This window comes from Entelurus aequoreus, linkage group LG09 (genome assembly GCF_033978785.1).
Source record: "Entelurus aequoreus isolate RoL-2023_Sb linkage group LG09, RoL_Eaeq_v1.1, whole genome shotgun sequence".
NCBI lineage: Eukaryota > Metazoa > Chordata > Actinopteri > Syngnathiformes > Syngnathidae > Entelurus > Entelurus aequoreus.
The window spans coordinates 73,962,681-74,034,769 of NC_084739.1; the positions used below are offsets into that span (position 1 = coordinate 73,962,681).

The 72,089-nt window shown below is 39.7% G+C and overlaps 3 protein-coding genes and 1 long non-coding RNA gene across 6 annotated transcripts in view; all 4 read left to right on the plus strand.

Moving 5' to 3' along the window:
* The first annotated feature begins 1,982 nt into the window (after nucleotides 1-1,982).
* mcm8 (minichromosome maintenance 8 homologous recombination repair factor) lies at nucleotides 1,983-32,252 on the plus strand. 2 transcript variants are annotated; one of them, XM_062059312.1, is made up of 22 exons: nucleotides 1,983-2,682; nucleotides 2,756-2,799; nucleotides 5,370-5,621; nucleotides 7,870-7,935; nucleotides 8,015-8,097; nucleotides 8,163-8,312; nucleotides 10,376-10,473; nucleotides 10,544-10,742; nucleotides 10,957-11,042; nucleotides 15,070-15,215; nucleotides 19,378-19,452; nucleotides 22,494-22,617; nucleotides 22,694-22,724; nucleotides 22,798-22,935; nucleotides 22,994-23,054; nucleotides 24,921-25,001; nucleotides 25,089-25,284; nucleotides 29,631-29,832; nucleotides 29,890-30,099; nucleotides 30,161-30,237; nucleotides 30,298-30,487; nucleotides 32,009-32,252. In XM_062059312.1, the coding sequence occupies exons 3-22, from the start codon at nucleotides 5,372-5,374 to the stop codon at nucleotides 32,099-32,101; spliced, it is 2,556 nt and encodes an 851-aa protein (XP_061915296.1). In that variant the 5' UTR covers nucleotides 1,983-2,682; nucleotides 2,756-2,799; nucleotides 5,370-5,371; the 3' UTR covers nucleotides 32,102-32,252. The 2 variants fall into 2 exon arrangements, with proteins under 2 accessions (XP_061915296.1, XP_061915295.1); XM_062059311.1 differs by lacking the exons at nucleotides 1,983-2,682; nucleotides 2,756-2,799 and having other exon boundaries at nucleotides 5,267-5,621.
* Nucleotides 32,253-35,707: 3,455 nt separating this feature from the next.
* On the plus strand, nucleotides 35,708-48,453 carry crls1 (cardiolipin synthase 1). The gene is made up of 7 exons (XM_062057832.1): nucleotides 35,708-36,373; nucleotides 38,749-38,886; nucleotides 44,099-44,228; nucleotides 44,301-44,386; nucleotides 44,452-44,520; nucleotides 47,064-47,155; nucleotides 48,123-48,453. Exons 1-7 carry the CDS (start codon nucleotides 35,930-35,932, stop codon nucleotides 48,214-48,216), a joined length of 1,053 nt encoding a protein of 350 aa, XP_061913816.1. The 5' UTR covers nucleotides 35,708-35,929; the 3' UTR covers nucleotides 48,217-48,453.
* A 4,172-nt stretch (nucleotides 48,454-52,625) lies between these two features.
* LOC133656948 (uncharacterized) lies at nucleotides 52,626-64,525 on the plus strand. 2 transcript variants are annotated; one of them, XR_009827205.1, is made up of 5 exons: nucleotides 52,626-52,746; nucleotides 54,439-54,572; nucleotides 63,355-63,503; nucleotides 63,595-63,717; nucleotides 63,903-64,525. It is a non-coding gene; the product is annotated as an uncharacterized LOC133656948 (long non-coding RNA). The 2 variants fall into 2 exon arrangements; XR_009827204.1 differs by lacking the exon at nucleotides 63,903-64,525 and having other exon boundaries at nucleotides 63,595-63,812.
* A 3,581-nt stretch (nucleotides 64,526-68,106) lies between these two features.
* plcb1 (phospholipase C beta 1) overlaps nucleotides 68,107-72,089 on the plus strand; it is a 58,709-nt gene continuing 54,726 nt past the window's right edge. Inside the window, 2 exon segments of the mRNA XM_062059313.1 lie at nucleotides 68,107-69,112; nucleotides 71,638-71,715. Of these exon segments, the coding sequence (XP_061915297.1) occupies nucleotides 69,014-69,112; nucleotides 71,638-71,715 (177 nt within the window). The 5' untranslated portion in view covers nucleotides 68,107-69,013.

Sequence of the window (72,089 nt, forward strand, 5' to 3'; positions counted from 1 at the left end):
TTGTTGTGTTAATCGCGATTCTTGTTTGTAACGATTCTTAATCTATTCATGAAAATCAAAAATCTATTTTTTATTTTTTTTAATTCAATCTGTCCTGTCTGGTCCACTCAGACAAATCATATTGTTGATGTAGATGATAATATTTATTGACTTTAGAACAGAGAAGTGTTGGATATTTTGTAATTGACTTTATTAAATGTTTGGCTAGAATTTTATTCAACAAAATCTGTTTTATTTTAAGTAATATTGACATTTATCTCAGGTGTTTATTTTATGGAGGAATGTAGTTCATCATAGAACTGGCATCCAATCTTATTAAAATAAATATGAATCGAGAATCGTTTTGAATCGAATCGTTACCCCCAAGAATCGAATCGAATCACGTGTTGCCCAAAGTGCGGCCCGCAACACATTCTAAACATACTTGTGGAGGGGGGCGTGGCCTGCGGGCCTGCCGCGGAACGGGGTGTTGCCAGGACCGGCCTCGAAGACAGCAACAGGTGCGTAGATGGCCCAGGTGGGCCCTGTTATCTAATCACCTGTCGCCTTAATTAGCAGCAGCTGTGATGAGACGAGTAGTTGGAGTTGGAGGTGCTGCTGAGCAGACGCAGAAGGAAAAGACGTTGTGCTGAAAAGCAGAAAGACTTGCACTATTTATGAAATGTAGAGGTTGCCCTCTAGTGGGTTCTTCAGACCACCACACACTGCCAGGAGAGCCAGGAATTCCGGGTATAACACTGTTTTATTTTCATAAATAGTGCAAGTCTTTCTGCTTTTCAGCACAAGGTCTTTTCCTTCTGCGTCTGCTCAGCAGCACCTCTGAAACAGAGTTCTGTTTCAGGACAAAGTTTGTGTTCCGGGACCAAGGCGAGCCTCCAAGGAGGAGCAGATTGGCTGTGGTCCCTGGACAAAGAAGCATTTCTATAAAAGGTGTTAGTTTATGGAATAAACTTAAAGGCCTACTGAAATTTTTTTTTTAATTTAAACGGGGATAGCAGATCCATTCTATGTGTCATACTTGATCATTTCACGATATTGCCATATTTTTGCTGAAAGGATTTAGTAGAGAACAACGACGATAAAGTTGCAACTTTTGGTCGCTGATAAAAAAAAAATCCTTGCCTTTACCGGAAGTAGCGTGACGTCAACAGAGGAAGGACTCCTCAAAATTTCCCATTGTTTTCAATGCAGCGAGAGCGATTCGGACCGAGAAAGCGACGATTACCCCATTAATTTGAGCGAGGATGAAAGATTTGTGGATGAGGAACGTTAGAGTGAAGGACTAGAATGCAGTGCAAGACACATCTTTTTTCACTCTGACCGTAACTTAGGTACAAGCTGGCTCATTGGATTCCACGCTCTCTCCTTTTTCTATTGTGGATCACGGATTTATATTTTAAACCACCTCGGATACTATATCCTCTTGAAAATGAGAGTCGAGAACGCGAAATGAACATTCACAGTGACTTATCTCCACGACAATACATCGGCGAAGCTCTTTAGCTACTGAGCTAACGTGATAGCATCGTGCTCAAATGCAGATAGAAACAAAATAAATAAATCCCTGACTGGAAGGATAGACAGAAGATCAACAATACTATTAAACCATGGACATGTAAATACACGGTTAATGCTTTCCAGCCTGGCGAAGGTTAACAATGCTGTTGCTAACGACGCCATTGAAGCTAACTTAGCAACCGAACCTCACAGAGCTATGCTAAAAACATTAGCTATCCACCTACGCCAGCCAGCCCTCATCTGCTCATCAACACCCGTGCTCACCTGCGTTCCAGCGATCGACAGTGCGACGAAGGACTTCACCCGATCACAAATGCGGTCGGCGAGACGGAGGAAGTTAAGGTGAGTTCGGCGGCTAGCGCGTCTGCTATCCATCTCTGTCCTCCTGGTTGTGTTGCTGTAGTCCGCCACTAATACACCGATCCCACCTACAACTTTCTTCTTTGCAGTCTCCATTGTTCATTAAACAAATTGCAAAAGATTCACCAACACAGATGTCCAGAATACTGTGGAATTTTGAAATGAAAACAGAGCTTTTTTGTATTGTATTCAATGGGGTACCGATACTTCCGTATCAACCGTTGACATCACGCGCATACGTCATCATACATAGACGTTTTCAACCGGAAGTGTGGCAGGAAATTTAAAATTGCACTTTATAAGTTAACCCGGCCGTATTGGCATGTGTTGCAATGTTAAGATTTCATCATTGATATATAAACTATCAGACTGCGTGGTCGGTAGTAGTGGCTTTCAGTAGGCCTTTAACATTAGAACAAAAACGATGTAAAGTCTGTATTTATTTTTTTTTAAATGTAAAGATCATGATAAAAATATGTGATTTTGAGCAAAATGTTATTTGTTTTTCTTGTGTGTGTTGTGACGTTGCTGCAGTTGTGCGACAGGGAGCAGATTATTTTAATGAATGACTTTTTTCTTTTTAACGGTAAAATATTTTTGTGTACATTTTGTTCTAACGTTGTCGTGCATTCAGATCAAAAAACTGATTCATTCAATTAAACTCGGGCCCCACCAAATAGCTGCAGTACCGCTTGTGCCCTCTGGACGTCAGTGTAACACTCGAGCATCCGAACTGTCACGGGACATGCCGACGAAGAAGACGTGTCTTCGTCAGAGGAGGGAACGTTGAACAGCAAACTGAAGGTAAATAATCATAAAAATGCTCTTTTAACATTGACTTTCTCACTTTTAACATCGTTAATGCACATTTTTAAAGGTCGTTGACAAAAGCACTACAGAATAACTTCTACTCGGATAAATGTAAGTATTGTTTGTGTTTTCGTTAGTTAGATAATATTCATCAATTTTGGTTACAGTTTTTAAATATTCCCATTTTTGCCTGGAGAGTTTTATCAAGGAAACAAACATTAGTAGATTAGGATCGATTAATTTACACACATATTCCTCGATATGTGGGAATTATTCTGAAACATTGGCTATAAATGTATTTTTTTGCTGTGTTTTAATGGTAAATATTCCATAAGGCGTTGCCATATTTCCGTGTTTTGGCAGTGACGTCACTCGTTTCCCACCTAAACAATGTGGTGCAGTTCGTAAGTATAGGAAAAAAATTAGAGAAATAAGTGAGAATAAAATGCATTAATGGTTATGTAAAAAAGTATGAGTAAAACGACAATAAAATTAGGACCTAATAAAAATGTGAGTACACAATTATACTAGCATACCTGGTGTGTGTACGCTTTAGAACAGGGGTGTCCAAAGCTATTTTCTACCGCTTGTCTCTCTCCGACTGCATGTAAATGTAGTATATTAATATAATGCATATACAAAACCCAAAACCAGTGAAGTTGGCACGTTGTGTAATTCGTAACTAAAAACAGAATATAATGATTTGCAAATCCTTTTCAACTTTAAAGACAAGATACTTTAATGTTGGAACTAAGAAACTTAATTTATTTTTGCAAATAATCATTAACTTAGAATTTAATGGCAGCAGCACATTGCAAAAAAGTTGGCACAGGGGCATTTTTACCACTGTGTTACATGGCCTTTCCTTTTAACAACACTCAGTAAACGTTTGGGAACTGAGGAGACACATTTTTGAAGCTTCTCAGGTGGAATTATTTCCCATTCTTGCTTGATGTACAGCTTAAGTTGTTCAACAGTCCGGGGGTCTCCGTTGTGGTATTTTAGGCTTCATAATGCGCCACACATTTTCAATGGGAGACAGGTCTGGACTACAGGCAGGCCAGTCTAGTACCTGCACTCTTTTACTATGAAGCCACGCTGTTGTAACACGTGGCTTGGCATTGTTTTGCTGAAATAAGCAGGGGCGTCTATGATAACGTTGCTTAGATGGCAACATATGTTGATCCAAAACCTGTATGTACCTTTCAGCATTAATGGTGCCTTCACAGATGTGTAAGTTACCCATGTCTTGAGCACTAATACACCCCCATACCATCACAGATGCTGGCTTTTCAACTTTGCGTCTATAACAATCCGGATGGTTCTTTTCCTCTTTGATCCGGAGGACACAACGTCCACAGTTTCCAAAAACAATTTGAAATGTGGACTCAGCAGACCACAGAACACTTTTACACTTTGCAATAGTCCATCTTAGATGAGCTCAGGCCCAGCAAAGCCGGCGGCGTTTCTGGGTGTTGTTGATAAATGGCTTTCGCTTTGTATAATAGAGTTTTAACTTGCACTTACAGATGTAGCGACCAACCGTCATTACTGACAGTGGTTTTCAGAAGTGTTCCTGAGCCCATGTAGTGATATCCTTTTACACACTAATGTCACTTTTTGATGCAGTACCGCCTGAGGGATCGAAGGTCACGGGCAATGCCGCTTACGTGCACTGATTTCTCCAGATTCTCTGAACCTTTTGATGATATTACTGATTGTAGATGGTGAAATCCTTAAATTCCTTGCAATAGTCGTTGAGAAATGTTGTTCTTAAACTGTTGGACAATTTGCTCACGCATTTGTCCACAAAGTGGTGACCCTCGCCCCATCCTTGTTTGTGAACAACTGAGCATTTCATGGAAGCTGCTTTTATACCCAATCATGGCATCCACCTGTTCCCAATTAGCCTGTTCACCTGTGGGATGTTCCAAAATAGGTGTTTGATGAGCATTCCTCAACTTTCTCAGTCTTTTTTGCCACTTGAGCCAGCTTTTTTGAAACATGTTGCAAGCATCAAATTCCAAATGAGTTGATATTTGCAAAAAAATAACAACGTTTACCAGTTTGAATGTTAAATATTTTGTCTTTGCAGTCTATTCAATCCAATATGAGTTGAAAAGGATTTGCAAATCATTGCATTCTGTTTTTATTTACCATTTACACAACGTGCCAACTTCACTGGTTTTGGGTTTTGCCGTTGGATATTAACATTATGTGAAAGTTTGACTCCTACCTTGTTTACTGCCGTGAAGACCTCCTTAAAGTTTTGTAATCAATCAGAAAAATCGAGCAGCTAAAATGGCCAAACATGGATAAGTGTGGAGAGTGTTTTGCATTTTCCCACAATGCTTTGTAATGGATTTAAATAGGTGTAGTTTTTTATTTATTTTTATAATATCCACAAAGTTCAGTAAGCAGGTTGTGTTGATTGTGACTGTGTGTGTTGACATTTTGTGTTAGATTTTTGCACCATGACTAGGAAAGGTTGTCTGCATTGGGTCATACAAGTAAATGCTGCGCATAGTAAAAGGTTATTAATCCTAATTACTCGCACTGACCATTTGATAGGGACAAATGGTAGTATCAATGTAAAAATACTTTTAGGGTCTGATTAGATGGAGAAAGGAATATGTATTGTTTTCGATTTTTTTATTCAACCCATTCTTTCCTTTCCAAAGAAATGAGTGGAGTCGACTCCAGAAGAGGCTCGTGGAGGGGCGGCAATGGCGGATGGCGGGGTGGCGGAGGATGGAGAGGAGGCGGCAATGGCGGATGGAGAGGAGGCGGCAACGGCGGATGGAGAGGAGGCGGCAATGGCGGATGGCGAGGTGGCAGAGGATGGAGAGGAGGTGGCGGTGCTGGTTCATGGAGAGGAGCAGGTGGAGGTGGGGACAGAGGGTTAGGACATCCGAGCATCAGCACCCAGAGAGGTGAGTCCCATTAAAGGATCGTGACACTTTCATGTTCACAGAATAAATGCATGACGCCAAATATAACTCTCCTTCCCTTTTTAATATGTGCCTCTACTCGCTAAATATAGCAACAAAGTAGCTAAAGCCCATCACAGGTAACCATATCAAGTTTTTATATTAGTGTTATTGTGAGCGAAAAGATCACAATTATCATTGTTATGGTGGTATTGTTGATTCAATCTTTTATTTGTCTAAATAACTAGATTTGCAGGTTTTGTGTGTCTTCGCTGATAAGAGTGTTCTGGCTTCCTATTCTGTTCAGCGGTCCTTGAATGCACCGTATAAACTTGGTGTCATATTCCTCTGAGTATATTTTGATCACTCCAAAATATTACAGCTTGTAGGTATATATCTTAGTTCTTCACGCAGAAATGTGTTTATACAAGTTTACATTGGGGTATGTTGTTTCTTAATGGGGAAGGATGTTAATGTCTCTTGTTTTCATGTTAGCATTTAAACGAACAAGAGTTTTTTTTGTGTTTATCAAAGTGCAGTTTTCAACGTTTTTTTCGTCATTTTAATTTTGAAAGGTAATATTAACCGTTAAGAGTTTTATCACAGTTATGATGAATACCGTTTATCGTTACATCCTTAATCACAGATAATGTCTGCTACGTCTTATTCTTTGGGAAAGCAGGGGCGTATGAGGTGTGTTGTGAAGAGGACACATCTCCACACCCACACTTATGGTGTGGTCCATTTTGAGGCTGGGAATGACGTAACAGCAGAATTCCTGTATAAGTGTTCCGGTTACAAAATCGGAAATCAAGATGGCCACATACACGGAAGATATTGTTGCGCTTGCCTTATCTCAAAATTTTACACACATTACCCCATAATGACAATGTAAAAAGTTTTTATTTTTTACATTTTGCAAATTTATTAAAAATAAGAAACTAAGAAAATCACTTGTGATTTTTTATATTTTTTGCAAATTTATTAAGCAGAAAAAACTAAAATCACATGTGATTTTTTTAAAATGTTCTTTATATTTGATAAATTTGCAAAAAAAAAATGTTTGTGCATTTGGAAATTAATTACCAGCGCTTCACTTTTTCCCAATTTTTTTGGTACAGCTTTATTCCAAAATTTAATACATTAATTTTTGTCCTAAAATTCTACACACAATACACCATTATGATAATGTGAAAAAATATATATATACATTTTACTTTTTGGCAAATTATTTAAAAACAAAAAATTTACAAAAATCACGTGATTTTTAATTTTTTTTCTTTTTAATACATTTTCATAAAAAGCATTTATTTTTGTGCATCCAGAAAGTATTGACAGCGCTTCACTTTTTCCACATTTTGTTATGTAACAGCCTTATTCCAAAATGGAATTAAAAAAAATTAGTCCTCAAAATTCTACACACAATACCCCATAATGACAATGTGGTATACATGTTTTTTTATTTTGCATATTGTAAAAAAATCACAAGTGATTTTTTTTGTTTTTTCGTTTTAATAAATTAGCAAAAAAAAAACATTCATTTTTGTGCCTCCAGAAGTATTAACATCGCTTCACTTTTTCCACATTTTGCTATGTTATAGCCATATTCCAAAATGGAATAAAACCTTTTCTGTCCTCAAAATTCTACACTAAATACCCCATAACGACAATGAAACAATTGTATTTTTTATTAAGCAAATTTATAGAATTTTTTTTTAAGCTTTTCATATTGTCATTTTGTGGTATTGTACATAGAGTTTTGAGGACATAACATTATTTATTCAGTTTTGTAATAAGGCTGTAACATAACAAAATGTGGAAAAAGTGAAGCGCTTTATGGATGCACTGTAAACAACTTATGGAAAAATATGCACTCTGTCTGCAACCTTCAAACACGGTGAATGAAGAGGAAACACAGAAACTATTACTAGCGATGTAGAATGTATATACCACATGAAAAAAATGTAGTTGTCACAACAGTAACGTTACCATATACAAATGTCCATCCATCCACTGTGTATGGCTGATTTAGTGTGACAAAAACTAATCAGACGTGCTAATAACGGATAATATAGAAGCGTATATTATTGTTTACATTCAGAGCAGCCATCTTTGAAAAGAATGCTCGTGACTTTCTGAATTGAAAACATGTTATTTCCTAGACTAACAGGTACTACAGTGTTAGACAGGGTCTGCTGGTAGCCTAAATGTCCGTGTATAATGAAAGAAACTACAATTTCATCCTCCCCAGTTCGCCATCAGGTCACTCTGGATGTGCTGTGTCCTTACAAAGGATGGCCGCTGTACTTCATGGAAGGTATTTCATGATGATGAAGGAGAAGCACAGCAATAGCTCACTTAGCAATAATGCTGGTCTTGTCCCTGGCCTTTGGCAGCTTTCATCAAGAGCTCGCCCAGCGTGGAGAAGATCAAAGTCTTTGAGAAGTACTTCAGCTCCAGAATTCACCTCTACGACAAGGTCTGTGTGCGGCCAATCACCTTTCCGCATTGTCAGTGACTGAAGAGAGGACTTCCCGTCCACAGGACGAGATCGAGCGTCAGGGCAGCTTGTTGGTGGACTACGCGGACTTGACCGCAAACGAGGTCGTGCGTGATGCTCTCCCCGCACTGACCACGGAGATCAAGCAGCAACCTGAGATAATCCTCAACTGTTTGGGAGTGGCTATTCACCAGGTACACACACCTTAATGGAATCGATTGTGGCGGGCATTTTTATTACTGCCAAACCTTTAAAAAAAAAACGTGTTTTTTTTCTTCTTTTTTTTACTTGAAAACAAATTAAGGTAATATATTATATTGTAGCCCCGGGAAAAAAATCAAGCAAAGTCTGACGCTATTTTTAACTTTTATTACCAATCTCATGATAACAAACGATGGCACAATTCCAACAGGTTTTACCTCGCGTGCAAACACTTCCTCATTTTCCACCAATCACTTTTCAAGCATGGACAGTGTGTTTGCAATCATGGGAAAAACTGACATCCAATCCAAACCCCACAAAGATAAAACATTAAAGGCCTACTGAAATCAATTTTTTTTTATTTAAACGGGGATAGCAGATCCATTCTGTGTCATACTTGATCATTTCGCGATATTGCCATATTTTTGCTGAAAGGATTTAGTAGAGAACATCGACGATAAAGTTCGCAACTTTTGGTTGCTGATAAAAAAAGTCTTGCCTGTACCGGAAGTAGCGTGACGTCACAGGTTGAAGGGCTCCTCACATTTCCCCATTGTTTACACCTGCAGCGAGAGCGATTCGGACCGAGAAAGCGACGATTACCCCATTAATTTGAGCCAGGATGAAAGATTCGTGGATGAGGAACGTGAGAGTGAAGGACTAGAGTGCAGTGCAGGACATATCTTTTTTCGCTCTGACCGTAACTTAGGTACAAGGGTTCATTGGATTCCACACTTTCTCCTTTTTCTATTGTAGATCACGGATTTGTATTTTAAACCACCTCGGATACTATATCCTCTTGAAAATGAGAGTCGAGAACGCGAAATGGACATTCACAGTGACTTTTATCCCCACGACAATACATCGGCGAAGCACTTTAGCTACGGAGCTAACGAGAAACAAAAGAAATAAACCCCTGACTGGAAGGATAGACAGAAAATCAACAATACTATTAAACCATGGACATGTAAATACACGGTTAATGCTTTCCAGCCTGGCGAAGCTTAACAATGCTGTTGCTAACAACGCCATTGAAGCTAACTTAGCTACGGGACCTCACAGAGCTATGCTAAAAACATTAGCTATCCACATACGCCAGCCAGCGCTCATCTCCTCATCAACACCCATGCTCACCTGCGTTCCAGCGATCGACGGAGCGACGAAGGACTTCACCCGATCGTCGATGCGGTCGGCGGCTAGCGTCGGATAGCGCGTCTGCTATCCAAGTCAAAGTCCTCCTGGTTGTGTTGCTGCAGCCAGCCGCTAATACACCGATCCCACCTACAGCTTTCTTCTTTGCAGTCTTCATTGTTCATTAAACAAATTGCAAAAGATTCACCAACACAGATGTCCAGAATACTGTGGAATTTTGCGATGAAAACAGAGCTTTTTGTATTGGATACAATGGTGTCCGAATACTTCCGTTTCAACTATTGACGTCACGCGCATACGTCATCATACATAGACGTTTTCAACCGGAAGTTTCGCGGGAAATTTTAAATTGCACTTTATGAGTTAACCCGGCCGTTTTGGCATGTGTTGCAATGTTAAGATTTCATCATTGATATATAAACTATCAGACTGCGTGGTCGGTAGTAGTGGCTTTCAGTAGGCCTTTAACATTAGCTGGTTCTTACAGTATGAATTGATATACAGGAAATGCCTGTAAAACCGGGAATTTTGGAAACATAGCAGTGAAAGCGGCTTGAAGATGATCTGTAAAACATCATCTATGCAACATTTTGACCAAAGAACCACCATTACATGCAATGTAGACCACAAGGAAGTGTTTTGACTCCTTTAATGCACCCTATAATCTGGCGCGCCTAATATATGAAAAAATATCAAAAATAGACCATTTATCGGCAGTGCGCCTTATAATCTGGTGCGCCCTATGGTCCGGAAAATATGATAATTAGAGCTATCGCCCCAGAGCCCGGGGAATGAGACAAAAAGCACATGAGGCACATAAAAAATGCATGTGGAAGAATCTACTGTCCAGGATCCTTGTCATGTGTTTGTGAGCGAGGGCCAAAAGTCCTTTTGAACCCACCAGGTCTTGACTGTGGACTTGGAGAATCAGGCTGCCGAGCTGCAAGGGGAGGAGCTTCCGGCGGCCACGCCCATCATCAACATCCCTCACATCAGCGCAAGGTGCAATGCCGCGTCGGCTCACTGTCACCGCCGAGCAAACCTAACAGCGCCGGGCCGCCTTTCTCCGCAGGCTGCACAACTACGAGCCGCTGACCCCGCTGCGCACCTTGCGGGCCAGCGTGTACGGGCAGCTGGTGTGCGTGAGGGGCACGGTGGTCCGAGTGAGCAACATCAGACCTCTGTGCACCCGGCTGGCCTTCAGGTGCACCACGTGCTCCGCCACCTGCTCGCTGCCGCTACAACGCGGCAAGTACGCGACACCAACCAAGGTACCAAGTCGGCATCATCCCTTGTTTGTGGTTTTGCAATGTCATATATATGTGTGTGTGTGTGTGTGTGTGTGTGTGTGTGTGTGTGTGTGTGTGTGTGTGTGTGTGTGTGTGTGTGTGTGTGTGTGTGTGTGTGTGTGTGTGTGTGTGTGTGTGTGTGTGTGTGTGTGTGTGTGTGTGTGTGTGTGTGTGTGTGTGTGTGTGTGTGTTACAGTGTAGCCAGCCAGACTGCCGCAGTCGTTCGTTCTCTGCCATGCGCAGCTCTTCTCTCACACAAACTGTGGACTGGCAACTCATCAAGTAAGCACACACGCACACACACTTGTTAGGACCAGTGTGCTACATAATCTCACCACTGGGTGTCGCCCTCACCCCACTGGCACCTCTGTGACTCACATGCAGCATCAGCCGGGCTCATGAGTTGCCGTGACAACAGATGCTGCTCTTGCATCTTCAGTCAACAGGCTCGCCGGACAAAATATTGTTTTAGGTGTTATGATTAGGGATGTCCGATAATATCGGCCTGCCGATATTATCGGCCGATATATGCGTTAAAATATATTATCGGAAATTATCGGTATCGGTTTTTTTATTATCGGTATCGGGGTTTTTTTTGTTGTTTTTGTTTTTTTTAATTAAATCAACATAAAAAACACAAGATACACTTACAATTAGTGCACCAACCCAAAAAACCTCCCTCCCCCATTTACACTCATTCACACAAAAGGGTTGTTTCTTTCTGTTATTAATATTCTGGTTCCTACATTATATATCAATATATATCAATACAGTCTGCAAGGGATACAGTCCGTAAGCACACATGATTGTGATTGCTGCTGGTCCATTAATAGTACTAACCTTTAACAGTTAATTTTACTAATTTTCATTCATTACTAGTTTCTATGTAACTGTTTTTATATTGTTGTACTTTCTTTTTTATTCAAGAAAATGTTTTTAATTTGTTTATCTTATTTTACTATTTTTTTTTAAAAAGTACCTTATCTTCACCATACCTGGTTGTCCAAATTAGGCATAATAATGTGTTAATTCCACGACTGCATATATCGGTTGATATCGGTATCGGTTGATATCGGTATCGGTAATTAAAGAGTTGGACAATATCGGAATATCGGATATCGGCAAAAAGCCGTTATCGGACATCCCTAGTTATGATCAACGAAAACTTGACATGGAAATCACATGTTGACAATGTCAAAGTAAAGGTATATGAAATAAAGGATGTGCTGTATAAAGTCAAAGATTTTCTAAATAAGAGTGAATTGTTTTTGTTGTATGGATCAGTGATTTATTTATTAAAGGGGAACTGCAATCTTTATGATAGACAAGAAGACAAAAGTTGTTGTTTTTTCGCATTCTAACATGTAAAAATCGTCTCGTTCTTGGTGGCTAGCAATGCAGCTAATGTTAGCAATAAATTCTACCTCTAAATCACTTTAAAATGCATTCAAAAAATGTCAACAATACTTCACTTACGTTCTGTAACCTGTATAATAACCAAACTGTAGCGACATTGTTATTGTAAGAGCAAACACTGAGGAACTCCATTTTTAGCATAATAACACATTGGCGTGCTACGGTATTAGCCGTAAAAGCTAACTACGGAAAGAGATAAGCTCGCTTCTACGTCAACACGAAACACATTTGAGTTTGTAATGCACGACACTGCGATAGTACACCAATTTGTACTGAGTAAAAAACATGAACAATCATATTACAGAATCTGTAAAGTATTATTTCATGTTTTGTTTGTACACAGCTAGCCAGACAGCGTATGTACTGTAGTTGTACTCACACACATGACATGCTGCGTGTATCATGATCAGTATAAAGTGTGACTCAATCGATGGACAGTTGTCTGTTTGGTCCAGCTAGCCGAGGTCGTTTTTTTCTGTTTATTTAGGTAAGCACTCCATTTATGTCGAAATAGCATGGCTTCAAATTCCACACTTTCACCTCACTCTCTCGGCTTCCGTCTGCTCCAACGTCTCACTCTTCTTTGGTGCTCACTTCTAGAAGCAGCAGTTCATCCTCAGTATATTCAGCTTCAAAAAGATAAGGCTGTGAATCCTCATTTGTCCATAAATAGTCGTCTTCCTTGTTTGTTACTGAATCTGCCATGATTAGAAGACACTTTTGTTTTCGGAAGTAGGAACACACATTTGTTGCTAGAAGTCGAAAGTGTGTTGCTATGGAAACGGAAATACATGTTCGGAACAACTCAGTCCTGGCAACGATTAAAATGATCAAAATACGGTAAATATTGAGTATATTACATATTGGTATTAAGGTGTCTTTTACTACACTATATATATATACTTGCAGTGTGTATATTGTACATATTAAATATTGTTATGAACTATTACTACATTATAAATATACTTGCAGTGTGTTTATTGTACATATTACATATAGTTATGAAGGTGTCTGTTACTACATTATATATATACTTGCAGTGTGTATATTGTACATATTACATATTGTTATGAAGGTGTCTGTTACTACATTATAAATATACTTGCAGTGTGTATATTGTACATATTACATATTGTTATGAAGGTGTCTGTTACTACATTATATATATACTTGCAGTGTGTATATTGTACATATTACATATTGTTATGAAGGTGTCTGTTACTACATTATATATATACTTGCAGTGTGTATATTGTACATATTACATATTGTTATGAAGGTGTCTGTTACTACATTATATATATATACTTGCAGTGTGTGTATTGTACATATTACATATTGTTATGAAGGTGTCTGTTACTACATTATATATATATACTTGCAGTGTGTGTATTGTACATATTAAATATTGTTATGAAGGTGTCTGTTACTACATTATATATATACTTGCAGTGTGTATATAAAACATATTACATATTGTTATGAAGGTGTCTATTACTACATTATATATATACTTGCAGTGTGTATATTGTACATATTACATATTGTTATGAACTATTACTACATTATATATATACTTGCAGTGTGTATATTGTACATATTTCATATTGTTATGAAGGTGTCTATTACTACATTATATATATACTTGCAGTGTGTATTGTACATATTACTAGGGCTGCAACAACTAATCGATTAAATCGATTAAAATCGATTATTAAAATAGTTGCCGATTAATTTAGTCATCGATTCGTTGGATCTATGCTATGCGCATGCGCAGAGGTTTTTTTTTTTTTTATTATTTTTTTTAATAGACCTTTATTTATAAACTGCAACATGTACAAACAGCTAAGAAACAATAATCAAAATAAGTATGGTGCCAGGATGCTGTTTTTTTTCAATAAAATACTGGATAGGATAGAAATGTAGTTTGTCTCTTTTATCCGATTATTAATCGATTAATCGAAGTAATAATCGACAGATTAATCGATTATCAAATTAATCGTTAGTTGCAGCCCTACATATTACATATTGTTATGAAGGTGTCTGTTACTACATTATATATATACCTGCAGTGTGTATATTGTACATATTACATATTGTTATGAACTATTACTACATTATATATATACTTGCAGTGTGTATATTGTACATATTCCATCTTATTATGAAGGTGTCTGTTACTACATTATATATATACCTGCAGTGTGTATATTGTACATATTACATATTGTTATGAACTATTACTACATTATATATATACTTGCAGTGTGTATTGTACATATTACTAGGGCTGCAACAAATAATCGATTAAATCGATTAAAATCGATTATTAAAATAGTTGCCGATTAATTTAGTCATCGATTCGTTGGATCTATGCTATGCGCATGCGCAGAGGTTTGTTTTTTTTTTTGTTTTGTTTTTTTAATAGACCTTTATTTATAAACTGCAACATGTACAAACAGCTAAGAAACAATAATCAAAATAAGTATGGTGCCAGTATGCTGTTTTTTTCAATAAAATACTGGATAGGATAGAAATATAGTTTGTCTCTTTTATCCGATTATTAATCGATTAATCGAAGTAATAATCGACAGATTAATCGATTATCAAATTAATCGTTAGTTGCAGCCCTACATATTACATATTGTTATGAAGGTGTCTGTTACTACATTATATATATACCTGCAGTGTTTATATTGTACATATTACATATTGTTATGAAGGTGTCTGTTGCTACATTTTATATATATACTTGAATGCAGCTGGGATAGGCTCCAGAACCCCCGGCGACCCTGAGAGGGACAAGCCATAAAAAATGGATGGATGATTGAAACAAATAATACACTGAAATGAAATGTTGTGCTGAGTAACGTGTTGAAAATGTCGGTGGCAGGGTGCAGGAGCTGATGTGCGGCGAGCAGAGGGAGACTGGACGAATCCCGCGCACTGTGGAGTGTCACCTGACCTCAGACTTGTGTGACTGCTGCGTCCCTGGAGACACGGTGACTGTGACGGGGATCGTGAGAGTCGCAAACGATGGCAAGTATATACACTTTTTTAACGTGTCAGTGTGTTCATTAGCCCCTTGTCGGTTATTATGGGTGTCCACAGGAATCGATTTTCCAATTAATCGCAATTCTTATTCTTAATCGATTAAAAATAATCAAACAATTTTAAAAAATGTTTTTTAAATATACATGTATTTTTTTATCTGTCCTGTCCAGCCACTCAGTCAAATCATATAGTTCAGGGGTCGGCAACCCGCGGCTCGAGAGCCGCATGCGGCTCTTTAGCGCCGCCCTAGTGGCTCTCTGGAGATTTTTCAAAAATGTATGAAGAATGGAAAAAGATGAGGGGGAAAAAAAATCTATTTTTTTGTTTTAGTATGGTTTGTGTAGGAGGACAAACATGACACAAACCTCCCTAATTGTTATAAAGCACACTGTTTCTATTAAACATGCTTCACTGATTCGAGTATTTGGCGAGCGCCGTTTTGTCCTACTAATTTTGGTGGTCCTTGAACTCACCGTATAGTTTGTTTACATGTATAACTTTCTCCGACTTTCTAGGACGTGTTTTATGCCACTTCTTTTTCTGTCTCATTTTGTCCACCACACTTTTAACGTTGTGCGTGAGTGCACAAAGGTGAGTTTTGTTGATGTTATTGACTTGTGTGGAGTGCTAATCAGACATATTTGGTCACTGCATGACTGCAAGCTAATCGATGCTAACATGCTATTTAGGCTAGCTATATGTACATATTGCATCATTATGCCTCATTTGTAGCTATATTTGAGGTCATTTAGTTTCCTTTAAGTCCTCTTAATTAAATGTATATCTCATGACACATGTAATATGGCTTTTAATTTTTTGCGGCTCCAGACAGATTTGTTTTTGTATTTTTGGTCCAATATGGCTCTTTCAACATTTTGGGTTGCCGACCCCTGATATAGTTGATGTAGATCAGTGATCCTCAACAGGCGGACCGCGGTCCATGTCCGGACTGTAGTGGATTGTCCGAAGCTTAAACAGGCAACAAAAGTAGTTTAGTACAACAAATTTATTTACCCATTATCAGAAGTGCAGGTTGAATTAAGTTGGCCGTGCAGACAGACCACATGTTACTCCGGAGTAAACAAGACACACACAAGCAAAAATCACTGTCGAGTTCTTTATATGTCTCTTGTGCGTCATTGTTTGTTATCTAATGCGTCATGATTGTTTTGTTTTGGTTTTGTCTGTTCCAAAACAACCTTGTATCTCTTAGTCATGTTTGGAAATTGTAAACATTCTGTAAACAGGTTGGCACAACTCCATAGTCACCTTTGTCCCACTGGCACAGAATAGAAGAGAAATTAAATGAGCGTACATTCTTATTAGACATGCAATATAGGTCAAAGGTCAAAAATTCTACTACAGGACCCAGCGACGTGTCCGTCCGGACCCAGCACGAATGATAGTAAAAAAAAAAAAAAATATATATATATATTTTTTTTTTTATAATTATAATTATTATAAAAAAATATAATAATTGTATTCATCTTTGAGTCATCGCTAGCGCAAGTCAACATTCTTTGTTGTTTTTAGTCAAATATCTCCACGTTTCGTTTACACTTCTCCGTGTCTCTCTCTCTCTCTCTCTCAGAGAGAGAAAGAGAGAGAGACGGAGTGAGAGCGAGAGAACGCCACTCTGATTGGCTGCGGAATCAGCCAATCAGAGTATGGGTGTCATCTCTATCACAACGACGCGCTGATAGGCTGTTACCACCTGGGTCATACAGCGCTCATGCCACATGCATGGAACCTTTCGCTGCAGGCACACAGTTGTCTAGTTATATTTGCACATGAATGAGAACTGTTGAGGTCATTTGTTTACCAGGGATAGGAGGGTTGTGTTTAAAAGTATTTATTTTTGGTTGAAACTGAAAGTTTTATTTAAGTTCTTATTTATTTTTGTTTCAAAGAAAATCTTTCATGTATTTTATTGGATATTTATTTTATTTTTGTTAATTTTAAGAAAATGTTAAACTACTACCTACCTCCTGCTACTATATAAGCTTGATCGATAATAAACGGACCCAGCCTGTTTCAAAATAACATTTGTGGACCTTCAAGATTTGTACTTGAGGACCCCTGATGTAGATGATCTATATCTGCTGCACATATTTACTTTAGAAAATATACTTCTCTTGTTGTCTTATTTGTATTTGACTTTATTAAATGTTTGGGTAGAATTCTATTCAACAAAACCAGTTTTCTTTTAAGTACAAAACCCAAAACCAGTGAAGTTGGCACGTAAATAAAAACAGAATACAATAATTTGCAAATCCTTTTCAACTTATATTCAATTGAATAGACTGCAAAGACAAGATATTTCATGTTCACACTGAGAAACTTCATTTTTTTTTGGCAAATAATCATTAACTTAGAATTTAATGGCAGCAACGCATTGCAAAAAAGTTGGCACGGGGGCATTTTTACCACTGTGTTACATGGCCTTTCCTTTTAACAACACTCAGTAAACGTTCGGGAACTGAAGAGACCAATTTTTGAAGTGCAATTCTTTCCCATTCTTGCTTGATGTACAGCTTAAGTTGTTCAACAGTCCGGGGGTCTCCCTTGTGGTATTTTAGGCTTCATAATGCGCCACACATTTTCAATGGGAGACAGGTCTGGACTACAGGCAGGCCAGTCTAGTACCCGCACTCTTTTACTATGAAGCCACGCTGTTGTAACACGTGGCTTGGCATTGTCTTGCTGAAATAAGCAGGGGCGTCCATGATAATGTTGCTTGGATGGCAACATATATTGCTCCAAAACCTGTATGTACCTTTCAGCATTGATGGCGCCTTCACAGATGTGTAAGTTACCCATGCCTTGGCCACTAATACACCCCCATACCATCACAGATGCTGGCTTTTCAATTTTGAGCCTAGAACAGTCCGGATGGTTCTTTTCCTCTTTGGTCTGGAAGACACAACGTCCACAGTTTCCAAAAACACTTTGAAATGTGGACTCGTCAGACCACAGAACACTTTTCCACTTTGCATCAGTCCATCTTAGATGAGCTCGGGCCCAGCGAAGCCGGCGACGTTTCTGGGTGTTGTTGATAAATGGCTTTGGCTTTGCGTAGTAGAGTTTTAACTTGCACTTACAGATGTAGCGACCAACTGTAGTTACTGACAGTGGGTTTCTGAAGTGTTCCTGAACCCATGTGGTGATATCCTTTACACACTGATGTCGCTTTTTGATGCAGTACCGCCTGAGTGATCGAATGTCCGTAATATCATCGCTTACGTGCAGTGATTTCTCCAGATTCTCTGAACATTTTGATGATATTACAGACCGTAGATGGTGAAATCCCTAAATTCCTTGCAATAGCTGGTTGAAAAATGTTGTTCTTAAACTGTTGGACAATTTGCTCACGCATTTGTTGACAAAGTGGTAAACCCTCACCCCGTCCTTGTTTGTGAATGACTGAGCATTTCATGGAAGCTGCTTTTGTACCCAATCATGGCACCCACCTGTTCTCAATTTGCCTGTTCACCTGTGGGATGTTCCAAATAAGTGTTTGATGAGCATTCCTCAACTTTCTCAGTCTTTTTTGCCACTTGTGCCAGCTTTTTTGAAACATGTTGCAGGCATGAAATTCCAAATGAGCTAATATTTGTAAAAAAATAACAATATTTTACCAGTTGGAATGTTAAATATCTTGTCTTTGCAGTCTATTCAATTGAATATAAGTTGAAAAGGATTAGCAAATCATTGTATTTTCTTTTTATTCACCATTTACACAACGTGCCACTGGTTTTGGGTTTTGTACAATCCAGAATGAACTTTGATCATTTATGAAATTAACTTTTATTATAGCACCTTAGACTAGTTAGCTCTCGCACCGCCAAGCTATGAATAGTTAGTCTGTGTTAGCACTTACAATGACAATATCACTAATACTTGTTAATATTCAGGTCACACATGTAAGTGCAGTATTGTTTTAGATGTTTTTTAGAGGGCTTTAAGTGTACTCCCACCTCTTACTTGCCATATTTTACAACTTAGAATGCATTAAAGAAAACATGTGTTCTTGGCTCACATTGTGAATGATAGGCAACATCCCAATAGCAAAGTGCAGTTCCTCTTTAAATGTTGTACTTTTTCAATGGCTTGAGACTGACCTGGAATCCTTGCCTGGATGATCCAGGCACCTCCAGGAAGAACCAGGACCAGTGCCTGTTCCTGCTCTACATCGAGGCCACTTCAGTCAGCAACACCAAAGGTGCGCTTCGGTTGAGTAGTTGACTGTTTTATCTCCATAATGCTGTGTGGTGCATGAGAAAGCGGATCTCTCTTTGACCACATGATCACTTGTTTTTACTATTTCACAACTCCGCAGCAAGACATCCCATGTTATAATAGCAGTAATTAGCAAACTACCACTAAGCAATGGAATGATTTAACGTTACATGAAACCCCACTAATACGAACAAAAGTATTTAATCTGACAACAATAACAGGAAGCTGAGTCAACGTTCCTTCTAAGGTGCGCGCCTGCATGCTAATGTTATTTTCTAGCTTTTTAGCCAATTATTTATGTTGAAACCTGAAAAATCGTGAATTTTGATACTTGGCGCCATCTTGGAAGTATGCTAACTTTTCTTATATTAGCCAGCGGACGTTAGCATGCTAACGTTATTTTCTAGCTTTTTAGCTAATTATTTATGTTTAAACCTGTACATTTTGATACTTGGCGCCATCTTGGAAGTATGCTAACTTTTCTTATGTTAGCCAGCTGATGTTAGCATGCTAATGTTTTATGCTAGCTTTTTCACTACTTTGTATTTGTACACCTACAAATAGTGCATTTTGTTTGGTATTTCCTCTTATTTGAACATATGTTAGCATGATGACGTTTGTGTTAGCTTCTCTTAATTTAGCATTTTAACGTTAGCTTTTTAGCAAATTTTGCATGTTTTAACCTAAAAATCATGATTTTTGATACTTGGAGCCATCTTGGAAGTATGCTTATGTCTCTTACTGTACCGTATATTAGTGTGCTAACGTTAGCATGCTAACGTTATTTTCTAGCTTTTTAGCTAATCATTTATGTTTAAACCTGAAAATCGTGAATTTTGATATTTGGCCGCCATCTTGGAAGTATGCTAACTTTTCTTATATTAGCCAGCTGACGTTAGCATGCTAACGTTTTATGCTAGCTTTTTCAATACTTTGTATGTGTACACCTACAAATAGTGCATTTTGGTATTTCCTCTTATTTCAACACATGCTAGCATGCTAATGTTTGTGCTAGCTTCTCTTAATTTAGCATTTTAACATTTTTGATAGCTTTTTAGCTAAATTATGCATGCTTTAACCTAAAAATCATGATTTTTGATACTTGAAGCCATCTCGGAAGTATGTTAACATCTCTTACTGTATATTAGTGTGCTAATGTTATTTTCTAGTTTCTTCGCTAATTATATATGTTTACACCTGAAAACCGTGAATTTTGATACTTGCCGCCATCTTGGAAGTATGCTAACTTTTCTTATATTAGCCAGCTGACATTAGCATGCTAATGATTTATGCTAGCTTTTTCACTTCTTTGTATGTGTACACCTACAAATATTTGCATTTTGGTATTTCCTCTTATTTGAACATATGCTCGCATGCTAACGTTTGTGCTAGCTTCTCTCAATTTAGCATTTTAACGTTTTTGATAGCTTTTTAGCTAAATTTTACATGTTTTAACCTAAAAATCATGATTTTTGATACTTGGAGCCATCTCGGAAGTATGCTAACGTCTCTTACTGTATATTAGTGTGCTAACGTTATTTTCTTGTTTCTTCGCTAATTATTTATGTTTAAACCTGAAAATCTTGAATTTTGATACTTGGCGGCATCTTGCAAGTATTTTGGTATTTCCTCTTATTAGAGCATGTGCCAGCATGCTAACGTTTTATGCTTAGCATGAGAATGTTAACATGTTCGCGTTTGTGCTAGCTTCTCTAAAGTTAGCATCTTAACGTTATTTTCTAGCTTTTTCGCTAATTATTTCTGTTTAAACCTGAAAATCGTGAATTTTGATACTTAGCGCCATCTTGGAAGTATGCTAACTTTTCTTACGTTAGCCAGCTGACATTAGCATGCTAACGATTTATGCTAGCTTTTTCACTACTTTGTATTTGTACACCTATAAATAGTGCATTTTGGTATTTCTTCTTATTTGAACATATGCTCGCATGCTAACGTTTGTGCTAGCTTCTTTTAATTTAGCATTTTAACGTTTTTTGGTAGCTTTTTAGCTAATTTTGTATGTTTTAACCTAAAAATCATGATTTTTGATACTTGGACCCATCTTGGAAGTATGCTAACGTCTCTTACGGTTGATTACTGTGCTAACGTTATTTTCTAGTTTTGTCGCGAATTATTTAAGTTTAAACCCGAAAACCGTGAATTTTGACACTTGGCGCCATCTTGCACGTATGCTAACTTTTTTTATTTTAGCCAGCTGACATTAGCATGCTAACGATTTATGCTAGCTTTTGCACTACCGGTACTTTGTATGTGTACACCTACAATTATTTGCATTTTGGTATTTCCTCTTATTTGAACATATGCTAGCATGCCAACGTTTGTGCTAGCTTCTCTTAATTTAGCATTTTAACGTTTTTGCTAGCTTTTTAGCTAATTTTAATAGTTTTAACCTAAAAATCATCATCTTGGTGCTCTCTTGGAATAATGCTAACGTCTCCTTTATTAGCCAGCTGAAATTAGCATGCTATCATTTTATGCTAGCTTTTTCACTGCTTTGTATGTGTACACCTACAAATATTTGCATTTTGGTATTTCCTCTTATTTGAGCATGTGCCAGCATGCTAACGTTGTATGCTTAGCATGAGAATGTTAACATGTTCACGTTTGTACTAGCTTCTCTTTAGTTAGCATGTTAACGTTATTTTCTAGCTTTTTAGCTAATTATTTATGTTGAAACTTGAAAAATCATGATTTTTGATACTTGGAGCCATCTAGGAAGTATGCTAACATCTCTTACTGTTTATTAGTGTGCAAACGTTAGCATGCTAACTTTTTTTTTTTTAGCTTTTTAGCTAATTTTGCAAGTTTAAACCTAAGAATCCTGGATTTGGATACTTGGCGTCATCTCAGAAGTATGCTGGCTTCGACTGCCTCCGGGCCTTAGGTTCAGGACACAGATAGCAGTCCCATCAAAATTTCCGCTGGAATTTTCTAGTTTTTAAATGATATCGTTTGTGGCCGTGATGTAAAGTGTCTTCGCCGCAACTGTTTCAATGTTTTCAGGTCAGCAGTCCAAGTCAGGAGGGTCAGTTGAGGATCGTTCCGGAGGTGAAGAGTTCAGTCTGAAGGATCTCTACGCCATCCAGGAGATCCAGTCGCAGCCGGCCCTGCTCAGACTGATGGTCCAGTAAGTGTTTGTTTGCCAGTCCACTTGGCTCCAAGATGGCGAGAAAAGACCTCATTAACACTTTGGTGCCCTGCAGCTCTCTGTGTCCCGCCATCTACGGCCACCTGGTGAGCGCCACCCTCCTATCTTCTGGAGTTAGCAGGTATAGATTGAGCCGTCACCGTGACGCCTGTTTCGCAGCTGGTGAAAGCGGCGCTGGTGCTGGTGTTGTTCGGAGGCAGACAGAAGCACACCGACAAGAACAGCGTCCCCGTCAGAGGAGACCCTCACATCCTGATGGTGGGAGACCCCGGGCTGGGCAAGAGCCAGATGCTGCAGGTGCCTTCCTTGTGCCCCCGTCGTCTGTGTGACGTCACTCAACACTTTTCTTTCATAGGCCGTCTGCAACGTGGCTCCAAGGGGGATCTATGTGTGTGGGAACAGTGCCAGCTCTGCAGGTACAAAGTGTGGCAACAGTCCTTTTCAATGGTTTAACCTCAAAATCATGATTTTTTATACTGGGCGCCATCTTGGAATAATGCTAACGTCTCTTATATTAGCATGCAAACATTTTTTGCTAGCTTTTTAGCTAATCTTGTATGTTTAAACCTGAAAATCATACATTTTGATACCTATAGCCATCTTGGGTTGATGCCAACATCTCTTATGTTAGCATGCTAATTTTTTATGCTAGCTTTTTAACTAAGTTTGTAAGTGTACACCTACAAATAGTGCATTTTGGTATTTCCTTTTATCCAAACACGTGCTAGCATGGCAACTTTTTATGCTTAACATGTTCAGGTTTGTGCTAGCTTCTCCTAAATTAGCCTGCTAACATTAGCATGTTAACATTTTATCTTTTTAGCTAACTTTGTATGTTTTAACCTAAAAATCATGATTTTTGTTACTTGGCACCATCTGGGAAGTCTCTTTTATTAACAGGCAAACGTTAGCATGTTGACATTTTTTTTGTTAGCTTTTTAGCTAATTTTTTATGTCTAAACCTGAAAATCGTGAATTTTGATACTTGGAGCCATCTTGGAATAATGCTAACGTCTCTTACATTAGTATGCAAACGGTTGCATGCAAAAGTTTTTTGCTAGCTTTTTAGCTCATTTTGTATGTTTAAACCTGAAAATCATACATTTTGATACTTAGCGCCATCTTGGATTGATGCCAACATCTAACTAACTTTGTAAGTGTACACCTACAAATAGTGCATTTTTGTATTTCCTCTTATCCAAACACGTGCTAACATGGTAACATTAGCGTGCTAACTTAATGCTTAGCACGCTAAAGTTAGCATGTTCAGGTTTGTGCTAGCTTCTCCTAAATTAGCATGCTAATGTTAGCTTGTTAACATTTTATCTTTTTAGCTCATTTTGTATGTTTTAACCTAAAAATCATGATTTTCGATACTTGGCGCCATCTTGGAAGTCTCTTTTATTAACAGGTAAACGTTAGCATGTCGACATTTTTTTGTTAGCTTTTTTTTTTTAGCAAATTTTTTACGTCTAAACCTGAAAATCTTGAATTTTGATACTTGTGCATGTTCACGTTTGTGCTAGCTTCTCTTAACCTCTTAAGGCCCAAGCTGTTTGTTTACATGCTTTTTTTATTCCTCTTTGCTATTTGGGCTTATTGGACCCTAATTACAATAAAAACTAAGAATCATCTTTTGATATGATGTACTTAGTCCATAAGTACACAAACGTGTACTTCATCTGTAGTGACATGCTAATTCTTATTTTTACTTTTTTTTCCCCCAAATTCCATTGTGTGTTATACTCTTCTGACACCACCGGATGGCAGTATAAGTGTCCACATAAGTGGCCATAAGACCCCAATTCAGTAGTGTACACAATTTTGGAAATAAGAGCTAAAAGGTGCTGTCCACGCATGTGGCCACTAAGTCTTAATTAGCATGTTAACGTTATTTTCTGCTTTTTTGCTAATTATGTTTCAACCTGAAAATGTAAACTTTTCAAAACTTAAATGCATGTGAACATAATTGTGTGAAGGGTCAGGACTGGATAATATCTAATTTGCACAACGGGCCATGACGCCTGACGCCGGGTTATAAGGCGCTCTGTCAAGTTTTGAGGGGGAAAAAAAGGATTTTCAGTGCATAAAATATAGTATGCTCTTTTTTTTTGCTGTATTTTTGCAGTTGACTTTTGAGGAAAAATCTGTTTCATTTGAAATATTTTTGTGGCGGTCCTAATATACAAACTGTATTTGCAGTGGCCAGTGACCAAAAAAAGGATGCAAGGGGAAACAGTGAAGGTGTTGAACTTTGAAACATGTCTTGTTTTTTTCTACAGGACTAACTGTGAGCTTGTACAGAGATCCAGGAAGTGGAGATTACGCTCTTGAGGCCGGAGCCTTGGTGCTGGCCGACCAAGGTGCACAATCAGTATTTATGGCGTCTAATATGATCCGATCTCCGTTGTTTTGGAAGGACGATAAGACGGCCCTCTTGTCTCCGTCAGGCTTGTGCTGCATCGACGAGTTTGACAAGCTGGGCAGCCAGCAGCAGGCTCTCCTGGAGGCCATGGAGCAGCAGACCGTGAGTCTGGCGAAGGCGGGCATCGTCTCCTCGCTGCCGGCCAGGACCTCCGTGGTCGCCGCCGCCAACCCCATCAGAGGACATTACAACCGGGGCAAGAGCGTCTCGGAGAACCTCAAGTAGGTTCTGCCGTCCTTCGCTCGTCGCCTCTCGAGCACGGGAGTCCAAAGTGTGACCCGTTGTTGCAAACAAAAAGACATCACCGGTAGCGTGTTACTTAGTAACGCGTAGGTCTAATATGACGTCTTTTTTCATTAACGACAAATCTAACGCGTTACTAGTTTCAAACCAGTAGTCAGATTAAAGTTTATTTAATCCAAGTCACTGTGCGTTACTAATTTTTTATTTTTTTTATTTTCCCTCGTAAAAATAAATTTTATTTCTTCTTGCCGTCTTGGAAAGTGACGTCACATAAGCGGCAAGTCACGTTTTCAGCATGAGGATGACACACGTCTGCGACACCGAAGTAAACAACAATGGAGGGCGGAGAGAGAAGCGCGTTTTCAAGTTGGAAATAGTCATTATTTGGAGTTAAAGAAGTTGGTCGGGCAGTATGTTGTCGAGGAAATGCTGCCCTTAAAGGCCTGCTGAAAGCCACTACTACCGACCACACAGTCTAATAGTTTATATATCAATGATGAAATCTTAACATTGCAACACATGCCAATACGGCCGGGTTAACTTATAAAGTGCAATTTTAAATTTCCTGCGAAACTTCCGGTTGAAAACGTCTTTGTATGATGACGTATGCGCGTGACGTCAATGGTTGAAACGGAAGTATTGGGACACATTGTATCACAATACAAAAAGCTCTGTTTTCATCGCAAAATTCCACAGTATTCTGGACATCTGTGTTGGTGAATCTTTTGCAATTTGTTTAATGAACAATGAGGACTGCAAAGAAGAAAGCTGTAGGTGGGATCGGTGTATTAGCGGCTGGCTGCAGCAACACAACCAGGAGGACTTTGAGTTGGATAGCAGACGCGCTATCCGATGCTAGCTGCCGACCGCATCGATGATCGGGTGAAGTCCTTCGTCGCGCCGTCGATCGCTGGAATGCAGGTGAGCACGGGTGTTGATGAGCAGATGAGGGCTGGCGTAGGTGGAGCGCTAATGTTTTTATCATAGCTCTGACGAGGTCCCGTAGCTAAGTTGGCTTCAATGGCGTCGTTAGCAACAGCGTTGCTAGGCTTCGATAGGCAGCACAGCATTAACCGTGTGGTTACAGGTCCAGTGTTTGGTTCGGTGTCTCCTGATAGTAGTATTGTTGATTTTCTGTCTATCCTTCCAGTCAGGGGCTTATTTATTTTGTTTCTATCTGCAGTTAAGCACGATGCTATCACGTTAGCTCCGTAGCTAAAGTGCTTCGCCGATGTATTGTCGTGGAGATAAAAGTCACTGTGAATGTCCATTTCGCGTTCTCGACTCTCATTTTCAAGAGGATATAGTATCCCAGGTGGTTTAAAATATAAATCCATGATCCACAATAGAAAAAGGAGAAAGTGTGGAATCCAATGAGCCAGCTTGTACCTAAGTTACGGTCAGAGCGAAAAAAAGATACGTCCTGCACTGCACTCTAGTCCTTCACTCTCACGTTCCTCATCCACGAATCTTTCATCCTCGCTCAAATTAATGGGGTAATCGTCGCTTTCTCGGTCCGAATCTCTCTCGCTGCTGGTGTAAACAATGGGGAAATGTGAGGATCCTTTCAACCTGCTAAGTCACGCTACTTCCGGTACAGGCAAGGCTTTTTTTTATCAGCGACCAAAAGTTGCAAACTTTATCGTCGTTGTTCTATACTAAATCCTTTCAGCAAAAATATGGCAATGTCGCGAAATGATCAAGTATGACACATAGAATGGATCTGCTATCCCCGTTTAAATAAAACAATTTAATTTCAGTAGGCCTGTAAGCACAGTTGACTCGCCCTCATTCCGTGCCATAATAAACAAGATCCTCGCTACGATCAACTTGCCTCACAGAACATCCTTTTCGTCTTAGCTGGAGATAGAGCATGCACAGATGGAGAGCAACCTGAAAGCCTGCACTGAATGAGGAATAGACTTTCTGACAAGAGGTTTGAGAGGCTTTTGTTAATGAGGTACAACCACTGGTTTACTCGCCCCACGCCACTGTTTGACTCATAACTGGATTATAACAATAGAACAATTAAAGCTAACATGTGGTGTTATACACTGTTTTGTAAAACCACGCCTAGCTGCTCTAAAGTTGTGAACAACAGGTTCAGTGTTCATAAGAAAAGTGAAACATAATTTAATAGTTACATTTATATTTGTAGGTTTTGCCATTGCAGTATTAACAGTCAGGTAAAAAAAATGTTTTTTATAAAAAACAATTTGTCAACTGCTGTAAAGAAAAACTTTTTTTTTTTTTTTTTCAAATATATAGATAAAACAAGTATTTATGTCCAGTAAGGAAAGACTGTCATTATTTATTTTTTTAATATGTAAAACAAGTATTTATGTTAAGTGCAGTTGTTGATGTTAAATAAAGTAATTATTGGCAAAACCGCTTGTCATTTTTATGTTGCAGCGGCGGGGGTAATGCTGCATTACTGAATGTAACTAATAAAGTAACTTGTAATCTAACTTAGGTACTTTTAAAATCAACTAATCAGTAAAGTAACTAAGGAGTAATCAGTAGTCATTAATCAGATTAGTTTTTCAAGGTAACTGTGGCAACACTGTTAATAACTAAGGGTGTTCCAACACAGCAAAATAACGATAAGTGTCTTTCATTGGACAATATTGCGGTCTAATACAAACAGATATTAAATAATATACAACATTGTATCCCCTAACAAATGTGTCCGCATCACTCCGCTGACTGCGTCATGAGCGTAATACATTATTGAGGCCACTAGGTGTCAGTCAAAAGCAATTACCACTCCACGTCTACTTAGAGCAGACCTGGGCGTTCTGCGGCCCGCGGGCCACATCCGGCCCTTTGTGCGTCCCTGTCCGGCCCGCGTGAGGCCAATCATAAATTACAAAATAAATTTTAAAAAGTATCTATGTCGAGTGTGCAATACAACGGTGCTGCTTTTGTTTTGAAAAGCGTTAATTGTATTACTTCCGTGTGGACGTATGCGCGTGCGTGATTGTGAGTGAATGTGAACAGCTGCAATCACAAATGACAAAATAAAGTTGAAAAAACATCTATGTCGTGCGTGCAATACAACTGTGCTGCTTTTATTTTGAAAAGTGTTATTTATGGGCGTATGTCCGGGTGTAACCTGCGAGTGAAGGTGCACAGCAGCAAGTGATGCACGGTTTACACCCGAGACGCTAAAAAGAGAAAAGTTGATGAGGAATGGCGTGTTTTCAACAAGACATGGACTGCCAAGTAACGTTCCCTCTAAGGTGCGCGCCTGCGCAATTGCGCACTGCTCAAGCGTCCTCTGCGCGCAGCAAATATATGCCGCGCACCAAATCAAATCCCATCTGAATTCCAAACCAAATAAACACATTTATTCTGTGTAATTTTGCAATGCAACTCTGAGTGACAGTGACAACAAGCGGCCCTAACGGTGTTCGTCAACACCGTTCAATTATTGTAACGTCTATCGAGATGCTTCGAGGACAGGAATTATATCGCTCACTTTATTGAGCAAAACTGTTTATATTCGGCCATAACCACACCAAAAACATGAGTAAAACACTTCTATCTCGAAAAACGTGTCATTTTCTGCCGTACAAACCAGGCCAAAACCAACTTGTCATCTGTCACCAACACGCATACCACTAAACCACTGGTGCGTTTATGGCCGCACAAAAAGTCGGACAACTCAAACACCACACAAAGTTACACTATGACTCCTCAGTCATACGTGTGCTTATTTTACTGTCATTTATTATTCATGTTAATTTATTTATATTAAATCATGGAATGCTGTTACTAGAGAAAGTTACAGGAATGCACACTTCATCCTATGCTTACATTTCATTGTGCAACATGAGGATGTTTAAGGGGAACTAAATGTGATCTCTGAAAGGGGTACAAATGATTTCCAAAGCAGTGCTTTTGGTATAAAGTTAAGTTAGGTTAAATGAAAGTATTATTATTATTATTAATTATTATTATTATTATTATTATTAATCTTACGGTATATATCAAAAATAATATTGAGCAAAATTTAATTGAAATATTGTCGATGTGGCCCTCCAGCAGTGCTCGGGTCGCTCATGCGGCCCCCGGTAAAAATTAATTGCCCACCCCTGACTTAGAGATATTAAAAAGAAACAAGTTAGTTGTTTTCCATATCTACATCTAAACCTTTTCTCACGTTCCACAGTACTCAATAATACAAGTATGGTATCGTATTGATATCGGTATCAGCCACGTTTGTATGGTTATTAGTATAGTACTGCGATACTAATGAATCATGGTGGAAAAAGTTTGGACCCCCCCTTGCTCTAAAGTCTGTCGCTCTTTATTTCTTAAGGATGGGCTCGCCACTGCTCTCGCGCTTTGACGTGGTCTTCCTCCTCCTGGACATCCCGGACGAGTCACATGACCGCCTGCTGTCGGAGCACGTGATGGCGAACCGGGCCGGCAAAGCCAGCGGCGCCGTGGTCGCCAGGGACGTGGCCGAGACCTCCATCTTGCTGGAACACTCCGACATGCCGCTGTCCGAGCGTTTGAAGGTAAAGATGGCCGACCCCCACCCCTCCGTCAGTAAAACACGCACTGTGGTTTTGAAGATGCCCGCAGGTGAAGCCGCCGACCCCATCCCGGCGTGCTTGTTGACAAAGTACATCTGCTACGCTCGCCACTACGTGCACCCCACGCTCTCGCCTCAGGCTGCGCAGACTCTTCAGGACTTCTACCTGACGCTGAGGTCGCAGTCGCTGTCCGCCGACTCCACGCCCATCACCACTCGCCAGCTGGAGTCCCTCATCAGACTGACGGAGGTAGCGTGGGTAATGGCGCACACCTCACAGTAGACGCGGCGTGACACACGTGTCGTCGCAGGCCAGAGCCAGGCTGGACCTCAGAGAGACCGCCACCAAGGACGACGCCGAGGATGTGGTGGAGATGATGAAACACAGGTAGTCACAGCCACGTCTTTGGGAGAGTCCCGCCCCCTCACTGTGTGTGCTCCTGTGCAGCCTGGTGGACACGTACTCCGACGGTCTGGGCAACCTGGACTTTGAGCGCTCTCAGCTGGGAGCGGGCATGAGTCAGCGCAGCGCCGCCAAGCGACTGGTCAACGCCCTGCACGCACACGCTCAGCAGACCAATCAGACGCAGTTTGACCTTCAGACCCTTCGATCTCTGGCACTCCGACTCAACATAAAGGTACTGTGTGTGTGTGTGTGTGTGTGTGTGTGTGTGTGTGTGTGTGTGTGTGTGTGTGTGTGTGTGTGTGTGTGTGTGTGTGTGTGTGTGTGTGTGTGTGTGTGTGTGTGTGTGTGTGTGTGTGTGTGTGTGTGAGAGAGTATGAGAGTGCAAGAGTGTGACTGTGTGAGGGAGTGACTGTGTGAGCGTGAACATAAAGGTACTGTGTGTGTGTGTGTGTGTGTGTGTGTGTGTGTGTGTGTGTGTGTGTGTGTGTGTGTGTGTGTGTGTGTGTGTGTGTGTGTGTGTGTGTGTGTGTGTGTGTGTGTGAGTGTGTGAGTGAGTGAGTGAGTGAGTGAGTGAGTGAGTGAGTGAGTGAGTGAGTGAACATAAAGGTACTGTGTGTGTGTGTGTGTGTGTGTGTGTGTGTGTGTGTGTGTGTGTGTGTGTGTGTGTGTGTGTGTGTGTGTGTGTGTGTGTGTGTGTGTGTGTGTGTGTGTGTGTGAGAGAGTATGAGAGTGCAAGAGTGTGAGTGTGTGAGGGAGTGACTGTGTGAGTGTGAACATAAAGGTACTGTGTGTGTGTGTGTGTGTGTGTGTGTGTGTGTGTGTGTGTGTGTGTGTGTGTGTGTGTGTGTGTGTGTGTGTGTGTGTGTGTGTGTGTGTGTGTGTGTGTGTGTGTGTGTGTGTGTGAGTATGAGAGTGCAAGAGTGTGAGGGAGTGACTGTGTGAGTGTGAACATAAAGGTACTGTGTGTGTGTGTGTGTGTGTGTGTGTGTGTGTGTGTGTGTGTGTGTGTGTGTGTGTGTGTGTGTGTGTGTGTGTGTGTGTGTGTGTGTGTGTGTGTGTGTGTGTGTGTGTGTGTGTGTGTGAGTATGAGAGTGCAAGAGTGTGAGTGTGTGAGGGAGTGACTGTGTGAGCGTGAACATAAAGGTACTGTGTGTGTGTGTGTGTGTGTGTGTGTGTGTGTGTGTGTGTGTGTGTGTGTGTGTGTGTGTGTGTGTGTGTGTGTGTGTGAGAGAGTATGAGAGTGCAAGAGTGTGACTGTGTGAGGGAGTGACTGTGTGAGCGTGAACATAAAGGTACTGTGTGTGTGTGTGTGTGTGTGTGTGTGTGTGTGTGTGTGTGTGTGTGTGTGTGTGTGTGTGTGTGTGTGAGAGAGTATGAGAGTGCAAGAGTGTGACTGTGTGAGGGAGTGACTGTGTGAGCGTGAACATAAAGGTACTGTGTGTGTGTGTGTGTGTGTGTGTGTGTGTGTGTGTGTGTGTGTGTGTGTGTGTGTGTGTGTGTGTGTGTGTGTGTGTGTGTGTGTGTGTGTGTGTGTGTGTGTGTGTGTGTGTGTGTGTGTGAGAGAGTATGAGAGTGCAAGAGTGTGACTGTGTGAGGGAGTGACTGTGTGAGCGTGAACATAAAGGTACTGTGTGTGTGTGTGTGTGTGTGTGTGTGTGTGTGTGTGTGTGTGTGTGTGTGTGTGTGTGTGTGTGTGTGTGTGTGTGTGTGTTTCAACATAAAAGTACTGTGTGTGTGTGTTTACTTGATGCAGGTGGTAGACTTTGAGGGTCTGATCAGTTCCCTGAATGAACAAGGGTTCCTGTTGAAGAAAGGGGCCAAGCTCTACCAACTTCAGACGGTTTGAAGTCCACAACATTTGCAATTTTCACTCAAATTGTAGGAGTTACAAAACAATCTTCTGAGAAAGCCTTAAAGAAATTGTTAAAAAAAAATAAAACTGTACTTGCACTTTATTTGATACAGTCATTTGTCAGTAAAACATTTTCTACAACTAAGCAAGGTTTTGTCTATTTTAAACGTGTTCAGATTGGATTCAATGAAATAGTTTTGTTGTTATTTCTAGGGCACGGTGTGTTCCTATTGAGTTGTTTTATTGAACAATCGTACACAAACAACATATTCAACATTGTACACACAAATCAAGGCACTTTCAACACATTTCAAAATGTTCAATTGTTGTCTTTAACAAACAAAACATGTCAAGGAAAGAAAAGTAAAAGACAATGTAAATTTTTTTTTTTTAAATAGGGCTAATCTAAATTAACTTAAATTCCTCCAATAAAGATACTAATTTAAGGGCTTTTCCACTTTACCATTTTCCAAGATTTAATTAATACTTTTAAATCATTAAGCCAATGGGAAAATGTAGGTTTTACTTTCAGGAATCGAAATTTATTTATAAAATAAATAGCTTGCAACTATATTCCTAATGCCTACGTGTCAAAGTCAAGGCCCGCGAATGAATGATCTATGGCCCCCGGGATGATTCATTAGTGTTAGAACCGGCCCGCAGGCCACAGCCGCCTGCTGCTGTTTTGCACGCACCAATACATCAGCGTTGGCGCTAGGAATTTGATTATGATGCATTCCCATTTTAGGCAAAGTATAAGACAATACTTTCTTAACAGTATAATTGTAACCAGGAATAAGTCTTCAAGTAACAATATTCAAATACTAACATTGTTGGGTAAGACAGAATTTAGTTTTATTCTGAATCCAGTGAAACAGATTGTTGGTTTTAGCTGATATAAAGACTTTCAGGTGTTTATATATGTTTATGTTGAAGTATTTGGCAGATCCTTTTATCCAAAGCGACATACATAAAAAATACATATAAAACAATCACTGTAAACATGATCATTTAAGGGAAGAATGTAATACAAAATATCAATACAAAGTGTCAAGACAGAATAAACTCTCTGCTGCTGCAGCAACAGAGATACAGTCTATAAGATATATAGATATCTAATGTATTCATACATTGTTTATGTAGCATGTATATATAACCTAATCATATTGTTTCTTCCATTTAAAAATAGCTGACCGTTTTTTTCCCCCTTCTCTGGGATTATTATTCCCAGTTTTGATCTCGGACGTCTGGTCACTTATAGCATATAAGAATATTCTATTACTGTTAAGCAAACTATGAATAATAAAACATGTGTCCTTTATCATAGCTACACGTATGACAAAAAAACGCGTGAAAATCAGTGGTATTCAGCAGAGGTGGGACCAAGTCATTGTTTTGCAAGTCATAAGTAAGTCTCAAGTCTTTGCCCTCAAGGCCCCGAGTCAAGACAGGCAAGTCCCGAGTCAAGTCCAAAGTCAAGACTGGAAAGTCTCAAGTCAAGTCCCAAGTCCTGCATTTTGAGTTTCAACTAAATTGGCCCTAGTGTGTGAATGTGAGTGTGAATGTTGTCTATCTGTGTTGGCCCTGCGATGAGGTGGCGACTTGTCCAGGGTGTACCCGGCCTTCCGCCCTAATGCAGCTGAGATAGGCTCCAGCACCCCCCGTGACCCCAAAAGGGACAAGCGGTAGAAAATGGATGGATGGATGGATGAGTCCTTTCAAGACCTTTTAACCACAGACTTATATATTTACACAGATTGTGTATGCTTTTAAAACGCTGTATTTATTTATTAAGACAAGTGCATTTGAAATTGCAGGAAATAAAATAGTGCTGACATTGCACTTCATAATAGCACTACTAACCAGTCATTTTAAACATTTAACTCATTCCTTTACAGAATTTCATTTCATTTAATTGTTTATTCATCTCCTTCATTGATGTGCATCTTTGATCGATAGACAATTAAACCTCAGCAACTAAACACACATTTACACACCAATGCCCGAGAAGGAGCAGGATGAAGAAAAACCGTATATTTTCCTGCCACCTTCGACATAATACGTAGTCTTACTTAATGAATATCATACAAACCAAACAAATACATCCAGATATATTGAAAACAAACAAAAAAACACAACAAGTGCAAAACTTAATGACGTACAAACCGAACAAAAAAAGTAATATACACCTCACGGGATGATACAAAACCAGACAAAAAAATAAGTAAAATAATAAATATAAAGCAAAATGTAAACACTTATGAAGAATAAACACATTTGAAAAAACAAGTGCAACTGTACTTATTTGCTGACCGTTTTTTTTTCCCCCTTCTCTGGGATTATTTTCCCAGTTTTGATCTCGGACGTCTGGTCCCTTATACTTATAGCATATAAGAATATTATGTTACTGTTAAGCAAACTATGAATAATAAAACACGCCAAAATATGTGTCCTTTATCATAGCTACACCTACACGTATGACAAAAAAATGTGTGAAAATCAGTGGTATTCAGTGAGGTATGATTAATTAAATGCGCTGACAGTTCATTGCTCCTGCCAAATGAATTGCACTGAGTGGAGCGGATCACCACTCCAAGATGGCGGCCCCGCGTCTCGTCAGCGCCAGTAGGCAGTAGCGCTCGATGCTGCGTGTTTATTTAGGTGAGGGCCGACATCCGGGCAACTGAGCTACATACGGGTTCTTCGAGCCATAGCAACCAGACTGGCGTTGAAAACAAACCGTTGCCATTACTCTTTAACCTGTCGACCTACGCTGGTTAAACCCGTCATTCTGCCTCCAAAATGCCGAAAAACTGTGTTGTTTTTGGTTGTGCTAACCACAACTGGAAACAGGGAAAACAAAGGTTGTATTTTGTTCTGCCAAAGCGTGATAAAAGCCCACAGAGACGAGACAAATGGCTCGCAGCTTTACACAGGGAAAACGAGGACGGTTCTCACTGGAGTCCCCCAAAGTCCCAGGTCGTGTGTTCGGATCACTTCGTTTCTGGTAAATATAAGGAACAAAAATCCACCTTCTTAACCACAACTTGGCTATACCGTCCGTGCTAATGTTGCACTTGTTGAATTTGTACCTTATAACGTTCGACAGCTGAAGTTGTTGTACAAAAATAACATGCGGTATATACTATATAGTCTAGCTATTTTCGAAAACCAGTTTCGTTTAAATTTGCACTTAACAGTTGGGTTGATAACTTCCGCGTCTCTTTCTTAGTAGCGCGCAGGCTAAGCTAACTAGCAAGCTAAGCTGAGCCTGAGAAGCTTTAAAGTTCACTGAGACGAGTCTGACGCAAATAATACATTTTCGTTTTTTCACACGATATGCAAATAAGTAAAAATGCATAAATGAAGGATTTAACGCCGACTTCCAAGCCACAATGCTCGTTAAATGCTTTTTCTGTCAATGCTGCGTTCGCTGTGAGCTGGTTTGTTTTCAACGAATTCCCGGTTGCTAGGGGATTGGTAGGCGGAAGTGACGTAGGTCCGCCCTCACCTAATAGGTGAGGGCGGACCTACGTCACTTGAAACTTTTATTAGTAGATTGCACAGTACAGTACATATTCCGTACGTTTTTCAACTTGTTTAAGTCGGGGTCCACGTTAATCAATTCATACTTATAAGATGTCTGTGGTTTGACACCCCAATTTGTATGAGCTTTGTGTCGTGCGAGGTTGTTTGCGGCAGTTTTACGACACTGGCTTTACGGCAACATGGCGGCCGGCCGCTGTCATCGGACTTTAACATCAAACTGACGGCCACAATGGCGCCGCGGACGGGGACCTCGTCGACGGAGGAGCCGTGAAAATGTTATATTGCTTCCGTAGCACCCCCGTGCCACTCTGCCGCAAAGCCGCGGACTGCTTGCTGTCAGTGCGCTGTACGGCCGCGTGTCGCCGGGGGGAGGCGGCGTCATGGCGGCAAAGACGCACAGCTGTCACCGGCCGGACGCTGGCGCAGTCCGCGGCGGGCTGGAGCGCCACAAATTCGGCCAACTTCGGCCTCGTCGGAGCCGACGGCCGCTCACCGTGTTGCCTTATGCGGCGTGGCGTCCTCCAGCCGTCGGCGTGGCGGCCGTGTGGAGCAGTGCTGGTCCACCATGGAGGTCACGGCAGGTTAGCGGTCAACTTCCGGTATCTGCTGGCCGCAGGAGCTCGGGGTCTCTGCGGGAAGAACAACCCGGAAGCACCGGACCGACCTAGTGAAGACCCTCCGGCACCTGGACAGGGACTATTTAAGTTCAAAGAGCTGGTGAGTGTTTTAGTAACGCTTCTTTTTCTTTCCAACATGAATTAATCAATCAAAGTTTATTTGTATACAGTGTTGGGACCGGAAATAACGGCGTTACAGTAACGCGTTACAAGTAACGCCGTTATTTTCGGCGGTAACTAGTAGTCTAACGCGTTATTTTTTATATTCAGTAACTCAGTTACCGTTACTACATGATGCGTTACTGCGTTATTTTACGTTATTTTTTTATGTAGTTTCGGCTAGAAACAGAAGATCTGAGTGTGTTTTATTGGAGAGTTGCAGTGTCGTCTTTCTAATTCTTCCTTTTTCACAAGCCAGAGAAGAGAGAGGTGGGTGTGTGTGTTGTCTGTGTTTACTAACAAGACATTATGGCCGGAGCCGGAGTCGAGTTTCTTAACATGGAGATTTCTCACTACTTTTCTTTTGTCGAGCACAAAGAAAATAACATTTTAGTTAAATGTAAGTTGTGTCTTGGATCAAAGATCCTATCTACTGCCCAAAACAGAAATTCAAATCTGCTGAAACAGCTACAAAAGCAACATGCTTCCAAAAAGCTAGTAAAGAGAGACACAGACTCCGATGCCACTTCACCTCCACCACCACCACATAAGGATTTTAACGCAGGGACTGCTAGCCAGGACAATATTGACAGAGCCATATGTGCTAGAAGAAATGCAGGCTATTTCTACACTGGAGTCACCCGCTTTCAGGCAGCTAATTAGCATGATAGCGGCATCAAACAGCAAATGGCACGGAAAACATTTTCCACGTACCTGGACACAGTGGACAGTGAGTACATAAACATGGAAAGCGAGCTAAAGAAGACACTCCAAACTCTACCTCTGCTCATCATTCAGCACTGAAGGTGCACACACTCTGTCAATTCTCTTATATACTCTTTCATTCTAGAGTGTTCGATTGATGCGTTACTGCGTTATTTTACGTTATTTTTTTATGTAGTATCGGCTAGAAACTGAGAGGATCTGAGTGTGTTTTATTGGAGAGTTGCAGTGTCGTCGTCCTGATTCTTCCTGTGTCACAAGCCGGAGAAGAGAGAGGCACGCTGTGCGTGGGTGTGTGTGTGTGGCGGGGGGGGTGGCGTGTCATGTCTGTGTTTACTAACAAGACATCATGGCGTAGCCGGAGTCGAGTTTCTTAACATGGAGATAATCTCACTACTTTTGTCGAGCACAAAGAAAATAACATTTTAGTTAAATGTAAGTTGTGTCTTGAATCAAAGATCATATCTACTGCCCAAAAGAGCAATTCAAATCTGCTGAAACAGCTACAAAAGCAACATGCTTCCACGCAGCTAGTAAAGAGAGACACAGACTCTGATGCCACTTCACCTCCACCACCACCTAAGGATTTTAACGCAGGGACTGCTAGCCAGGTCAACATTGACAGAGCCATATGTGTTAGAAGACATGCAGGCTATTTCTACAGTGGAGTCACCCGCTTTCAGGCAGCTAATTAGCATGATAGCGGCATCAAACAGCAAATGGTACGGAAAACATTTTCCACGGTGAGTACATAAACATGGAAAGCGAGCCAAAGAAGACACTCCAAACTCTGCCTCTGCTCATCATTCAGCACTGAAGGTACACACACACTGTCAATTCTCTTATATACTCTTTCATGCTAGAGTGTTTGATTATCACATCACTCTAAATGTATAGACTATAAATTTCACAAACATAAAGAGGGATGCTAGTGGGCCAGGCCAATCTTTCTTTATCTCTAAACTAAAACTGGGGAAATATGTAGCATGTTCTGGGCTTCAGTACAGTGTTGATCTCCTGAAGACATGATTTTATTTCCGAATTCCTTGAGAGAAAAAAACGCCTTGTTAGGCTTTGTGTATGTAGTGTGTGCCTTCCTTGGTTTACAGCTATGTTGTTATTATGCTGTTTGTTACTTATGTATGTTATGTTGCAGCTATTTAAAATAGTTTTGTCAATTTGTTCTGGCCTGAAATAAATTGGCCCTTTGAAACATATCTTTGTCTTTGTGTGTTGTATGTAGACCACATTGCTTAGCAGAGTTCAGTGATGCAAATGCATGTCAAGTTGATCAACAGATTGTATTATTCTCCAGTGCAATAACAATACTGAAATGAAGGCTAAAAGGGCATTAATGGGAGCCTTAAAAAAAAGTAAAAGTAACTAAATAGTTACTTTTCACAGAAACGCATTACTTTTTGGTGTAAGTAACTGAGTTAGTAACTGAGTTACTTTTGAAATAAAGTAACTAGTAACTGTAACTAGTTACTGGTTTTCAGTAACTAACCCAACACTGTTCATATAGCCCTAAATCACGAGTGTCTCAAAGGGCTGCACAAGCCACAACGTATTAACATGTGTGTGGTTATTCAGTACGAGAACCCATGGACTATCCCCAACCTGCTGTGTGTGTGTCGGATAGTCCTGGCTCCTTTCCTGGGGAACCTCATCATTCAGCAGCACTTCCACCTCAGCCTGGCTCTCTTCACCCTGGCTGGAGCCACTGACCTGGTAAAACTACACCTTTTACTCGCTTGTACTTTCAACATCAACACTCTTTTGGTCCGTATGATGTCAGCCCCTTTCAGAAAACTACTTTTAAAAGTGCCATAATTACAGAGATGTAACAATATTGTCGATACCGCGGTTTCAAAATGCTCACAATAATGCCAAAACGAAAACTTGGCGAGTGTAGTTTTTTTTTCTGGCGCTTTTGCGTTGACCGGTCTAAAAAAACAAACTACATATCCTAACTGCGCAGCGCAGGGAAGGTAATCCAATCCAATCCACTATATTTATATAGCACATTTAAACAACAAAAATGTTTCCAAAGTGCTGCACAAAAATATTAAAAACAAGATTGAAATAATATCCTAAGCTCCACCAACGAGTGAATAAAAACAAAATAAACAAATTTAAAACCAATACAAGCAAGGCAAGGTAAGGTGGAGGACATTTAATCAAAATCCGTCCATAACTTTGAGTTATGTTGCTAACAAACTGGAGAAAACATAACGTTTTTGGCGGAGGTAATAAAGCGTGGGTACCGCAAAGTTAAAACACCTGGTGGGAGCGCGGACGCTGCACACCTCGAATAATACGAGAAGGTACTTGATAAATCATCACCCGGAAAAGCTATTTGAAGCCAAGCATCAATTTGTGAGGTATTTACATCATTAAAGGTTACCGTATTTTTCGGACTATAGAGTGCACCAATACATACGCCGCACCCACTAAATTTTGGCGAAAAAAATATTATTTTTCCATAGTATCGCACCGGACAGTAAGGCGCAATTATATATATACGTTGTGAAATGAGTTATTTACACAGAAATATTTTGTAAATGTTTATTTACATACCTTAATTGTTTCCAAACGGTGCCTGTAAGACGGCTGATCAAACAAAACAGAAGTCATCCTCATGGACCCACTAGCTACGGAAGCTAGCTCTCCAATCAGCTAAACGGACTCAATAACTCCAGGGTGACACTTTGGTGAATTTACTGAGGACTCTGTGAAACTGGAATACCATTGTAAGTTAGTAATACTAACACAGACACTTGTAAATATTAGCTAATGCTAACGACGCTAGCTTCATTCTATTACGATAGTGCGTACAAATATGCATGAAAACACTACTACAGACATTACACACGGGACGGTTTAGTAAGTAAGAATTGTTTTAGTTCTATTGTAAATCTTACAAAAGTTGCTTGGAGAGGTGAATAAAGAATCCGTACGAGTACAAACGCTATGGACGGACAGAATGGCACTTGTACTTCCGGTTTAAAGCGTTGAACAGCAGGAAATGCAGTCGGCATTCACCCAGCAGCGCCTGCAGTGAGCGAACTGGTCTATAAGATGGCACCATAACACAAACAATAACACAGTGTCAGTGTCTCTGTGGGTGGAATGTGAAAACTAGTTGCATATTGGCTGTCAGTGAAGAAAAATCTACAAATGAGCCGCACCATTTTATAAGCAGTGTTCAAACCGTTGAAAATAAATAGTGGCTTATAGTCCAGGGGCCGTACTTATCAAGCTTCTTAGAATTACTCCTAAGAAGTCTGCTAAGAGTTGACTTAAGAGTAAATAAATTATTCACTGAAAGCTGCACTTAAAAGTTAGTTGTCAAGCGTCTTACTCACACTTTCAGCGAAGTGTAGGACTGAATCTTAAGTGTCACACTCAGAACTGAATTACAACATTACTATGTGCCGTAAACGGAATTTTAGGTGACGTAATTTCTGTGTCCATAGAAATGACCAATCACGGAAGGGAATCCGTTGTCTAAGAATAAAGAAATATCTTGGGAATATTTAAGTGGACAATGGGAGTGTATATTTTGACAATAAACTACAAAATAATACAAAACAAACTAGTCCCCGCCGGCACTCACGCTACCGCTCCCTCTCTTCTATCGCCCACACACTCACTGACGTCACTCACCTCACGGCCACACACATACGCTACTGTCATAACATTTTCTTTCCAATTCATTAATTAGGCAACTTATTTGAAACAGGTGTGGGTGGCTCTATATATACTAGTCCACTGCAATCGAAAAGTATTAAATATGTGACAAAAATAATATCCGCTCTGTCTAAACGATACCGTTTGATCAGCTGCTCGTCATCAAAAAAAAAAAAAAAACATTGTTCCGTTCCCTGAACGTTCGCGCACGTCTCTCTCGCCTCAGTGCCATCCCCTGCTGGCAACTCCTAACCACTTAAGACACCTCTGAAGGTCTCTTAAATATCGTGGAGAGTAGGAGTGATTCTTAGACTTAAGAACGTTGATAAAAAGCTTTTATTCTTAAGTTTGAGAGTAGGACTAAATTTCGCAAATTCTCAGGACTTAAGTGTAAAATGGCACTCTAAGAAGCTTGATAAGTACGGCCCCAGAATTTTTATGGTAAATTGTCAGTTAACTTTTCTAAAAAAAAAAAAAAAAACACCAGCATTTTCCAAACTGATATAAAAGTGTCCACTGTAGAGGCCACTCAGAAAGTAAAAAAGTTGAAAGACACCTAAAGTGAACATTAATGTTTATATTGTCACTTTAAAGGCACTCAACTGTAAATATTGACTTAAAAGAGTGCATGTTCCTGCACTATTTATTATTTGCACTTAAAATACTTGTTTGTAGTAATAAATATGATTTAACATGATGATTGTGTTCAATTACAGTAAGTGTGTTTGTCCTAAACATTCCTGACACTTCATTTCACTCACTGTGGCATTTTAACCAAGCTTTTTTTTTTAATGAACAATAATATTGTACCGTGATGATATGGCATATCGATTTTGATATTGTTACATCCTCACATGACTTTAGTCTTGTTTATTGACATAACACGTGACTGACCAACGTCATCTCTTTAATTCTGCATGATCGCAGCAGAAAAATATAATTTCTCTTCTCGCTCGTTTGTTTGAGTCCCGTTTCCTGGCCGACTGTTGTGTTCAAATGTGCTCACTTCCGCACTGACCCCGGATTTCCACTGCATGCATAATAACGGCGTTTCCATTCCAGTCGGCACGGCACCGCCAGTCCCCATCTCTTCGGAGTCTGCAGCACAGCGGATCGGTTGGGCAAAAAATCGGCTTATGCGAGACAGGAAGCCATGCACGGAAACAAAATTAAATACCCGGTTTATTTTCAGAATAAACCGTGTTCAAAGCCAGGTGTTGTATGCCTTGAAACGTCCTAATGGGCGGGGGCAAAGGTGGTCATTACCAGGATTACTGGGGGGCGGAGGGAAGTCTTCCCCAAATTCTTTAGTTCTTAGCACACCTCCAATGTTGAGAGGTGACTGGAACTGAAGTTTAACGATTTATTTTACAAAATAAGTACCAACGGCAAAAATACGAGAGCCCGGAGAGAGAGTGTCGAGCTCACTACAGGTTGCAGAAATCTCTCTAATGGCCTGTGTTGCCCAGCTTCAACACAAATTGAAACTGAAACTTAACTTGGCGTGTGTGCGCGCGTGCGGCTATAGCACAAGTCAAATGCAGAGATTAATTTCGCCACACCTAGTGTGTGTGTGTGACAATCATTGGTACTTTAACTTTAAATCTACCATATTTTCCAGTCCATAAGCTGCTATTTTTTTCCCTACGCTTTGTACCCTGCGGCTTATAAAACATAGTGGCTAATTAATGGATTTTTTTCGCTGATGGCCATAATGCAAATGTTTTTAAAAACAAAAACAAGAAAAAGACAATCAAATACACTGAAAAAGTATGTTATTGTTTGTGCTATGGCGCCATCTTTTGGACGAGTCCGCTCACTGCAGATGCGTGAAATGCCGCTCCGTCTTCTACCCGTCCATAGCGTTTCTACTCTTATGGATTCTTCATTCATCACTCAGTAAGTTTTACAATATATCTAAAACAATTCCTACTAAACCGTCCTAAGTATGATGTCTGTAGGAGTGTTTTCATGCATACTTGTACGTGCTGTCGTAATGTCATGAAACTAGCGTTGTCAGCATTGTCAACAAGTGAATGCAAGACATACTTGGTCAACAGCCATACAGGTCACACTGAGGGTGGCTGTATAAACAACTTTAACACTGTTACAAATATGCGCCACACTGTGAACCCACGCCAAACAAGAATGACAAACACATTTCGGGAGAACATCCGCACCGTAACACAACATAAACACAACAGAACAAATACCCAGAACCCTTTGCAGCACTAACTCTTCCGGGACGCTACAATATACACCCCCCGCTACCCCCTAACCCCCCCCCCACCCCCCACCTCAACCCCGCCCACCTCAACCTCCTCATGCTCTCTCAGGCAGAGCATGTCCCAAATTCCAAGCTGCTGTTTTGAGGCATGTAAAAAAAAATAATGCACTTTGTGACTTCAATAATAAATATGGCAGTGCCATGTTGGCATTTTTTTCCATAACTTGAGTTGATTTATTTTGGAAAAATGTGTTACATTGTTTCATGCATCCAACGAGGCATCACAACAAAATTAGGCATAATAATGTGTTAATTCCACGACTGTATATTTCGGTATCGGTTGATATCGGAATCGGTAATTAAGAGTTGGACAATATCGGATATCGGCAAAAAAGCCATTATCGGACATCTCTATATAATACTATAGTCCTTACTAATATATGAAAAAATATTTAATTTCCCCAAAATTTAGTGGCTGCATCTTATCTACCAGTGCGCTCTATAGTCTGGATACGGTATTTATTTGTGAGAGTCAGTCACGAATGCGGATTTTCCGATTCTGTTTGGCCCTCGCTAATAAAGAAAGGATAATAAGCGTAGGTGTGGCTTAACACCACTTCACAACACACCTCATACGTGCTGGCTTAGCCAGAGAATAAGGCGTAGCAGAAATGATCAACTCTGTAGCTATATTTAGCGAGTAGGGGTACATATTAAAAGTGAAACAGAGGTGTATTTGCATCATGCACGTATTCATTAATCAAGTAAGAACGTAGATCCGACACCACAAGCCCACTGATTGATTGAACTCCACAAGCGCTTGGCAAGGGAAAAAGGCCCTATATGGCAGAAACCTCCAACAGAACCCAGACAGGCACGACAGCGAATATGTTGATTTGAGATATTGCTGCTTCCGGTGCATTACTGCCCCCTGCAGGACTGGCGTGCAATGTTATGAAGTGTCAGTCAGTCGTCTTTCTTATTCAACCCCACTTGAACGAGTATATCAACTGTGTGTCGTAGCTGGATGGTTACATCGCCAGAACGTGGCCCACCCAGAAGTCGGCGTTGGGAAGCGCCCTGGACCCGCTGGCGGACAAAATACTCATCAGTTTTTTATATGTCAGTCTCACCTATGCAGAAATCATACCAGGTAAGGTTGCACCCTGAGGTGACAGCCATGTTCAGGACTCTTCCTCATGTCTTCATGTGTGTTTGTCCAAAGCGCTGCTGACCGCTCTCGTGGTGTTCAGAGACATCGGTTTGATCGCCGCCGTCTTCTGGGTCCGATACAAGACGGTGCCGCCTCCGGTGAGGCTTTATATTCCTCTACCGTCTGTTGATAAAGTGACTAATGACTTGTGTTCTTCTTCCAGGTCACCCTCAGTAAGTTTTTTAACCCCTGCTACACCACGGCTCAGCTCAAGCCCACGCTCTTCAGCAAGGTAAGACTAATATATCGGTTCTAGATATGTCCGATAATGGCTTTTTTGCCGATATCCGTTATTGTCCAACTCTTAATTACCGATTCCGATATATACAGGCGTGGAATTAACACATTATTATGCCTAATTTTGTTGTGATGCCCCGCTGGATGCATTAAACAATGTAACAAGGTTTTCCAAAATAAATCAACTCAAGTTATGGAAAAAAATTCCAACATGGCACTGCCATATTTATAATTTAAGTCACAAAGTGCATTATTTTTTTTAACATGCCTCAAAACAGCAGCTTAAAATTTAAGACATGCTCTCCCTGAGAGAGCATGAGGAGGTTGACCTGGGCGGGGTTGGGGTGGGGGGCAGGAGGTAGCGGGGGGTGTATATTGTAGCGTCCCGGAAGAGTTAGTGCTGCAAGGGGTTCTGGGTATTTGATCTGTTGTGTTTATGTTTTGTTACGGTGCGGATGTTCTCCCGAAATGTGTTTGTCTTTCTTGTTTGTTGTGGGTGCACAGTGTGGCGCATATTTGTAACAGTGTTAAAGTTGTTTATACGGTCACCCTCAGTGTGACCTGTATGGCTGCTGATCAAGTATGCATTGCATTCACTTGTGTGTGTGAAAAGCCGTAGGTATTATGTGATTGGGCCGGCACGCAAAGGCAGTGCCTTTAAGGTTTATTGGCGCTCTGTACTTCTCTCTACGTCCGTGTACCACTCCGCACAGAGGCGTTTTAAAATGTCATAAATTTTACTTTTTGAAACCGATTCCGATCATTTCCGATATTACATTTTAAAGCATTTATCGGCCGATAATATCGGACTGCCGATATTATCGGACATCTCTAATCGGTTCCTATCAATAATTATTGATGTTTTTATGGCCGATGGAAAATACGGAGCAGGAGAAAAAAATATATTAAATGTGCCATATTCTTTGGACTATAGAGCGCACCGGCATATAAGCCACACCCACTAAATTTGAGAAAATTTAAAATGTTGTTTCATATATTAGACGCACTGGACCATAATGAGTTATTTACACAGAAATATTTATTTACATACCTTAATTGTTTCCAAACAGTGTCTGTAACGTGGCAGTAAAACGGCTGATCAAACAAAACAGAAGTCATCGTCATGGACCCACGAGTTGCGGAAGCTAGCTCTCCAATCAGCTAAACACTCAATAACTCCACGGTGATGTTTTGGTGAATTTACTGAGGAATTTGTGAAACTGAAACAATACAAAAATAATGCCATTGTAAGTTAATAATACTAACACTGACAGTCGTAAACGTGTTAGCAAATGCTAACGACGTTAGCTTGATTACATTATGATAGCACAAAAAAATATGCATGAAAACAATCCTACAGACCACACAAGGGACGGTTTAGTAAATAAGAATTGTTTGTTATATTGTAAAACTTACAAACGTTGCTTGGAGAAACAATATGGACGATTAGAAGACGGAACGGCACTTCTACTTCCGGTTCAAAGTGCAGTCTAAGCAGAAGGGCACTTGCAGTGAGCGAACTCGTCCAAAAGATGGCGCCATAGCACAAACAATAACACACCCTTTCAGTGTAATTGCTTGATTTCTTTTTTTTTTTTTTTTTTTTTTTTTTTTAACTACTCGCATTATAGCCATCAGCGAAAAATAATCCATAAATTAGCTGCATCATTTTATAAGCCGCAGAGTTCAAAGCGTAGGAAAAAAGTAGTGGCTTATAGTTCGGAATTTACGGTAAACATTTATTTGTAACTTTCCTTTGATTATAATCCCTCAGCTATCAAGGCAGAAAGGAAATGTCAACACAAGCATGGAAAACACTCAAACAATGTCAACAAAATATTAAAATCACATTGAACGCTAAACAATAAGCTCTTAAAATGAAGGAATATGTAAGAAATGCTTCATAAAGTAAGAAAATAGTTTGAAAATTTAAACAAAGAGACACCTGAGAAGAACTATTGTCTGCAGGTTTAGTGGCAGGAAGTCACAGCTGTGCTCTAAAGGGTGAGCACGGCACACATTGGTCCGACTACGGTCCCTTTAAAAAATATCCAAAAACTGGCCAGGTGACTTTTCCTCTTTGATCCACAATTTCTTTCTTTTGACTTTGTCTTTTCACTCCATGCAAAGAATCCACCAAACTTGATAGTTGATACTGTCACCTGATTGGCTGTTAGCGTGTCACTCCCACAGATCAGTGATCACTTCCTGCGCTGCTAGGTTACCAGAGAGCGAGTGCCTTTGTTCATGCAACCAACCTTGCTTCCATACTTCCGCCTTATTCTCACCAAGAAGAAAAAAAAATATCGAATGCATTTTTTTATTGATATCCATTACGTGTCTATCTGATAGATATTAATATCGTTCATCGCCCATTCCCAACAAATGTATAAAAAGTGGCTGAGCATCCTTCAATTTTAATATGTACGCGGGCATTGCTAGGAAAAGTAATCTCATGATTTTCCTGAGGGAGAACCATGTTGACGTTTTGGTGATTGTTGGGAGTCTGAAGTATATTTTCCTTCTGCGTGTGGGCAGGTGAACACGGCCATCCAGCTGCTTCTGGTCGCAGCGTCTCTGGCCGCACCCGTCTTCCAGTACACGGACAGCGTCGCCCTGCAGTGTTTGTGGTAAGCCGCCATTAGCGAAACTCCTCCCCTTACAACGGGGGTCGGCAACCAGGGCCGCGGCTCTTTAGCGCCGCCCTACTGGCTCTCTGGAGCTTTTTCAAAAATGTATGAAAAATGGAAAAAGATGAGAGGAAAAAAAATATTTTTTGTTTTAATATGGTTTCTGTAGGAGGACAAACATGACACAAGCCTCCCTAATTGTTATAAAGCACACTGTTTGTATTAAACATGCTTCACTGATTCAAGTATTTGGCGAGCGCCGTTTTGTCCTACTAATTTTGGCGGTCCTTGAACTCACCGTGGTTTGTTTACATGTATAACTTTCTCCGACTTTCTCGGACGTGTTTTATGCCACTTCTTTTTCTGTCTCATTTTGTCCACCAAACTTTTAACGTGCATGAATGCACAAAAGTGAGTTTTGTTGATGTTATTGACTTGTGTGGAGTGCTAATCAGACATATTTGGTCACTGCACGACTGCAAGCTAATCGATGCTAACATGCTATTTAGGCTAGCTACATGTATGTATTGCATCATTATGCGTCATTTGTAGGTATATTTGAGGTCATTTAGTTTCCTTTAAGTCATCTTAATTCAATGTATATCTCATGACACACTATCTGTATGTAACATGGCTTTTAATGTTTTGCGGCTCCAGACAGATTTGTTTTTGTATTTTTGGTCCAATATGGCTCTTTCAACATTTTGGGTTGCCGACCCCTGCCTTACAACTAGCTAGCATCATGGTCGCCAAGCAAACTTGTGGAGCGCCAACTTGGAGCACGCCGCTCTTTGTAGCACGTTTTCAGCAAACATGGCGACCTGTAAGTTCTTTGATCTTTCTTAATGCAAGGTGCTTGTGTTTCCTTCATGTTGTTGTCTACAGCGGATTGATTTATAGTTTTGTTGCTGCTAAATGATTATTTGTTCAGTATTTCATGACTCTTTTATTTTGCTTGGCGTCGCAGGTATGTCACCGCGGTGACCACGGCGGCGTCGGGCTACAGCTACTGGCACTACGGCCGCAAGACTGTCCGGGTGCTCAACACCAAGTCGCCATGACGACGGCGCCCGAGCGCAAGCGGGAATGAACTAAAGACAATGGCGACGCGCCTCTGTGGGGCGACGGCCAGGAGTAAGTGACACTCGGCGAGTCGCTAAATGCGTCGCCATGGCGATGAGGAGTGGCTGCAGATGTTTTTTTTTACAGCATCGCACAGCAGGACTAATGTGGACAGCTTCTATTTTTCCAAGAGTTCTCACCACCCTGATGAATAAAATAGAACACGTTTGACACAAACAAAATCACTGAGCACTCGTCATTGGCGCCATCGACGCCCTAAGAAGCTTAAAAGGCTTTAATTTATTAAGAAGTCAACACCGAAGAAAGCTCCTTAAGATGACTGAAATGGTCCGTTACAGTCGCAAACCGCGCTGCCAAAGAAGCTTTCAAAGCGTTAGTCCTGACGCCCGTGACCTCGCCGATAAACGAGCACAAACAGCTTCCCAACGCAACTTTGGGTCCAAACTTGACTGCTTATGAAACAAGTGATTCAGCGGGCTTAGGAGTCCTTCTCACACACACACACTCACAGGTCTTTTATGGGCCTGAAATAGCTCTACGCCTCCCACTCTGCCTTATATAAGATCCCAGCGCGGAGATTTGATGGTGCAGATCGGGGAGCGCACACGTGTGGGCAGTACGAGTGTCTCCAGTCGTGTGTGTGTCTCTCTTAACCGGTAACAAATTAGAAAACAGGTCCTACTGTAGTATTTTTGCATTTTTCTTTTTACAACCCTTTGGGGCGACTGTCTGCCTGTAACGAGATAACAGGCCCTGGTTCTTGCACGTTGACCGGGGGTGTCAAACTCATTCATCTGCCCTCAGAGGGCCGCTTGTGCCAGTAAATATGCAGAATATGAATAATCGCCCCAAATTATGACACTAAGGCAGGGGTGTCCAAACTTTTTCCACTGAGGGCCGCACAAATCAAAGCAAGCGGGGGCCATTTTGATATTTTTTTATTTTAAAAACCAATACAACATATGTATAAAAAATATACATTAAGGCCTCCACTCAGGCTTGATCCCGGGGACCCCAAAGGGTTTTGGTCCAAAAAATATTTAAAATGTGTCATTCAGTATTATCTCTAGATCAACATTAGGTCTATCTGTCAATATAACGTTTTTAAAGATTTAAGTCGTATGCTCTTTTAGTCAAAGAAAACCCTGTTTTTTTATGGAAAAAACACAAAATATGCAATATTTTCACCCAATAAAATTTTTAAGAGGCATATTTCAGATTATATAATAATTGGAGCCTTAAAAAGGACAATAACTCATAACACCATTGATTTTAATTCATTATGATATTTTGAGCAATGACACTTAAAAACAAATCACACAAAAATTATTGGGGAGCCAAAAGGGTCCTACTCATTAAAGTGTTAAAAAATAAATTATAATTTTTTTTTACTGTTTACTTTTAACACAATAATCTGGAGATCAACTTCAGATCCATCCGTCAATTATACGTTGTATTGTTGTTTATGTTTTTTGTTTGTTCCTTTTAGGCCCTTTAAAAAAATTTTTTAAAAAAAGCTAAATTTTTTATATGGCATACACAAAATATGCAACATTTTCCCAAAAAATATCTCAAAGTGCAATATTTAATGTGACGTAATTGGAGCCTTGGATAGGTCAATAATTCATAATAACATTGATTTTGATTCATTATTTTTTAAAGAAAGAAACAGCCTGCATGGCAGCTTTGTGTTATTAGAGTAAATAATGCAACATTTTCTTGTTACATTTCACCTGTTTGGTCTTTCATACCACTTTTTATGTTTTTAATTTTTTTATCGTATTTTAAAATGGGCCGTGGGGCCATTAAAAAATGACCTGCGGGCCCGCAAATGGCCCCCGGGCCGCACTTTGGACATCCCTGCACTAAGGTCTATGCATTAGAACAGGGGCGTCAAACTCATTTTAGCTCAGGGGCCGCATGGAGGGAAATCTGTGCACACGCGGGCCGGACTATTACTAATCATGGCATTAAAACTAAAAAATATAAACAACTTCAGATTGTTTTCTTCGTCTTACTTTGGCCAAAAATAGAACAAGCACATTCTGAAAATATTACAACAAAAATATAGAAAAAAAAATACCGGCAGCGTTAAAGTTTAGATCTATGAAGGAAAGAAGAAATTAAATCAATGTTTATAACTGAATACATTTACATATGCATAAAAATGTGTTTTCTTTTGTATAATTTTTTAAAATGAAGTAACGTTTATGACAACCAATTTCCAAAACACAATATAGAATGTGAGATATAACAGGATAATGCACACATTTATCATTTGTTTTCAAAACCGTTGCAAAAAAGTGGGACCTCAAAAATTTTGAACATTGCTAGCGCCAACACTGATGGAGTATTGGTGCGTGCAAAACAGCAGCAGGCGGCTGTGGCCTGCGGGCCGGTTCTAATACTAATCAAATATCATCCCGGGGGCCGTGTGTGTGTGTGTGTGTGTGTGTGCGCGCGCATATTATACTAATATAATGGATATATGATTGATTAAATTGGATATTAAGAGTATGTGAAAGTTCGACTTTTACCTTGTTTACTACCAGGGAGAGTGTTTTGCATTGTTACCCATCATGCTTTGTAATGGATTTAAATGGGTGTAATTTAGAATTTTTAATGGTGCATGGATGTTATAATGTCCACAACGATCAGTGAGCAGGTTGTGTTACCTGTAAAAATGTCTGTAGACGTTTTGTGATGGTTGGAATTTATTTTTTTTTGGCACCATGACTAGGGAAGGTTGTTTGCATTGGGTCAATTAAGTAAATGCTGTGCATACCTTCATTCACAGCATAATTAAAGGTCATCGACCTGAATGACTCGCGTTGTCCAATAGATGGCGACATAATTTCAGCATTAATTTGTCAGACTTATCAAAATGAATGCAAACTACCTGTGGGTAAAATTCCTCATTGAACTCATGACATCTCGCAGGTTAACTGGACACCCCTGAGTTGCTGATCAATTTGAATGTATCACTATTTACTGAGTTTATTTGTTTAATATTTTTTCAGTATCAATTGGTTCAAGTTGGTTTAAAGAAATTTATAATTTAGATAAGGATTTTTTAAATTATTATTTAAGGCAAATTGATGTATTTAAAATTGTGTTTGTTGCAGACTTTATAAGGATACAATGTTATGCAGAGGTGTCCTTACAACAATTTTATAGACAAAGCGGAGAATGGGGGGTGCAAAATAATGGGAAAGTAACAGAACATTTTTGAAAAACTGCTGCATGATCAGATAAAGTTAAAATATGCTATTTTATTTGTTAAAATGGAAAGAAAGAATACATTTAATAAGAAAGATAAGAGAATAATGAAAAGTGCTTTATTGATATTAACTGCAGGCTTTCGTGGGCCACGTAAAAATGATGTGGCGGGCCAGATTTGAGTTTGAAACCTAGGAGGTAGACACAGTACCTTTTTTTAATTATTTTTTTATTTTATTATTTTTTTTTAATTCTTGGACAAGGTGTTTTATTATTTTATTATGAACAAATCGGCAAAAAGAGACTTTTTTATTTTATTTTTATAACCTCCGCTTGGGTTTGTTAGGACCATAACTCAAAAAAGTTATGGACGAATTTTGATGAAACTTTTTAGAAATGTCAAAAATGGGATAAGGAACAAGTGATTGCATTTTGTGGCTGCTGTGGATCACCGTCTGGAATTTCTAAAAGGACTTTCTAGTTTTATTTGTTACTCATCAGTCTACTTCCTGTTTGGCTAGGGACGATCAAAGTGTCTAAGAATGGACAAACGGGACTTTACCAGTTGGACCTAGGAGTGCACCAAAAATCGATTCACTTGCGAATCACGATTCTTATTCATCCCGATTTTAAATCGATTTATAAATCTCAAAAATTGAATTAATGATATATATAATATATATATGTATATATATCATTAATTCAATTTTTGAGATTTATGTATATACAGTTTGGGGAAAAAATATGTTTTTAGGCCATGAATCCAGAAGGCGCTTTTCTAACCTATAATTTTTATGCCAAATAATACATTGCAAGAATCGAATTGAACCCAGAATCGATCCAGAGGTGAATCGTCACCCGAGCAATCGAAATTGGACCGAATCGTTAGGTTCCCAAAGACTGACGCCTCCATTGTAACGTCAAAAATCACTACCTTCATGACTTTGATGTTTTTTGTGTGGTTGTTGGGGACAAAAAATTTCAGATTTTGCAGCAGCTTTTTCGAAAAGGTGTGGCCAAAAAATGCAACGTTGTAAGGCTTCTTTCTTTTTCCAGCCTGTGGTTTTATGGACTTGTGATCAAAGTGTTTTTGTTCTTTGTAACCTCAAAGTACAGGATTCCAACAAATTTAACTGCTTTTTTTAACCTGTTTTGTTCCCACTTGCAGCTCGACAAGGTTTTGCGGGCGCCAAAATGTGCAGGGAAGTTGCGAGATCGCACATAATGCAAAGGGATGAAGTTGATTTTGTGACAATCGGCGAGGTCCCAACATGGCAAAGTCCTGGAAGGTAGATAAATATCAGGCTTAATTACAAAACACAAAACCAGTGAAGTTGGCACGTTGTGTAAATGGTAAATAAAAACAGAATACAATGATTTGAAAATCCTTTTCAACTTATATTCAATTGAATAGACTGCAAAGACAAGATATTTAATGTTGGAACTGAGAAACTAAAAATGTTTTGCAAATAATCATTAACTTCGAATTTAATGGCAGCAACACATTGCAAAAAAGTTGGCAAGGGCATTTTTACCACTGTGTTACATGGCCTTTCCTTTTAACAACACAGTAAACGTTTGGGAACTGAGGAGACACATTTTTGAAGCTTTTCAAGTGGAATTCTTTCCCATTCTTGCTTAATGTACAGCTTAAGTTGTTCAACAGTCCGGGGGTCTCCGTTGTGCTATTTTAGGCTTCATAATGCGCCACACATTTTCAATGGGAGACAGGTCTGGACTACAGGCAGGCCAGTCTAGTACCCGCACTCTTTTACTATGAAGCCACGCTGTTCTAACACGTGGCTCGGCATTGTCTTGCTGAAATAAGCAGGGGCGTCCATGATAACGTTGCTTGGATGGCAACATATGTTGCTCCAAAACCTGTATGTACCTTTCAGCAATAATGGTGCCATGGTTAAGTTACCATGCCTTGAGCACTAATACACCCCCATACTATCACAGATGCTGGCTTTTATACTTGGTGCCTTTAACAATCCGGATGGTTCTTTTCCGTTTTTGTTCCGGAGGACACGACGTTCACAGTTTCCAAAAACAATTTGAAATGTGGACTCGTCAGACCACAAAACACTTTTCCACTTTGCATCAGTCCTTCTGGGTGTTGTTGATAAATGGCTTTCATTCTGCATAGTAGAGTTTTAACTTGCACTTACAGATGTCGCGACGAACTGTAGTTACTGACAGTGGTTTTCTGAAGTGTTTTTGAGCCCATGTGGTGATATCCTTTACACATTGATGTGCGTTCACTAATTTTTGATGCAGTACCGCCTGAGGGTTCGAAGGTCTGTAATATCATCGCTTACGTGCAGTGATTTCTCTGAACCTTTTGATGATATTACGGACCATAGATGGTGAAACCCCTAAATTCCTTGCAATAGCTCGTTGAGAAATGTTGTTCTTAAACTTTTCGACAATTTGCCCACGCATTTGTTGACAAAGTGGTGACCCTCGCCCCAATCTTGTTTGAGAATGACTGAGCATTTCATGGAAGCTGCTTTTATACCCAATCATGGCACCCACCTGTTCCCAATTAGCCTGTTCACCTGTGGGATGTTCCAAATAAGTGTTTGATGAGCATTCTCCAACTTTCCCAGTCTTTTTTGCCACTTGTGCCAGCTTTTTTGAAACATGTTGCAGGCATCACATTCTAAATGAGCTAATATTTTCAAAAAATAACAAAGTTTACCAGTTGGAACATTAAATATCTTGTCTTTGCGGTCTATTCAATTGAATATAGGTTGAAAAGGATTTGCAAATCATTGTATTCTGTTTTTATTTACCATTTACACAACGTGCCAACGTTTTGTATGACATACTGATACATTTTAAAGTGAGAAAGAGAAAATAAACGCTCAAACGAGGCGAGGTTACAAGTGCTGTGCTGCAGGTGGGTTTGGGTGAGCAAATCCAACGCTCCCTTTTCCCACCTACCTGTAAAAATGCCGTAAACTTTATTGTTTCAGAGGAAGACGTTGCTTGCACCAAATGTCCTGCAAAGACATCACGCTTCAACACATCAAACCCTATGCGGTGCCTGAAATGCCAGCATCGCGACGACGACAATCGCCTACCAAGGCACCTGCTGCCGCAAAGAAAGGTGGTCACACACTGCGCTTACATCTACTTTTGGAAAATAATAGATATAAATAAGGCACCAGTATCGCTGTCAAAAAGCAGGAGGTTATGGATAATGCCTTGGGGGGGAAAAACCCTTTGTGCATTTTTGTCCAGATTTGCACCAAAATGCTGACTTATTTCAATCCTAAATAACAAGCAAACAGCAATGGATATTTATGATACAGCTGCTGGAGAAATATTGGCAATTGTCCATCAAAGTGTCCTTCATTTCTCGTCTCAGATTTTAAAAAAAAGGTGTGTTGTGTCATGAAGTGTTTTATATTTGAGCAGCGTCCTTGAAGCCAACCCGCCATGAAATGCCGTGTGTGGTGTGACATTGCAGTGTAGTGTTGTGTGTCTGCCATGTTGCCAGACTGGTGAGTGTGCAGCAACACTGCCAGCTTGCTCTTTTCATGGATGGGCCGACGTTGTTTCTCCTGGAACGCCACCACCTCCTTGTTTACGACGTCTCCCCGGCCTCGCCCACGCGCCTGCCGTAATACCCGCCTACATTGGCACACATGGAAACACGTCGTCAGTGTTTCTCTTTTTCGTGATTGGCCTTGTTTTTGTTTTGTTTTCACCGGTAGGACTGGAATAGGATTGAGTTAAAGCTGCATGTTTCTGCAGATAGAGAGCCATTCCTTTAAAAGACTGACTCGTTATTTTTATTTTATTTGAGCAACATAACCACTGGTCGCCGTTATAAGATGTGAATACGAGTAATTTACATTTACACAAATATTGGTAAAAACAATCCTAAAATGTCAATAATTGTATTTATTATTTGTCAAAGTGGTTCCATTTCGCCGTGCTTTGACAGTGATATCACTATTTTGAGTTTTCCCTAACCTTCAGAACTTTGTGCCATTTTAATAACACAGATAACAATACACTAAACAAGTAAGAATAAACTAAGTGTTAAGGGTCTGAAAAAAAATGTTTTACTTCGAAATAATCGCAATTCTTTTTTGTAACGATTATTAAAGGCCTACTGAAAGCCACTACTACCGACCACGCAGTCTGATAGGATTTCATCATTGATATATGAACTAACATTGCAACACATGCCAATACGGCTGGGTTAACTTATAGAGTGCAATTTTAAATTTCCCGCGAAACTTCCGGCTGAAAACGTCTATGTATGATGACGTATGCGCGTGACGTCATTCGTTGAAACGGAAGTATTCGGACACCATTGTATGCAATACAAAAAGCTCTGTTTTCATCGCAAAATTCCACAGTATTCTGGACATCTGTGTTGGTGAATCTTTTGCAATTTGTTTAATGAACAATGGAGACTGCAAAGAAGAAAGCTGTAGGTGGGATCGGTGTATTAGCGGCCGGCTGCAGCAACACAACCAGGAGGACTTTGACTTGGATAGCAGACGCGTTACCCGACGCTAGCCGCCGACCGCATCGATGATCGGGTGAAGTCCTTCGTCGCTCCGTCGATCGCTGGAACGCAGGTAAGCACAGGTGTTGATGAACAGATGAGCGCTGGCTGGCGTAGGTGGGTAGCTAATGTTTTTAGCATAGCTCTGTGAGGTCCCGTTGCTAAGTTAGCTTCAATGGCGTCGTTAGCAACAGCATTGTTAAGCTTCAAGGTTCAACTTTATTGTCCCCGCGGGGAAATTTGTCTTGGGCACAGTGCATCATTGCTTTCTTAACATACACAAAAACACAAGCGCAGACACAACCACAACCAGACAACTAACATTTAAACATCAGAACATGGAGCTTGATAGACATAGGTGGCACTTTGATGTAGGCATAAAATCTACAGCAGGGGTCACCAACGCGGTGCCCGCGGGCACCAGGTAGCCCGTAAGGACCAGATGAGTAGCCCGCTGGTCTGTTCTAAAAATAGCTCAAATAGCAGCACTTACCAGTGAGCTGCCTCTATTTTTTAAATTTTATTTATTTACTAGCAAGCTGGTCTCGCTTTGCTTGACATTTTTAATTCTAAGAGAGACAAAACTCAAATAGAAGTTGAAAATCCAAGAAAATATTTTAAAGACTAGGTCTTCACTTGTTTAAATAAATTCATTATTTTTTTTACTTTGCTTCTTATAACTTTCAGAAAGACAATTTTAGAGAAAAAAATACAATCTTAAAAAGGATTTTAGGATTTTTAAACACATATACCTTTTTACCTTTTAAATTCCTTCCTCTTCTTTCCTGACAATTTAAATCAATGTTCAAGTAAAAAAAAAAATTTTATTGTAAAGAATAATAAATACATTTTAATTTAATTCTTCATTTTAGCTTCTGTTTTTTCGACGAAGAATATTTGTGAAATATTTCTTCAAACTTATTATGATTAAAATTCAAAAAAATTATTCTGGCAAATCTAAAAAATCTGTAGAATCAAATTTAAATCTTATTTCAAAGTCTTTTGAATTTCTTTCAAAATTTTTGTTCTGGAAAACCTAGAATAAATAATGATTAGTCTGTTAGAAATATAGCTTGGTCCAATTTCTTATATATTCTAACAAAGTGTAGATTGGATTTTAACCTATTTAAAACATGTCATCAAAATTCTAAAATTAATCTTAATCAGTAAAAATTACTAATGATGTTCCATAAAAAGATTCGAATTAGCTAGATTTTCTCGTCTTTTTTTCGGTTGAATTTTGAATTTTAAAGAGTCGAAATTGAAAATAAACTATGTTTCAAAATTTAATTGTAATTTTTTTGGTGTTTTCTCCTCTTTTAAACCGTTAAATTAAGTCTAAATATCATTAATTATTAATAATAACATAGAGTTAAAGGTAAATTGAGCAAATTGGCTATTTCTGGCAATTTATTTAAGTGTGTATCAAACTGGTAGCCCTTCGCATTAATCAGTACCCAAGAAGTAGCTCTTGGTTTCAAAAAGGTTGGTGACCCCTGATCTACAGTATGGAGATAAAGATAAAGTGCCAGTGTGCATTGCACTAGAGCTAATAGATAAAGTGCTATGTGCTAAAGTGCTACATGCTAAAAAAGTGCTAACCTATGTATTAACATTCTATTGCACCTTGTTGGTCAGCTTAATGGGGGCTGGGACAAATGATAATTTAAGGCGGTTCGATTTGCATAGTGGGACCCGGAGTCTTCTCCCTGATGGCCGGGTTTTATATTCAGGGAATAGTGGGTGTTGTGAGTTGGAAATAATTTTCTTAGCTTTTTTCCTAACTGCCTGCTCATAGATGCTCTGTATAGGCTCATATTCTTTCCTCCCTACGATTTTCATTGCCGTTTTATGCATGCCGGCCAGTTTGCTTTTTAGCTTAATGGTTAGGTTGCCAAACCATGAGGTGATCCCGTATCTAATGATGCTCTCTACAATGGCACGGTAGAAAATCATCATGATGTGGGTGCTTACGCCGTACAATCTTAATCTTCGCAAAAAATATAGCCTCTGTTGCAGTCTATTGCACAGTTTGTCAATATGTGTCTTCCAGCAGAGAAGATTATCAATATGAATCCCTAAATATTTAAATGAGGATACCTGGGTGATTTCCTGGCTGGAAAGCATTAACCGTGTATTTACATGTCCATGGTTTAATAGTATTGTTGATTTTCTGTCTATCCTTCCAGTCAGGGGTTTATTTCTTTTGTTTCTATCTGCAGTTAAGCCCGATGCTATCACGTTAGCTCCGTAGCTAAAGTGCTTCGCCAATGTATTGTCGTGGAGATAAAAGTCACTGTGAATGTTCATTTCGCGTTCTCGACTCTCATTTTCAAGAGGATATAGTATCCCAGGTGGTTTAAAATACAAATCCGTGATCCACAATAGAAAAAGGACAAAGTGTGGAATCCAATGAGCCCTTGTACCTAAGTTGCGGTCAGAGCGAAAAAAGATACGTCTAGTCCTTCACTCTCACGTTCCTCATCCACGAATCTTTCATCCTGGCTCAAATTAATGGGGTAATCGTCGCTTTCTCGTCTGAATCGCTCTCGCTGCTGGTGTAAACAATGGGGAAATGTGAGGAGCCCTTCAACCTGCGACGTCACGCTACTTCCGGTACAGGCAAGGCTTTTTTTATCAGCGACCAAAAGTTGCGAACTTTATCGTCGATGTTCTCTACTAAATCCTTTCAGCAAAAATATGGCAATATCGCAAAATGATCAAGTATGACACATAGAATGGATCTGCTATCGCCGTTTAAATAAAAACATTTCATTTCAGTAGGCCTGTAAATCGATTAAAAATTGTTTTTTATTTTTTTTTTTTTTTTTTTTTTAAATCTGTCCTGTCCAGCCACTCAGACAAATCGTATGGTTGATGTTGATGATCTATATCTGCTGTACAGATTTACTTTAGAAAAGATAAGTGTTGGATTTTGACTTTATTAAATGTTGGGGTAAAATTTTATTCAACAAAACCAGTTTTCTTTTAAGTAATATAGAAATGTATCAGAGCTGTTTGTCTATTTTATGGAGGAATGTAGTTAATCATAGAACTGACACTCAATGTTATTACAAATAAATTGTGTGTGCGTGTGCTGTGCATGCGTTAATAATATTAGAATAAAAATTAGGACATAATAAAAATATAAATACAAAATTATAGTGTGCGTACGGTTGACCTTAACAAAACAGTGAACCGTAAAAGTGAATCCAAATAAAAAAAAGTAACAAGTAAAATAAAAATAAACCAAATCAATTATACTGAACAAAAATATAAATGTAATATTTTTGTTTTTGCTCCCATTTTTCATGAGTTATAAATGACAATAAATGGGTTGTACTTGTATAGCGCTTTTCTACCTTCAAGGTACTCAAAGCGCTTTGACAGTATTTCCACATTTACCCATTCACACACACATTCACACACTGATGGCGGGAGCTGCCATGCAAGGCGCTAACCAGCAGCCATCAGAGGCAAAGGGTGAAGTGTCTTGCCCAAGGACACAACGGACGTGACTAGGAAGGTAGAAGGTGGGAATTGAACCCCAGTAACCAGCAACACTCCCATTGCTGGCACAGCCACTCTACCAACTTCGCCACGCCGTCCCTAGTTGAACTTAAAGATGTCAAACACAACAGACCTTCCATCCATCCATCTTTTTCCGCGTATCCGAGGTCGGGGTCGCGGGGGCAGCAGCCTAAGCAGAGAAGCCCAGACTTCCCTCTCCCCAGCCACTTCGTCCAGCTCCTCCCGGGGGATCCTGAGGCGTTCCCAGGCTAGCCGGGAGACATAGTCTTCCCAACGTGTCCTGGGTCTTCCCCGTGGCCTCCTACCGGTCGGACGTGCCCTAAACACCTCCCTAGGGAGGCGTTCGGGTGGCAGCCTGACCAGATGCCCGAACCACCTCATCTGGCTCCTCTCCATGTGGAGGAGCAGCGGCTTTACTTTGAGTTCCTCCCGGATGACAGAGCTTCTCACCCTATCTCTAAGGGAGAGCCCCGCCACCCGGAAGAGGAAACTCATTTCAGCCGCTTGTACCCGGGATCTTGTCCTTTCAGTCATAACCCAAAGCTCATGACCATAGGTGAGGATGGGAACGTAGATCACCCGGTAAATTGAGAGCTTTGCCTTCCGGCTCAGCTCCTTCTTCACCACAACGGATCGATACAGCGTCCGCATTACTGAAGACGCCGCACCGATCCGCCTGTCGATCTCACAATCCACTCTTCCCTCACTCGTGAACAAGACTCCGAGGTACTTGAACTCCTCCACTTGGGGCAAGATCTCCTCCCCAACCCGGAGATGGCACTCCACCCTTTTCCGGGCGAGATCCATGGACTCGGACTTGGAGGTGCTGATTCCCATCCCATCAAACACAACAGACCTATTCCTCTTAAATATTGTTGACAAATCTGTCTAAATCTGTGTTAGTGAGCATTTCTTCTTTGCCAAGATAATCCATCCCACCTCACAGGTGTGTCATATGAAGATGCTGATCAAACAGCATGACTATTGCACAGGTGTGCCTTAGACTGCCCACAATAAAATAACAGAACATCCGGAAAGTATTCAGTTTTTCCACATTTTGTTATGTTGCAGCCTTATTCCAAAATAGAATAAATCCATTTTCGTCCTCAAAATAAATTCTACACAAATTACCCCATAATGACAATATGAAAACTTTTTTTTATTTGCCAATTTATTAAAAATAGAAGTATTCAATTTCAGACCCTTTGCTCAGTACTTTGTTGATGCACCTTTGGCAGAAATTTCAAGTCTTTTTGAATACGCTTGGCACACCTATCTTTGGTGGCTGGACAACAGCCGTTTCTTTCCGTTTTTTGAAAGACTCTCAGACCACGAGAAACCAAATTCTCTGGTCTGATGACACAATGATTGAAGTCTTTGGCGTCTTGTTTGCACGGAACCAGGCACCGCTCATCAGGACCGTCCCTACAGGGAAGCAGGGTGGGGGCAGCATCATACTGTGGGGATGGTTTTTCAGCGGCAGGAACTGGGAGACGTGTCCGGATAGAGGGAAAGATGAATGTTAGAATCAAACGGCCGGCGTGTAAGAAGTGCAATACTTACAGTATAAACACTTTGTAGGGCGCAACATAACACTGCTACTTTGTACTTAGTCTACACAGTACTGTCTTGGAAGTGCAAAATTCAGATATAACATTTATCATCAGAAGCTCATTTTTTACATTTTTATTATCAAACAACATTTATTAACGGATAAAATGTGGACAGTAGTCATCTCTATGCGTCGTACAAAAAAATATTTTACATTTTACAAAGTACAGTGGTGTGGAGCCTTCAAGTATATAAAACAATGTTTTTAATATTCTCTCAATATGGTGGTAGTGTGACATTTGTAATGAAAGGGGCTGATAAAAAAGGACTAAAACATGTTTAAATACATTTTATTTATTTTTAGTATCAACATTTCAGATGTTTTCATTACATTACAGAACATCCGGAAAGTATTCATATTTTCCACATTTTGTTATGTTACAGCCTTATTCCATAATTGAATAAATCAATTTTTGTCCTCAAAGTTCTACACACAATACCCCATAATGACAATGTGAAAAGTAGAAAAAAAAGAAAAAAAACATTTTGCCAATTTATTAAAAATCTAAGTATTCAGACCCTTTGCTCAGTACTTTGTTATTGCGCCTTTGGCAAAGATTACAAGTTTTTTTGAATACGCTTGATTTGCCGGACAACAGCCGTTTTTTTGTAAAAAGTTTGCCAAAACGCACCTGAAAGACTCTCGGACCACGATGAAAATAAATTCTCTGGTCTAATGAGACAAAGATCGAAGTCACGTTTGGACGAAACCCGGCCCCGCTCATCAGGACCGTCCCTACAGTGAAGCAGGGTGGAGGCAGCATCATGCTGTGGGGATGGTTTTTCAGTGGCAGGAACTGGGAGACTCGTCCGGATAGAGGGAAAGATGAATGTTAATCAAACGGCTGGTGGGTAACAAGTGTAATACTTACAGTAAAAACACATTTTAAAGTGCACCATAACACATTCAGCTTCCTGGAAAAAGCTACTTTGTAGTTAGTCTACAGCAGGGGTGTCAAACGTACGGCCCGAGGGCCGGAACAGTCCCGCGAACAAATTTTATTCATTTTTAAAAATTAATTTTTAGTCCATCTTCATGCAACAGGTATCGTGATTCTTATTCTTCCCATTCCTAAATGTATATAACTTTCAAAAAATAAATAAAATATATATTTTAAAATATATATACCGTATTTTTCGGACTATAAGTCGCAGTTTTTTTCATAGTTTGGCCGGGGGTGCGACTTATACTCAGGAGCGACTTATGTGTGAAATTATTAACACATTACCGTAAAATATCAAATATTATAATTTAGCTCATTCACATAAGAGACTAGACGTATAAGATTTCATGGGATTTAGCGATTAGGAGTGACAGATTGTTTGGTAAACGTATAGCATGTTCTATATGTTATAGTTATTTGAATGACTCTTACCATAATATGTTACGTTAACATACCAGGCACGTTCTCAGTTGGTTCTTTATGCCTCATATAACGTACACTTATTCAGCCTGTTGTTCACTATTCTTTATTTATTTTAAATTGCCTTTCAAATGTCTATTCTTGGTGTTGGCTTTTATCAAATAAATTTCCCCCAAAAATGCGACTTATACTCCAGTGCGACTTATATATGTTTTTTTCCTTCTTTATTATGCATTCTCGGCCGGTGCGATTTATACTCCGGAGCGACTTATACTCCGAAAAATACGGTAAATATTTTTATTTGATAATAATACATTTTTATATATTTTTTAAAATATATATAAATGTGTTTTTATTTTATAAGAATATAGTTTTATATTTTTTTAAATATATATAAATGTGTTTTTATTTTATAAGAATGTAGTTTTATATTTTTTTAAATATATATAAATGTGTTTTTTAATTTTATAAGAATACTTTATTTATTTATTTTTTCTAAATGTGTCCACTGGGTGTCGCAATAGCAATTCTTTGTATCTTTGAAGATGATGCTACATATGTACAAAATAAACCACATGATGTTAGCACATCAGTCGAGGAAAATGATCAAAGTACATAAATAACATCCTGTAATTTGATTTTGATATCATTTTTTTATCTTGATAGATTGAAAATGAACACCAATGAGTTTTGACTGATGAACATTATCACATCATTTATTCAAAAAATATAAATAACGACAAATACAGATAGAATACTAAAGCGCAACATGTAAATGTAAAAAAAAAAAAAAAAGAATATTATGATTTGTACATTTTCAGAATGTGCTTGTTCTATTTATATAAATCCTGGGCCCTCAGCGCGCTTCCCAGAGCATCAGTGGATCTGACTCCCGACTCCTTCAGGTCTCTGGTTGTGGCAGGTCACGACCACTGGGTTCTGGACTTTTACGCCCCCTGGTGTGGACCCTGACAACATTTTTGCCCCTGAGTTTGAGGTCCTGGCTCGGGTGAGTCTCACCTTTTTCCCTGGTTTTGTTGCGGACAAGAAAGGTGAGTAGGGGTGTGTCTAAACGGGCCGGGTCACTGTGGGGTTGACAGGTCCTGAAAGGGGAGGTCCGAGCTGGCAAGATGGACTGCCAGGCTCACTATCAGACATGTCAGTCGGCAGGCATCACCGCCTACCCCACCGTGTGCTTCTACCCATACCAGCATGCCAAGAGGGTGAGGACACACACACACACACACACACACACACATACATTAATAGAAACCGAAACACATGACACATGTGCATACGGTAGTACCCAGAAGTTAAAGTTAAAGTACCAATGATTGTCACACACACACTAGGTGTGGTGAAATTTGTCCTCTGCATTTGACCCATCCCCTTGATCACCCCCTGGTAGGTGAGGGGAGCAGTGAGCAGCAGCTGTGGCCGCGCCCTGCAATCATTTTTGGTGATTTAACCCCCAATTCCAACCAATGATGCTGAGTGCCAAGCAGGGAGGTAATGGGTCCCATTTTTATAGTCCTTGGTATGACTCGGCCGGGGTTTGAACTCACAACCTACCGATCTCAGGGCGGACACTTAACCACTAGGCCACTGAGTAGGAAAAAGCTGTTGTTGCCTTATTTCCGTGTTAAATAAATGCCAACTCAGCCACCTTTGGCCAATATGGTGCAAGAATACCTATACACACACTGAAATCTGTTGACCAAGTTATTTGGGGGACGGCGCGGCTCTGGTTCAATCCCCAGCTTCCGCCATCCTAGTCACGTCCGTTGTGTCCTTGAGCAAGGCACTTCACCCTTGCTCCTGATGGGTCGTGGTTCGGGCCTTGCATGGCAGCTCCCGCCATCAGGGTGTGAATGGGTGAACGTGTAAATAGTGTCAAGGCGCTTTGAGGACCTCGAAGGTAGAAAAGCGCTATAAAAGTATAACCCATTTATCATTATTTTTAAACAAAGAAAACAATCTGTAATTGTCTTTATTTTTGAGTTATCGTGCCGCATACTTGCCAACCTTGAGACCTCCGATACCGGGAGGTGGGGGGTGGGGGCGTGGTTAAGAGGGGAATATATTTAAGCTAGAATTCACCAACTCAAGTATTTCATATATATATATATATATATATATATATATATATATATATATATATATATATATATATATATATATATATATATATATATATATATATATATATATATATATATATATATATATATATATATATATATATATATATGTGTGTGTGTGTGTGTGTGTATGAAATACTTGACTTTCAGTGAATTCTAGCTATATATATATATATATATATCTATATATATATATATATATATATTTTTTTTTTTTAATTTTATTATACATATAAATAAAATAAATACTTGAATTTCAGTGTTCTGGAGGCTATCCAGTAGATGGCAGTATTGTCCTTTTTAAGAGTGTCACAACATTGCTGTTTACGGCAGACGAACTGCTTTACGGTAGACTAAACGTGACTGCTGTTGTTGTGTGTTGTTACCGCGTTAATGAAGCTGCCTAACAATAAACCCACATAAGAAACCAAGAACTCGCCCTCGATCATGCTACAGTTATGACGTCATTGGGCAGGAAAGCTGTTTATATTGTGGGAAAGCGGACGTGAGAACAGGCTGTCCCCACTCAGGTCCGCATTGAGCTGGAGGGGGCGTGGCCTCCAGGTCCGGCTGAATACCGGGAGTTTGTCGGGAGAAAATTTCTGCCGGGAGGTTGTCGGGAGAGGCGCTGAATACCGGGAGTCTCCCGGTAAAAACGGGAGGGTTGGCAAGTATGTCGTGCCGTGATTTCACTAGTCCGGCCCACTTGGGTGTAGATTTTTCTCCATGTGGCGCCTGATCTAAAATGAGTTTGGGGACCCCTGGTCTCCACAGTACTGCCATCTAATTAGAGATGTCTGATAATACCGGACTGCGGATATTATCGGCCGATAAATGCTTTAAAATGTAATATCGGAAATTATCGGTTTCAAAAAGTAAAATTAATGACTTTTTAAAACGCCGCTGTACGGAGTGGTACACGGACATAGGGAGAAGTACAGAGCAGTTGTGTCTCCCAGTCATACTTTCCAACCCTCCCGATTTTTCCCGGGAGTCTCCCGAATTTCAGTACCCCTCCCGACAATCTCCCGGGGCAACCATTCTCCCGAATTTCTCCCGATTTCCACCCAGAAAACAATATTGGGGGCGTGCCTTAAAGGCACTACCTTTGCGTGCCGGCCCAGTCACATAATATCTACGGCTTTTCACACACACAAATGAGTGCAAGGCATACTTGGTCAACAGCCATACAGGTCACACTGAGGGTAGCCGTATAAACAACTTTAACACTGTTACAAATATGCGCCACACTGTGAACCCACACCAAACAAGAATGACAAACACATTTCGGGAGAACATCCGCACCGTAACACAACATAAACACAACAGAACAAATACCCAGAACCCCTTGCAGCACTAACCCTGATAGCCCCTACCTAAACCCCGCCCACCTCAACCTCCTCATGCTCTCTCAGGGAGAGCATGTCCCAAATTCCAAGCTGCTGTTTTGAGGCAAAAATAATGCACTTTGTGACTTCAATAATAAATATGGCAGTTTTTCCATAACTTGAGTTGATTTATTTTGGAAAACCTTGTTACATTGTTTAATGCATCCAGCGGGGCATCACAACAAAATTAGGCATAATAATTCCATGACTGTATATATCGGTATCGGTTGATATTGGAATCAGTAATTAAGAGTTGGACAATATCGGATATCGGCAAAAAAGCCATTATCGGACATCTCTCCAGAGTCGGGACCCGTGGTGGACCGCTCGCCTGTGTATCGGTTGGGGACATCTCTGCGCTGCTGACCCGTCTCCGCTCGAGATGGTCTCCTGCTGGCCCCACTATGGACTGGACTCTCACTATTATGTTAGATCCACTATGGACTGGACTCTCACATTATTATGTTAGATCCACTATGGACTGGACTCTCACACTATTATGTTAGATCCACTATGGACTGGACTCTCACATTATTATGTTAGATCCACTATGGACTAGACTCTCACTATTATGTTAGATCCACTATGGACTGGACTCTCACAATATTATGTTAGATCCACTATGGACTGGACTCTCACATTATTATGTTGGATCCACTATGGACTGGACTCTCACTATTATGTTAGATCCACTATGAACTGGACTCTCACTATTATGTTAGATCCACTATGGACTGGACTCTCACATTATTATGTTAGATCCACTATGGACTGGACTCTCACACTATTATGTTAGATCCACTATGGACTGGACTCTCACATTATTATGTTAGATCCACTATGGACTGGACTCTCACTATTATGTTAGATCCACTATGGACTGGACTCTCACAATATTATGTTAGATCCACTATGGACTGGACTCTCACATTATTATGTTAGATCCACTATGGACTGGACTCTCACTATTATGTTAGATCCACTATGAACTGGACTCTCACTATTATGTTAGATCCACTATGGACTGGACTCTCACATTATTATGTTAGATCCACTATGGACTGGACTCTCACACTATTATGTTAGATCCACTATGGACTGGACTCTCACATTATTATGTTAGATCCACTATGGACTGGACTCTCACTATTATGTTGGATCCACTATGGACTGGACTCTCACAATATTATGTTAGATCCACTATGGACTGGACTCTCACACTATTATGTTAGATCCACTATGGACTGGACTCTCACTATTATGTTAGATCCACTATGGACTGGACTCTCATTATTATGTTAGATCCACTATGGACTGGACTCTCACACTATTATGTTAGATCCACTATGGACTGGACTCTCACATTATTATGTTAGATCCACTATGGACTGGACTCTCACTATTATGTTAGATCCACTATGGACTGGACTCTCACTATTATGTTAGATCCACTATGGACTGGACTCTCACTATTATGTTAGATCCACTATGGACTGGACTCTCACATTATTATGTTAGATCCACTGTGGACTGGACTCTCACTATTATGTTAGATCCACTATGGACTGGACTCTCACTATTATGTTAGATCTACTATGGACTGGACTCTCACTATTATGTTAGATCCACTATGGACTGGACTCTCACTATTATGTTAGATTCACTATGGACTGGACTCTCACTATTATGTTAGATCCACTATGGACTGGACTCTCACATTATTATGTTAGATCCACTATGGACTGGACTCTCACTATTATGTTAGATCCACTATGGACTGGACTCTCACATTATTATGTTAGATCCACTATGGACTGGACTCTCACTATTATGTTAGATCCACTATGGACTGGACTCTCACTATTATGTTAGATCTACTATGGACTGGACTCTCACAATATTATGTTAGATCCACTATGGACTGGACTTTCACTATTATGTTAGATCCACTATGGACTGGACTCTCACTATTATGTTAGATCCACTATGGACTGGACTCTCACTATTATGTTAGATCTACTATGGACTGGACTCTCACTATTATGTTATTATGACACATAAGATCAAGATAGGTGTCCTCTCCAAGGTTTTTCAGTCATTCACATCAACGTCCCATTGGGGTTGTGAGTTTTTCCTTGCCCTTATGCAGGCTCTGTACCGCGGATGTCGTTGTGGCTTGTGCAGCCCTTTGAGACACTTGTGATGTAGGGCTATATACGTAAATAAACATTGATTGATTGATTGATTGATTGATTGATTGATACATCTAATGTCTTGGAAGTGCAAAATTCAGATACAACATTTATCATCGGCAGCTTAGTGTCGCAATAAAACTACATTTTTATGATCAAACAACATTTATTAACGGGACAAAATGTGTCATCTCTACGCGCCGCACAAAAAAAAGGTCGACCACAAGCCGCCCTTTTCGGGCCTGGGAGCCGCGTTACTATGGCAACAAGCATCAGATCCGGCGTGGCGACAACAAATTGTTGAGGGTAGCGTAGCAACATGGTCTCGCCGCTGACACCTGTTGACCCCCGGCGTCAGGGGTCAACGGGCCTCCAGGCGAGGAGCAACCCGGTTTGACCCAAATCCGTTACGGCTCCGCCTCCGCCCGGTCGCCCTTTCCTTCCTCTTTTTCCTCTCCTTCTCTCCCACGCTGATACTCCCCGCGCATCCCTCCCCCAACTCTTGGGAAGATGTGCGCATGTCGCCGATGAGTCAGTTTGTGGAGGCAGCGCGCGTGTGTGTGTAAGTGTGTGTGTGTGTGTGTGTGTGTGTGTGTGTGTGTCTCCCACAAAGGCATCTACTTCCGCCTGTCAGCCAGACGCAGCAGAGAGGGGAGGGGGAGGACGGTCGCAGAAGATGCTGCCGCAGCTCCTCGTCTACGCCTGACCTGTGAGGGACTCGGGATGCACGGCCACGCTTAAGGGCGGCGGCGGCGGCGGCGGCTGGGGGGCGGGAGAGCGCGCACGTGCGGAGAAGCCATGGCGAGCGCCCGGCCGGGGGTCCACGCCTTGAAGCTCCAGCCTCCCGCGGTGTCCTGCACGCTGAGGAGCGGCAGCAACTTCATCAAATGGGACGAGGTGAGACGGCGCCGATTGCAAAAGTACTTTTTTTATTTTATTTTTTTTATTTTTTCTATGAACGTACCCCAAAAATGTACATTTTACGATGAAAAGACGAAATTGGTCACGTCGTGGCTGCCAGCACCTGTTGATTACACGCCAGCGAGGTGCGTGTGCTGGCATGTTGGAGCACCCTTACAATGGGAACGTGCGATCTGGTTGCTACGGTAACTGGGATGGCTACCCATGCCTAAACAAAACCTGATGTGTGCGTGAGGACCTACAGCACTGTTGTATCTAAAGTGTGTGTGTGTGGCTAGTTGATTCTTGGTCAATACAACAAAGCTTTACGCTCTATTTTGGAGAGTCAGTTGCCATGACAACTGTTGACTGGTTAGTCAGTGCACAGGAAAAACAAGTCACCTTTGAATCGCAATTTTCATTAATTTCGATTCTAAATCAGTTCATACTTTTCAAAAATGGATAAAAAAAGAAAATATATGTATATATTTTTATGAGAATACGTTTTTAAAAAGATGTTTTTGGCCATCTCAGTGCAACCAGAATCGTGATTCTTATTCATCCCGATTCATAATTTTCAAAAACATCTATTTAAAAAAATAACTCGAATACATATTTTTAGATATGTTTTTTTTATAAGAATAAACATTTTTTAAATATGTTTTTAGGCCATGTCAATGCAAACAGAATCCAATTCTCACTCATCCCGATTCTAAATTGATTTATAATTTTCAAAAAATCTATTAATTTCTTTAATGAAATATATATTTTTAAATATATGTGTATGATTTTTTTTTCATTTATAAAAATGCATTTTTAAAAATAAATTTTTTGTCTATTTTCATGCAACAGGTATCGCGAAATTAATCAAATATATATTTTTAAATATATATAAATGTTTTTATTTCATAATAATACATTTTTATAAATTTTTTTAATATAATAAAAACATTTTTTTATGAGAATATAGTTTTATATTTTTTTGAATTATATATAAATGCGTTTTTATTTTATAAGAATCCATATTTATATATTTTTAAATATATATAAATGTGTTTTTTTATTTTATAAGAATACTTCTTTTTTTTTAAGACGTTTTTAGGCAATCTCCATGCAACAGAAACCTGGTTCTCGTTCATCCCGATTCTAAATCAAGTCATCATTTTCAAAAACGAATTTTAAAAAATTATAATAATTGAAATTTTTAAAAAATATATATATATATATATATATATATATATATATATATATATATATATATATATATATATATATATATATATATATATATATATATATATATATATTAATTTTTTTTTTTTTTTTTTGTATAAGAATACATTTTTCAAATACGTTTTTAGGCCATCTGAATGCAACCAGAATCCAATTCTTATTGATCCCGATTCTAAATTGATTCATAATTGACAAAAAAATTGATTTAAAACAAATGAATAAAATATATATTTGTTTATTGATTTATAAGAATATATTTTTAAAAATAAATTTTTGGCCTTCTGCATGGAACCAGTATTGTGATTCTTATCATTCCAAATCTAAATGTATCCATATTTTTAAAAAAAATAGATTTGAAAAAAAAAAAGCATCTATTTTTTAAATATTTATAGTTTGTTTTTGTTTTTTTATAAGAATACATTTTTAAAGACGTTTTTATGCCATCTCCATGCAACCAGAATCTGGATTTTTATTCATCTTAATACTAAATTGAGTCAGAATTAAAAAAACAAAAAACACGATTACATTTTTTTAATAAAATATATCTTTTAAAATACATGTATGTATGTTTTTTTAATTTATAAGAATACATTTTTTAAAATACATTTTTAGACCATCTACATTCAACCAGTATTGTGATTCTTTTTCAAATGAACGTAATTCTAATTCTAAGATGGAGTTAATGAGTGCTTGCAATGATAACACAAGTAACCATTTAAAAATATATAAACATGTATTACTCATTACTGCAGAATTGTTTACTATTGTACTGTAATTAAAAGATAAAGCATTTTATCCTAAATAAATAAACAAAACATTTAATGGAATTAAATTAGCGTTCACTTAATTCTACTGTTAAATCAACGAGCGATGCACAGAAAAGCTATAGTAAACCAAACAGGATTTACTTACAGCAGGAAGTGTGCGAACTTGTCCAGAAGATGGCGCCGTAGCCATAACAACAACACACCTTTTCAGCTCTTTGTTGAATACAAAACATTACGGCCGTCGACGTAAAAAAAATAATCCATAAATTAGCCGCACCGTTTTATAAGCCGCGGGGCTCAAAGCGTAGGGAAAAAAAGTAGCGGCTTTTAGTCGGGAAAATGCGGTTTGTGTAGATTGTGAAATCGCTTGTTATGAATGATGAGGAATGAGTCATTTCCTTGTCTGGTGTTAGCACACTGCATGTTTTAAATACACCAGTGCAGTCAATTAGGAGGCACCCCAGGGGTCTGTCCTGGATACTCTTTGCTTTCTATTAAAATCCTGCCATGTGTTTCCTGCAGGATCTCTCCACTGTGACGCCAGTGACTCTTCACGTGGATCCTCATGGACTCTATCTGTACTGGACCGACCAGAACAAGGTGCACGCACTCACACACACACACACACACACACTCCTTCTTACCTTCTTGAGACCTGTAAAAAATGCCTACCTCTTTAGGACCACCCTTTCTAGATAGATACTGATTTGTATTTACTACATTAATAATATATACAAACTATGCAAATATTAAAAGGCTTGTTGTGAAAAATTTGTTGGAATTTCACAAGAAAAACGTAACATTTTGGCACTATTATAATAAAAGTTGTAATTTTTTCTCAACACAAGTCCAAATTTTACAAGAAAAACTGAACATTTGTGCAATATTATGATAGCAGTTGGAATTTTACTCAATGACAGTCGCGATTTTACAAGAAAAGCTTAAAATGTGGGCAATTTTACGAAGAGTCGTAA

What these genes read in the sequence shown, in the direction of transcription:
- mcm8 (XM_062059311.1), top strand. Translation starts at nt 5,321, where the DNA reads ATGTATTGTTTTCGATTTTTTTATTCAACCCATTCTTTCCTTTCCAAA. An exon ending in CTGCTCAGACTGATGGTCCA is followed by an intron (nt 22,618 to 22,693) that starts GTAAGTGTTTGT and finishes GGTGCCCTGCAG; the next exon opens with CTCTCTGTGTCCCGCCATCT. An exon ending in CTTGGTGCTGGCCGACCAAG is followed by an intron (nt 25,002 to 25,088) that starts GTGCACAATCAG and finishes TGTCTCCGTCAG; the next exon opens with GCTTGTGCTGCATCGACGAG.
- crls1 (XM_062057832.1), top strand. Translation starts at nt 35,930, where the DNA reads ATGTTATATTGCTTCCGTAGCACCCCCGTGCCACTCTGCCGCAAAGCC. An exon ending in TGGCTGGAGCCACTGACCTG is followed by an intron (nt 38,887 to 44,098) that starts GTAAAACTACAC and finishes TGTGTGTCGTAG; the next exon opens with CTGGATGGTTACATCGCCAG. An exon ending in AGCCCACGCTCTTCAGCAAG is followed by an intron (nt 44,521 to 47,063) that starts GTAAGACTAATA and finishes GCGTGTGGGCAG; the next exon opens with GTGAACACGGCCATCCAGCT.